This window comes from Tasmannia lanceolata, unplaced genomic scaffold (genome assembly GCF_043159265.1).
Source record: "Tasmannia lanceolata isolate RefF3 unplaced genomic scaffold, GAP_Taslan_0.1 ptg000037l, whole genome shotgun sequence".
Lineage (NCBI taxonomy): Eukaryota > Viridiplantae > Streptophyta > Magnoliopsida > Canellales > Winteraceae > Tasmannia > Tasmannia lanceolata.
In genome coordinates, this window is record NW_027518714.1 from 13144067 (window position 1) to 13215782 (window position 71716).

The following is a 71716-nucleotide window of genomic DNA, read 5'->3' on the forward strand; positions in this document are numbered from 1 at the left end:
CTAAAATTATTTGAAGCCAATTCCTAAATTAGACTTAACTTCTATTCATAAATGACTAAGTTTCTAAATCTACATAGACTCAAATTATAAGAAAAGGCAACCAACCATATTCGTCTAAAACTACCTAATAGATAGAAGGAAACAAATAACTAAATAAAGAAACTCTATTTATACCCACTACATGCACTTAATGGATTCTTGGGACACTTTCTAATTTTTAACTTTGTAGCCAAAAGTAGCGGCCACGTCATTTAGTACTTCAAAGTCAATATAAATCATTAAAGACGAACACCATATGGTAGTAAAATACACTGTAAAGCTTCATTGCCTAATCAAGATCTTTGATTTAGGGATTTTCAAACCTGATCACTTTCCATCACTAAATTCTATGAAAATTGAAAAAGAATGACGTGCATAACTTAAAAAATTTATGAGAAGTCTGGACTTAAAAAATTGCTAATAAAAAAAGTATAATCAGTAGAAACAAGTAAAGGGGAAATCACAAACTTAGAGGTTAACCCTGTCTGCAAAATATTTCTACCCAAAACATTTCTAGAAGATTTTCAGGTCCAAATTTAGATGTGCATAACTTTTTCATTTCAAATCCAAATCAAGTAAAATTTATGTCCCCACCCATAAATTCTCTTGGATGAGAGGGTTATGGTTTGTTTTCTTTGAAGGGTAAGTTAGGGATGTGAACTTTCTTTGGTTAATCTTGAAGAAGAAAACACTATTGGAATATAAGAAAGAAACAAACTAATGTGAATAGCACTGTCTGCTGTTTGGAAACGTAAATACGCACCCCACCGTTTATTCACAACTATTCGAGTATTTAAGACTTTAAGTACATGAAGTATTTAAGTACATGAAGATAGTTGAATCTCACTTGGTTACCACAACCAAGTTAGAGATAAAATCTAACTCTTCTGGCCTTATCTTCTAGAAGTCCAGATAAAAACAAACTCTTCTTAACTTGCCTAATGCCTAATATAGCTACTGATAAACCAACCTTTAAAAAAAGACCAAATAAAAAAGGACTCTTAGGAGTCGGTGGTGATAGTTCACAGGGGATTTCATTCTGAGGTCCAACTTTAGATGTGCATAACTTTGTCATTTCAAATCGAATCAAGCAATAATTATGTCTATGCTAAGCTCTTGATGTAACCCACTAACAAGATTCAGTATATTCAAAGACAACAATTTATTTCAGTCAGAACAAAAAAGGATCCAAATCACTAATCTGTTTAGAGATGAGAAAAAAAAGAGATAGAATTTTGGATGGATGAATCTCACCTGGTACAAAAACTGAGCATAGTTCCTTAAAAATAGAGCATCACAAGGATTTTCTTCCACCATTCTCTTGTAATACGTCTCCATATCGGACCCATCACCACAACCATTACAATCCCCCCAAGAAAAACCACCCCCACCACCACAACCACCACCACTTGAATTCATATCCAAAGCAAGATCACCCACATCAATCCCAAGCCCTCTTGCAAGAAACAAAGGACTCTCAATCCCTTTCATACTTAAAATTTCTTCACTCCCTTCTAATTCTTCCTCAACCAAATCCATCTTCCCATTAGAAAAACAAAAATCCCCTCCAAAAGATGTGATATTCTCTCCAATTGTAACACACCTACTCAACCCAATTTCTTCCTCTTCTTCTTCTTCTTCTTCTTCTTCATCTTCTCTTGAATTATACACTGAAAAAGAAGGAATAGTCTCCAATACAGAACTGGGTCGTCGTGAAATTCTAGTTGGGTTCGGATTATGGAGTTCGTCAATGTCGGACTCTGTAAGACCCGCTAAATTCCCATCCGATCGGGCCCTTCTGAACCCTCTCGGACCCATACCGGATTCTCTATCTAAATCGGACATTCCAACAATGGAGTGAGAGATGGAATGAAAACTGGGTTGGGTACCATGGAGGAAGGAGATCTTCTTGAGATTTTCGGAGCCTGAAGGTGGTCTATTGTTGTTTTCGAAGTTATTCGGACTCTCCGAGAAGGAGAAGAGAAGGGATCCGAGAACAGGAGTTGAAGAGCTTCTTAGCAACATCTTGAAAGCTGTGAGGAATTTGCAAAAGGTAGCAAAGTTAGAATCAATCTCTCTGTATTTGAAGAAGATATTTCTTTTGAAGAGTCGCTAAAATAAAGGAGTATCTATTTAAAAAAAAAACTAGAAACCGACGGTTGAGGGAAAGGCATACAGCTAGCAATCCATATATCTAGATAAAGGACAGTGTGTGCTACCATTTATCGTATACACCGGTTCAACAGTGTATATTCTTTCGGTAGACACAATTTGTTAGCTGTATATACTCTAAAGTCCATGAAAAGGGATTTTTTAAGGTTACTTTGGAAAGCGATTTTCCCTGCTGTTCACGAGTCCACCGCGTTGAACAGTTAGTGATAAATTCACAAAAAGGAATTGTCTTATACATTTGCATCCCCTTCGTTTTGGTAAATGCAGGCGGGTGAAGATATCATTTTGATGGGGTATGACATTTTCACCCCCCCCGAATTACATATGCGCCCCTTTATTCCCTGATTTGACGTGAAAAGTGCGCTTTTTGATGTCAAATCACGGAGTAATGGGAGCGCATGCGTAATGCAGGGGGGTGAAAATATCATCTTCATTATATTATATTATATATTTCTTTATATTTATATCTGACAATGACAGAAACTCAGAAAGATGCACGTCGCTTCTTTAGAAAGAGGCGTCTCAACGCTCTTCATGTGATGGGACAAAATACCCAGCCTGTTAGAGCAATAGTGGGCCCCACTTTTGATTCATCTAAACCGTTCATTTGAGAGGACTTGGTCTAGATATTCTTTAACCCAAATATCTCGCCAACCATGGGAATCTGACGTTGAATAATGTGTATTTTTTGTCATTAAATGTGAACAGTTGATCTGCACAGTCTTTGTAGCAGATCCAAAACAAGGTGTACAAAGCGTACAGTTCAGATCAATCAAGGGTGCGACCCATTATGTTGTAGTGGGCGCAAGGCATTGTACTACATTGAGGTCCCACCCGTATTGAACCATGCCTCATCATTCGATTGATCTGAGCCGTCCACTTGAAAAATATGAAAAGTAAATAAAAAAAGGGGAATGCTAGATTGAAGGGAGCCCTTTCACTTGATTTTTGCAAGGGCTCCCTTGAGTCTAGCATTCCTCATAAAAAAAACTATACTGTGTAAAATAAGAACATGCTTGTTATATTGCATTATTGGCGTGCTGATATTGAAAATGGGAGTGCCGATATCATCTCCCATCATCAATCCTAATATCCAGTAACGTGCATTCTTCCAGATGAATGTCTGACCACAAAAAATGCATGCTATTTGGATTTAGGATAGGATGATTATCAATGATTTTAAAGCCACAGGAGATTCAGCCCAGAAAGGACTGTTCAAATCAATTAACGGTGGGACCCACTTAAACAGTGACCCCCGGGAGCATTCCAGAGGCATCCCAACCATGGTTAGCAAAAGCATTCCTCAGGCATCCCAAATTCCCAACCATAGTTAGCAGAACATGCGTTGGCGAAAAAACAGGGGAGGGGATAAATTCGAGTTTAATTCGGTATTAGTTAAAAAACAAACGTAGTAAAAATAAATGGAAACACAAAAACAGTGCATTTAAATTTTGGCAATGATAAATCCACACCCCATATAGGATAATTCGCACCCCTCTAAAGGAGGAGGATATGTGTCGTTTTTCTATGATCCAGATCTAAACCAGTAAAAGTGGAGAAATAAAGAGAGAGAGGAGAGTCATACTGATTAGAGAAGAGAGCCAAACCTTGCAAAAAACAAAGAGAGGAAAAGCGAGCGAGCGAGCGAGCGGGCAAGAAAATGAGGGTGAGAGGGGGGCTTATAGAGGAAAGGAGAAACACGGTTTGAAAGGTGGCGAGAAGGAGAAGGAGAGGTGAGGTTGATTCCAGGAAAGTTCAGTTTGTGACGAGTTTGACGCATTTCGAAGGTAAGATACTCACAAACGCACATGGAAAGAAAATAGAAAATTCTCTTGTGTGACTTCGATCGAACACGTGGTGCACCATACGCCTTGTAAATTGATGAGTCGGGACCTTTCTCTAGCCATTTACTGGAGAAGAAAGATGCAACTAGCAAAATTGAAATTGGTTGTGAGTTGTGAAGATGGGGACTCTTTTTTTTTTTTTTTTTTTTGGCTATATCGAACACGTGGGAAGTATTCTTCTGATTGATTTATCGAATTGTCAAAACTGGGAATAATGCCCTTTCATGCCCATTAAATTTATTCGTAGTATAGTCCGGTGAGGGTTCTGATCATCCAATCGAGATGATTTTTATTCACATATTTACGTTGGGGCCCAAGAAATGAACGGTTTGGATATTCTAATTGGTCAATTTGAGGGGTGAACACTTAATTTGATCATATTAAGCTTGGATTCCAACTATCGGTAAGATCAAAAGCAACTAGTAATGTAGTATGACTACCGGCCCCCCTTTTGATGCCGACAAAACTAGTCGTTATTTATAAATAAGATAATTCTAGGGCGCTGATATTCAACCCCCCCTGCCCGACGGCTGGCTAACGTTAAACGTTATGATACGTCACTTTCCCACCATTTGACCGGTCTCTCTCTCACACACACACAACAGGAACAGTTGGTGGGCCCAACAGAAACCGTTGGTGGAATGGTGGCCCCATCTTTAAAAAACGTAGGCCCCGCCCATACCACTGTAGGATAATCCAAACCGTCCATTTGATGGGCCATATACGTAAATAGGTTGCGTCCCAAAATATCATTTCATAGGCTGATCCTAGCCCTCTGATCTAAATAGAAACTACATCTTATGCAACCTCTATAGATTGTAGGGTTGTGATCATCCTATGGAAATGAATTTTTGGGGCACAACCTATTTACATTGTGGCCCATCAAATGAATGGTTTGGATCATTCTATGGAGTTGGTCGTAAAGTAACATTAAGGCCCGTCCACAACATAGGACAATCTAAGCTGTCCATGGTTTGGATAATCCTATGGAGTTGGTCGTACAGTAACATGAAGGCCCAATCGTAGACCCCACCGATTTTTTTCAAATTGAAGCGTACCGTCCACAACAGAGGATGATCCAAGCCGTCCATGGTTTGGATAATCCTATGGAGTTGGTCGTACAGTAACATTAAGGCCCAATCGTAGGCCCCACCGATTTTTTTCAAATTGAAGCGTACCGTCCACAACAGAGGATGATCCAAGCCGTCCATGGTTTGGATAATCCTATGGAGTTGGTCGTACAGTAACATTAAGGCCCAATCGTAGGCCCCACCGATTTTTTTCAAATTGAAGCGTCCCGTCCACAACAGAGGATGATCCAAGCCGTCCATGGTTTGGATAATCCTATGGAGTTGGTCGTACAGTAACATTAAGGCCCAATCGTAGGCCCCACCGATTTTTTTCAAATTGAAGCGTACCGTCCACAACAGAGGATGATCCAAGCCGTCCATGGTTTGGATAATCCTATGGAGTTGGTCGTACAGTAACATTAAGGCCCAATCGTAGGCCCCACCGATTTTTTTCAAATTGAAGCGTACCGTCCACAACAGAGGATGATCCAAGCCGTCCATGGTTTGGATAATCCTATGGAGTTGGTCGTACAGTAACATTAAGGCCCAATCGTAGGCCCCACCGATTTTTTTCAAATTGAAGCGTCCCGTCCACAACAGAGGATGATCCAAGCCGTCCATGGTTTGGATAATCCTATGGAGTTGGTCGTACAGTAACATTAAGGCCCAATCGTAGGCCCCACCGATTTTTTTCAAATTGAAGCGTACCGTCCACAACAGAGGATGATCCAAGCCGTCCATGGTTTGGATCCTCCTATGGTGTGGTTCGTACAGTAACATTAAGGCCCAATTTAGGCCCCACCCATATTTTTGAAAATGAAGTGTACCGTCCAGACCATAGGATGATCCGAGCTATCCATTTGATGGGCCATAACGTAAATGGGTTGAGCCCCCAAAAGGGTTGGCCCATCAAATGAATGGTTTGGATCATCCTGTGGTCGTAAAGTAACATTAAGGCCCGTCCACAACATAGGATGATCCAAGCCGTCCATGGTTTGGATAATCCTATGGAGTTGGTCGTACACTAACATTAAGGCCCAATCGTAGCCCCCACCGATATTTTTTCAAATTGAAGCGTAACGTCCACAACATAGGATGATCCAAGCCGTCCATGGTTTGGATCATCCTATGGTGTGGTTCGTACCAATTTAGGCCCCACCCATATTTTTGAAAATGAAGTGTACCGTCCAGACCATAGGATGATCCAAGCCACAATGTAAATAGGTTGTGCCCCAAAAATCATTTCCGTAGGATGATCACAACCCTACAATCTATAGAGGTTGCATAAGATGTAGTTTCTATTTAGATCGGAGGGCTAGGATCCGCCTATGGAAATATATTTTGGGACGCAACCTATTTACGTTTATGGCCCATCAAATGGACAGTTTGGATTATCCTATGGTGTGGTATGGGCGGGGCCTACGTTGTTCAAAGATGGGCCCACCATTCCACCAAGGTTTCTGTTGGGCCCACCAATTGTTCCTGTTGTGTGTGTGTGGAGAGAGAGAGAGAGAGAGAGAGAGAGAGAGAGAGAGAGACCGGTCAAATGGTGGGAATACGTTAGCCAGCCGACGGGGTGGGGGGGAGGGGGGGAATATCAGCGCCCTAATTCTAACTTGATCTTATTTGCAAATAGGATATTGATGCAACTTAGAAAGCCATTAATAATATTTTTTTTTCCAAAACTATGATAGCCATTATTTATAAATATAGAAAACGGTTTCTACACATGGGTGTAGATAAGTTATCTACACACTAGCTTAAAATACAGTGGGGCTCACATTGTTTGGGTGATCCAAAGCATTCATTTGATGGGCCCTCACATAGATAGGGTGTTCCCAAAAAATCAACTTCATAGGATCATCCTAACCCTTCAAAACGTGGAGGCAAAAAATGGATAGATTTGTGAAGGTTGATAGACGTCCATTTTACCTCAACAAATTGTAGGGTTGGGATGATCCTCTGGAGTTGATTTTTTGTGGACACCCTATCTATGTGAGGGCCAATCAAATGAATGGTTTGGATCACCCAAACAATATTCCCTCCGCTGTATTTTAAGCTAGTGTGTAGTTTCAAAATTATTTTTAAACAAGATTATAAGAAAATTTTCCATAGACGCCCAAAGAGCACATCCTAAATCAAATGATAATTTGAGTGTAAAACTCATAAAAGAAAAGAACTTTTATAAACATTGTTTTTGTTTTCGTTAAGAAAAATGATTAACTTGGCTTGCCTGCACGGGCGATCGGTCCATGAAAATTATTGGGCATCGCAAATCAGGACTATTTCCCTTGATCCCACGATCATCAGATAATCCTATAACTTTGATCAAGCATGATCAAGAAATGCCCTTTAAGATGTCTTAAAGCCACTGCATTTGCAACCCTTAATGTTGGAAATGAGATCTCCATTCCGCGTCTGATTTAGCCCAAGTTGATTTTGCTATGATGGACCACCCGATCAATGGCCATGAAAGTCTGCACCTGCGTACAGTCATTGTTGTTCAATCTTAGATTATTGCTACTGATATTGGCACTACCATATTTTGATAATTGCACTAACTCACGTTATCTTTTAATAATTAACCGGCTACCAAAGGTTTATTACAGTTCCCAAAAAGCTTTCGCTAGCCAATTTAAAAAGAAAAGACAAGGTTGCAATTATCGAAAAAAGGTACGTAGTGCCAATATCAGTAGCCAAAATTTAATATTCCAGCTTCAACGTCTCTATTTTTACCTCATAGCAGCACATTTCTTGTGCCTGAATCATGTTAGTTGTTTTCTTTGTTGTAATAAATAGTTTCCTATTCTACAGCAAGGCCAAGCTGTAAATTCTCCCTCTACTCCACCAAAATTAGACAAACCCCACCTGTCAGTCTAAACCAAACCCACGGTTAAAAACTTAACTACCTTTCCATAAAACCAGCTTCAATATAATTCTTCTCAGGTCCCTCTATTCTCTCAATTATCCTCTTCCTCCTCGTTTTGACCGGGGAGAGGGGAGGGGCGCCGACCATGACGTACCTTCTTCCTCCTCCCATTCCATTCCAGCTCCTGGAAATCAACATAATCTCTGCCCAAGATCTCTCTCCCGTCTCACGTGCCATGCGCACATATGCGGTAGCGTGGGTCCACGCCGACCGCAAACTCTCCACCCGAGTCGATCAACATGGCCACAACGACCCCACATGGAACGACAAATTCATATTCCGCGTCGATGATCTCTTCCTCCGGTCCGAAACTTCCGCTGTCATGATCGAAATCTACGCTCTACGTTGCTTCCGCGACAGCCATGTTGGCACCGTCCGCGTCCTACTCAGCAATCTCCTTCCCCCTCAACCTCCCTCCTCCCGACCCTTCCCGTCGGGCACTCGATTCGTTGCATTACAAATCCGTCGCCCCTCCGGCCGGCCTCAGGTGTTGGATTTTTTAAAAGTATTTTATCTTGTAAAATACAAAACTGAGATTTTTCAAAGAGACACTTCATTTTTTGTGAAATGGTATCCGTGTTCGATATTATTAAAATATTTCATCTTGTAAAATAGAAAAATGAGATTTTTTGAAAGAGACACTTACTTTTAGGAAATGATTTCAACACAAACATATTTTGATACATGCGCTTACGTATCTTGTCCTTTAGTATTTAATTATCTCGTAAGTGCTTTTTGGGAACCGTAACAACCCTTTTACAGCTCTAAAAGGGTTGTCACGGACATACGGTTCCAAAAAGCATAAAGAGCTGTAAAAGGGTTGTTACGGTTCCAAAAAACACTTACGAGATAATTAAATACTAAAAGACAAGATACATGAGCGCATGTATCAAAATATGGTTGTCCTGAAATCATTTCCCTTGCTATTTTGTGAAATGGGAGTATCCTCGGAACTTATTTCAATGGTAGCCCCATGTGGAAATTATAGTCTTTAGGCTTGCCTTGAGTATTTCTGTTTCTTTTCTCTAAACAATTTGTTCATCTTCAATACTAATTACTCCTAACATCAGGGAATCCTCAACATCGGTGTAGCCATTCTAGACGGGTCAATGCGAAGCATGCCACTCTATTCACACTTCCCTACTCCTGCACTCGGTTACCGTAATCTCATGGGCGAGTCACACCACGACCCTAACCACAGTACCACACAACCACAACTTCGTCGTACAAAGAGCGATATAAGGTCCGAAATGGGTGCCGATGATCACACATCCGTCGTGGAAGGGTCCGAATTCGCGGCGAAAGGCGGGTCTGTTTGGTCCGAGTCGGTGGGTCCAGTGGTGGGCCCACCGTCAGTGGTAAAGAAGGGTGTCGATGAGTTGTATTCGGAGGAGGATAGTTCGGTATTGGACGGTTGGAGTATGGCCACGGAGGATCTCAAGACGAAGCTCGAGAGGTGGCGGACGGAGCTTCCGCCGATTTATGATCACCGTGGTTTCGAGAGTTTCCCATCAGCGGCGACGACGGCAACGGTCGATAATGAGGTGCACCGGCACCGGCGGAGGAACACCGATGTTGGAGGGGGTTTGTTTTCGTGCTTTGGTGATTCGTTTGGGTGCGAGTGTTCCATTTCATGTGGTCTCGCCCCGAGGAAGAAGCCCGCCGGAGCAGGGAAGGTCCATCTAAGCCCATCCGATGTTAACGATGGTCGCTCCTTCAGAATATAGCCAAAATGATTCGGAATGAGGGGAAAAAGGACTCTGACTGCTAATGTGCACCGGTATACGTACGCGTTCTTATCGTACGCTACGAACCCGTTTGATGACTAAAATATTCTAGCGCTTCATTTGATTTTTTTCGTTATCGTAGAGCGGGGGTGTAGGATAAGGCCGTGGACACCGGCGTGAATGATAGCGTGTTCAATTCCATTGCGAACCTTTCTGTTGTTTTTGTTTTTCCTTGTGTTTTTGTTTTGGAAAGGGAGAAAAAAGGAGAATGCACGTGCGAATTTATCAATGTACGCCGTGTAGGAATATGTAAATGAGGAATACTATTTTTTAATTAATTTAATAATCTGACTCCGGAGCTGGAATTTTTTCTCTGTGTATGTACTTTTTTCTTTATTTTATGAATTGGAAACCTAATCTATAAATTATACTCCGATTAATAATTGAGCAGTATTAAGATTTAGCCATGAAGTTTAACTTTTGTTCTTCCAATTAAGTCTAGCAATACCAATAAGGGGCGGAGGCACATATAGCATGACGGGGGCCATGGCCCCCCATGACTTGCACAAATCCTTCTATAATGCATGGATATACATGCATGCTGTAGTTAATTTAGTGGCCATGGCCCCCCAAATGACCATTGCAGCCAAGTGTAAATTAGTTCGGCCCCACCAAGTGTAAATTCCTGGCTCCGGCCCTGAATACCAAGACTTTGCATATATAGTTTTTCTTTTTTTGCTCCTTGCTTACTGCTTGGGTCGTGTTTGTTTTGGATTTTGAGAACTGATTGTGTGACTAAAACTGATTATTAGACCCTAATTTGCATTTAATTTTGGATCCAATAATTAGTTTTAGTCTCACAATCTGTTATCAAAATCCAAAACAAACAGGGCGTTAGGTTCTTACTGCCAAATTATCTCCTTCCGTGCATATACTTGTAAACAAGAAACTTACATAGATGATGGGAACAAAACCAATAAAGCTCGATAACGCTGCAGTAACAAATTTATTTCTCTGATCAATTTGCTCACAATTGTTGAATTTGTGATGCTTCTTTATAGCATTTCTTATATGTTCTTTTTTTCCATCTTTTTCCCGTTAACCATGGTAGTTTGCATGTCAATTCCCTGTTGGATATCAGAGCTGAAATTAAGTTATCAACCAATGCATTCTATGAGATTTCCAAAATCGACATTGGAGGCCTTTCCAACAAGGATTCCTAACTACCTCTATTGTTAACCGGCCTAGTAGAAGACCTAGTGTTCTTGTTAAGGAGTTTTAATACTCTTTACTCTCTTTGATTAATATCCCACTCCATAGGCGACTAGAGTCGCTTATGTTCCTTTGGGGTATGATCTCAGCCACATCGTTACATTTGTTTTCGTCAGGATTGTGCACACTCTTGAGCTCCAACACAACCATGCTGGTCTCACTGGGTTCAGCAATAACCATGCATACGATCCTCCTCTTGAATTCCAGAGCTAGTTCTCTCTTTAACATCAGCATCCAAGTTATGTTCTTCCCCTCTTTTGGGTTTTGCCATTGCTCGTGGATTTTGCCATCAAGGAGGTTTGAACTCATGCATTTGCTCTGATAACATGTGAAACGACCAGTTACTCCAAAAGCTTAAGCTGTTGGAGAAAAGGCGTTATCAATCTTTTGTACTTTAAGACAAACATTCTCTACAATCCGGTTTTTACAAAAGCTAAAACATGTGCTATGCAAGTCCATAAAAGAATTACACATTAAGATACAACATCCCAATTCCATAGTGAAAATAGATCTCTATTCATTTCATTTCCCTCTTCCACTTCATTTCTTGTTTGGTAACAAAAAAAAAAAAAAAAAAGGATCCGCCAACAATCTTAAGCGGAAGAAATTAATAGTAGGAAAAATTGCCAATTGGGGACATCAAAATACAGAATTGCCAGTGGGGGGCATACTTTTGAAAAATTGTTAGAGAGAGGGACGAAATGGAGGTTATAAAGTCTCTAAAAGGGGTTATCAACCCTCTAAATGGGGTTATCAAACTCTCATAAGGGGGTTATCAACCCTCTTTAACAATTGCACCCCGCCCCCTGACAATTCTTGTATTTTGGTGTCTTCCATTGGCAAATTTTTCTTAATAGTACTCTCAAAAGAGGGAGAATGATCAATATGATGACTTTATGCCTCTTTTTTACATCACCATTATTAATGGACGTGGAATTGCACGGTAGGAGCCTCGTGCTTCACCAGAATCACCGCATAAACCTTTGTTGCTGACGAATACCTCTACAGGAGCTTGTTGGAAGGTATTGCAGTTGGGAAGACCACCCATCAAATCAATGAATGATAAATCAATAGATGACAAGATGAGCATCTCTTTTAAAAGTTGACTGTGAAAACGATTTAGGTTTTCCAATTTTAAAATTTTTTCCACTTCAGGTGATATTTGTCCAAGGCTAAGATCTAGTATGGCTTGTAGATTTTCTAGACTACATATTTCAAATGAAATGTTTCCAGCCCAATGATTTTTTCTTAATTTTAATCAATACAACATCAAGCACTCTTCTAGTTGTTATGGTAATGATCCACTAAGATTGTTTTTGCAGAGGTCAAGGATCTCCATATTTGATGGTTTTCCTATTTTCGGAGATATGATTATTGGAAAAATGCGGATATTTGATTCAATTAGGAGTACTCGGCCATAGCAGGTGATTTGGTCTCTTCGAGTCCAACTGTGGGAAATGTAAATTTGTTCCGGCTCCGTTTCTTTCGAGGTAAAAATGGACATAAAATTTGTTTTAGGTTCATTTTTACATCAACATAAAACAAATTTTACGTCCAATTTTACGTCGAAAGAAACGGAGCTGAAAGAAACCCGCCTCGGTGAATTTACTGCAGTAAATAGGCAGAGATTCTGTTTTCCCTAACTAAAACATGATCAAATGTATTGGACTCTGGAATTCTTTGAGGTAGTGAATAGAATAGTGTTTATATGGTGAAGTCTCAGACAAGCTAGTACAGAGGAAAATATAGTGGGGCCAATATACTTGGGTGATCTAAACCATTCATTTATTGTGCCTCGGTGAAGGTTTGCCGTGCCCCAAAAATCTTCTTCATACGATGGTCCTAGTCCTTCAATCTGTGGAGGTTTATATACTTTGTGTTCCATTTTAAACCACCACATATTGAATGGCTAGGATCATCTTATGGTGAATTTTTGGAGGCATGGCCGATCTAGCTCGAACCAAATATATGAATGGTTTATATCAGCCAAATATGACATACCACACGTCTATTGGATGCATAGGTTATGAGTTTTGAAAAATCCAAAGTACAGCAGTCCCTGAATCTCAGCTTAGTATTATGTTTTTATTTGTTTTGCTTTGTTAAAAAGAGTCTTGGAATATTGGTGGTGTTAGAGTCTAGATGGGGTAGAGTAATTGACTCTATATAGGATTAGGATTTGAGTTCAAATAAACTTAGGGTAGGAGACTTCTAGTAGAAAAAGGGGTCTTGATTATTTTCTTATAAAAGAAAGATTGTGCAACAAATGGTTTTTAGCTTCTTTTCGGATTTAAGAAATTTTCTTCTTTCTTTTTAGAGAAAGTGGTACTTTTATTTATTCTTCGTGGATTCGAAGGCTTATTCGATCATTTCCTTTACCTCAATTTGTTTGGATGATCCGAGCCCCTTGATCCATTGTCTCTAGCCCCGTCTGGTTAAATTGTTGATTCCTGTAGTCCATTGTCTTACAATGGACCATTTCCATATGGAACTAGTATCATGTGGGTTATCTCTTAGTGGTTTATAAGATACACATTCTCGATTTCACATGCACTTTCCATGGCAAAGAAAATATGAGATATCTAATCCTAACACTAAGGATTATTTTTTGTAATTGAACATGGATGGTCAAAAACTACATGTAGGATTCAGTTCACTTTCAGTGGTAGAAAATACAAATGTTTGAATAGGGGGATTGTATGGATAGTGTGATTTTTGGGTAATAGGGGATCCAAAGAAAGGCCTTTCAAATCGAAGCTTCGGATCAATCAAAGATGAGACCTACAATGTAACTATGTAAGTACTGGATGCACCTCATTATAATAAAATGAGGTCATGCCCAACTGAAGATTTCTTGTGTAACTTAGGCGCTCGATCCGGAATTCTTCGAGAGGGAGGTTGAAAGACGTGATCTGTCATGGCGCTCGGAAGCCAAGCTGCATGGCCCGCCCTTGCCTGGGTAGAAGAGGTCAATATTTATATATATAATCAAACAGGGCGACCTCGTAGTCGGCGAATGAGCGACCTGATTCGTCACGAATTAATGCCCACACCTATCACGAGGGAGAAAGACTACTCCTTTCATCCGGTCACTCTTATTACCTTCAAGGTATTAGTAGCAGGAGGAGGGCTTTAGCGCCATGATACTGATTGAAAAGTGGAATCCTCACTGTATCGCAAGCATCTATGTACGGGTTTTTCACTTCAATCTCTTCGTCATTCGCTGGTCCGACAGCGTACCAAACGTACTATCTAGGTTCCACCTCTCGACTGAGGAAATCTGCCCAAAAATTACAATTTGGAAGCAAATTTGTGTGTAAATTGCAATATTCACAGCCTTTTTAGATTATTGTTTACCAGCAAATTGCACCATGGAATTAGGTTGCACACCCAAATTGGTCAGCAAAATTAAAGTGTTAATATGTTTTTACATAATGGTGATTAGTAGTTGTTCGATTATAAGGAAAAAAGAAAATTGTAGAAAAAATATGGTTTCTAGCAGTGTTCAAAATTTACCCAAAAAACAGGGAATTGTTTTTATTTTGGAAAATATTGTCTACGGAAAATATTTGCCAATCATTGAAAAACTAATTTTTTAAGAAAATATTTTTCCTAGAAAAAAAATTCCTTGCCTCAAAACAGATTGTACAGGGTATATTTGGATGAAAACGGAACAAGTCTCACCTTCCTAAGAAGTCTATGTAGTAGGGGTGTCAATGGACGAGACAGTCAAATGGATCCAAAAGATCCGAACGTTAATGGATAGGATTTAGGCACAACAACTGGATTGGACTGTGTCCATTGGACCCATATCCTACAGTTCGAAATTATTTTGGATCATGAACCGGACATACACACAAAATCTAATGGAGCACCATTAGATTGCAATGTAAAAATATATCCTTCGTATTTTTGTTAGTTTATGTCTATTCAAGAAGGGTATTTTTATAACATTTAAAAAGGGAAGTGATGAATCCGCCCCTTTTGAGTACTTGGGCATCAATGACTGCAGAGGGGATGATGTACTTCACATAAGAAGGATTCAATGGGGCTGATTGCCACGTACACTGGCCCTGGGTGTCCCAAGTAATCTAAAGGGGCGGATGTATCACTTCCCTTTAAAATCCCTACTCAAAACCACAAACAAAATTTCATTTCTCGCTTTTCCTTAACCATTCTCCTCTCTTTCTCGAGTTTCATATCTACCATTTCCTAACCATAAGGCATACACACAAAACCTGGTAAAATTCTGGCCAAAGCTGGGATTTGTGGCATCCAAACAGACCCTAAGTGTTAATTGTGTACAAAGTAAGTAGGACCTAGGACCATGGTTTTAAATTTCGACCGAAATCCGAAATTTCCCGAAATTCTGAATTTTAGCCTTTACCAAATTTCAGAATTTCGGTCCGAAATTTCGAAATCAATTAAATATTCTTTTAAAATTATTACCAAATTTCGAACGAAATTTCGGTCGATATTTCGGTTTTTGGGAAGTCCGAAACCGGTACCAAAATCGAAATTTTAAACCATGCCTAGGACACTCCAATAGACAATCCGATTCAAAATTAGGAGAGCCACTTGGGTGGGCTCAACCTGAACCAGACGGTTTCAATCCCGATTTTGGCTTGGGTTGGGTAAAGCCAACCTGATTTAATTTCGGCTTGAGGCCTTGGGCAGCCCAACCCGCATCTAAATCTCTCAAGCCTAACCCAACCCGTCACCTCTAACGTGACTCAACCTGGCCTGATTTGTAAAAAAACAGGTTAGACGGGTTAGGTTAGGATTGAGAGATTGAGAGGCGGATTGGGTTAAGGTTGACCATCTCAACCCGAGGCTCGGGTTGATGGAATGCTATCTCAGGTTGGGCTAGGGTTGGCCTAAACCCGATCCAGTCCGACCCAAGCTTCACCTCTATTCAAAATGTATCATGACATAAATCCAAAATGTAAGATCCAGACAGGGTTAGACCAAGAAATATTAACAAAAGATAGGTTGATCCGATCCCAAGTGGATCCATGGGGACCTATATATCTATGATTAAATGATGATGACCCAAGGCGCTCCACCTCTATTGTCCAAAACAATGTGAAAAGGAGGAGAAAAAGATCTACATCCAACAAAGTAGACCTGGCAAACGGCCGGGCCGGGCCTTGGTTTGACCCGGCCCGTACGGGTCCGGGTCAAAATGACCCGGAAAATTTTACGGGTCATTGAGCTTGGACCCGCGGGTCACCCGGATTTTTGACGTATTTTTTTTAAGATTTTTTTTTTGGTATAGGGATTCGCTAGCCACCTTAGCAGAGGCTACTTTTCGGCTTGTCGCTCGTTCTTTGCTGCAAAGATCCGTAGAAGTACGATTTGCGCAAAGGTGGCTAGTAGGGGTGTAAACGAGCCGAGTTTGGCCAGGCTCGGCTCAGCTCGTTAAGCTCAAAAGCTCGGCTCGGCTCGGTCAGGCTCGGCCAGGCTCGCGAGCCTTACCGAGCTCGGGTTATATTATGTTCACACACCTCATCTTCCCTGGACAGCCCTATTAGTGTAATTTGACTACTTTTTTTACACTATGGGGGTGGTCCTAGTAACAAATGGGGTTCCAAAAATGAAGTGACATATTTTGCCCCCCCTTTCACTCCATGGACAACCCTTTTAATGCATAAATTAATATATAATATATATATATATATATATATATATATTTAAATATATTAAATTCTTAACGAGCCTTAACGAGCCGAGCCGAGCCTGGCCTAAATTGGGCTTGGCTCGTTAAGCTTAACGAGCCTGGAGAGCCGGCTCGGCTCGGCTCGTTAAGGATTCGAGCCGAGCTTTTTTCGAGCCGAGCTCGAGCTCGAGCGAGCCTCCGAGCCCGAGCCAAAATTGACACCCTTAGTGGCTAGCAATAAATAATAGCAATATATAATAATCATGCGGGTGCTAAGTTTTAAATGAAAAATTACAGGAAATGGAAGCGAGTAGAAAAATTTCTAAAAAAAATACCAAAAGAATGTATTAAAATATGACAATTACCAAAAAAAACTACAAAGAAAAATAAAAAATTATGACAATTACTGAAAAAAATCAAAAATAAAACTCTTGTACTTCTCCAGGGCACCCGCGGGTCCACCCGGCCCGGCCCAGTTTTGACGTGCCGGGTGGACCCGCAGGTCAATTTCGAACAACTCAATATAATTCAAAAATATTTTTCCTCTTAACTAAAACGGCTATTTTTTTTTTCTACTGTCTTTTACGCTCCTGCCTTTCTCCGACCGTTGTTATTGAGGGAATGAATGAGAATGTTTCCGTTAGCTGGCAATCAGACAGAATTTCAAAATTTCTTTGAACTTTTCCACCGAAACAACCAAATTCCACCCCCCAAATCCCAATAGCAATCACGTTTTCATTGGGTTCAAAGCCTCAAACGTCAAATTATATAACCCTGAATCTCTCAAAATAGTAAGAAAATCACCATTTCAAAACGTGAATCGTCAAATACTGTCATCTCTTCCTGAGAAAATTAGATTCTCTGCAACAACCTCCCCTTCTTCTGATTTAAATAACCCAAAACCCCTTATTCCAATTCTCCATACGTTCACATTTAACTCATTTATTGACATTAATTTATACTATTTTATATTTTCTGATAAGAATGAGAGAAAAAGATACAAAGCTCTGCATCTCTAAAGTTAGACAGAGGTAGGCCACCCAATAGAAAAGCTCCACCTCCCCCCCATAAAAAGAAAACCCACCCCTCTCAAAACCTTCTTCTCATTCTTACCAAACCCCTCTCACAAAACCCCCTTTTCAGCCATGATTTTAGCCCAAACGCCAAGTTAGCCTGAGGTAGGCTACCCAAAAGAAAAAACCCAGTAAAAAGAAGAAAGAAAAAAAAAACACACCCCTCTAAAACTCCCTCCCACAAAACCCCTTTCCAGGGATTTGAGCCCAAACCCTAAGTTAGACAGAGGTAGGCTAGCCAAAAGAAAAAACCCAGAAAAAAAAAAGACCCGAAAAAAATAAAAAACCCCTCCAAAACCCTCTTCCATTTGTAACCAATACTCCATCCCACAAAACCCTCTTTTGCAGCCATTATTTGAGCCTAAACCCCAAGTTAGACAGAGGTAGGCTACGCCAAAAAAAAAAAAAAACAAAGAAAAAAAACCCAGAAAAAAGAAAAGAAAAGAAAAACCCACCTCTCCAAAGCCCTCTTCCATTTCTAACCAAAACCCCCACCTCCCACAAAACCCTAATTTGCAGGCATGATTTGAGCCCAAACCCCAAATGGGTTTTTCAAAATCTTCATTCTCCCTAACCCTAATTCTCTTAACCAGTTTAGCTTTCCTTATCCCTCTCAATACAGCTACTGACCTCTACACCCTAATCTACAAGGGTTGTTCTAGACAAAACTCTCAAGACAGCAATTTCCAATCAACCCTAACAAGCCTCTTCAACTCTCTAGTAGCCCAATCCACCACCTCCCGCTTCTTCAAAACCACCTCCGGCTCCGGCCAAAACGCGCTCTCCGGCCTATTCCAATGCCGGGGAGATCTCACCAATGCAGATTGCAACAATTGTGTAAAAAAACTCCCTGCAATGTCGACTAATCTCTGCGGCCAAACAATCTCCGGCCGGATTCATCTCGCCGGATGTTACATCGTCTATCAAACTTCCGATTTCCCTCAGCTTTCGGGCACTGAATTGCTGTATAAAACTTGTAGTGGTTCTAAAGAGAGCTTTGAGGATAAGAGGAACACTGCTTTTGCTAATTTGGAGACTGGTATTGCTGGGGGGAGTGGTTTTTACGCGACTACCTATGGTTCTGTGTATGTGGTGGCTCAATGTGAAGGGGATCTGAGCGTTTCGGATTGTGGGGCGTGCGTGAAGGAGGCAGTGCAGAGGGCGGAGGCGGAGTGTGGGAACTCCATTGCTGGGCAGATTTATCTGAATAGGTGTTATATGAGCTATAGTTATTACCCAAATGGTGTTGGTCATTCTTCAGGTAAATTTCTGGGATCTTCATTTCTTTTTCTGTTCCATCTGAATTCCCCAAATCAGGGATTTATTTAAAATGTGGACCTGCGAGGTCCGCGTTCGATTGAATTGTTAGGAACTCGAATTAGTTTACAATGTGGTTGATCTTCTGGGAGGGAAGATCAGCCTCTTGACCCACTTCGAGGGAAGGGTCAGTCCTCCTTTGTCTCCAAAAATACAATTTCTAGGATAAATTTCTTCTTTCTCGAAGGCTACTTACATGTTATTTATACCAAATGGAAAACCAATTGACCACTTCTCACAATGTTTAGTGCCTGCGAATAGAGAGAGATCATCCTCCCCCCTAAATTCATTCGCTAGAAATGGTAAAATCGGGATAAATGAGACAGGAAGCTCCAAGCAGAAATGGTGCCTAACACCTTCCATCTCTGTAACCAGGCGAGTCCTTTGGCTCAATCCTAGGTGGCTAATCTAGTATAATCCCTTTGGATTCAAATCCATGTGGGGAAGGAAGTGTAATTCACCCCCTGATTTTCCGAAGTCAAGGAATGGGTTACATTAGCACAAGATAAAGAAAGGACGCTGCCAAAGAACCAATGAGAAAAGCTCCTGAGTGGTGAGCCGGTCCCACGACTCCTACCCAAGCTAGCCAATCTAGATGTTGTAACCCTTATCTCTAAGGCTCCTCTAAAAATTATAAAAAAAAACCCTAACTAATTTATTCCAGAGTGGGATCCATCTAGGCACGTAACATTAATGTGGTAAATTCTGTGAAATTGGTTCAAAGGGTACTTTTTGTTTGAGATTATAGAGTCCATTTAGCCAAAGAATGTGATGTTGTGGTGAAATTATATTTTGAAACTATGTGTATTATTAATCATCTTCTGTAACTCAATTGGGGAATGGGTCATCATGGATTCATAGTCAGTAGTCCTAGTGATTGAATGGTTTCGTCCACACCGTTGAATCTATGAACTTTTGGTACACTAGGCTAAGATTGAAGGCCTAGTGATTGAATGGTTTCGTCCACACCGTTGAATCTATGGACTCTTGGTACACTAGGCTAAGATTGAAGGCCATGTGCATGGATTGTGTAGTAGGGGTATAGTCTATAAACGCGGGCTGTGGTGTGTATGGTATTTTATTGGGAAATCAAACTCTTATCAAGCAATTTGATTTATTGGGTTTTGTGATGATTCTGAAAAGCATTGGTGGTTTTGTTTTGTTAATGTAGGGTCAGGGCAGCAGACGGGTAAGACAGTGGCCATTGTTGTGGGAGGAGCTGCTGCATTGGGGTTTGGGGTCATTTGTCTCCTTTTCCTTAGATCTTTGTGGAAGAAACGGGATGGTGAGTATAAAAAATGACAAGATAAAGTGATGGATTCTTTTGTTTTTCTGTAACATTGGGAAATTGGGTTCTTTATTTTTTGTGTTGCATTTCTATGGTTGAAAATTTAAACTGAAAGTGGTCAGGATTTGTCTTTTCTGTTTGATTTTGTGCAGATTATTGAGAGGATATGGACATGGGCATTTTTGAAGATGGGTTTTGAAGATGAACAAAGGAGTCCGAGGTGGGATTGTTTTGCGTTATTAAGAGTAGGAGAAAGTGAGGACAAATAGTTTTTTTGTGACAAGGAGGGGTAAGAATTTGTTGGGTAGAAGCATTTCGGAGTTTGGTGTGTGAAAGGAGGAATGAATATTGTCTCTTTGGGTGAGTGGGGAAAGAAGGGACATTTTGGCTTTTTTCTCATGCCATGTGGGTGTCTGAATGTGTTACCCAAAAAAATAATAATAATTCTTCCCTATTTTCACTAGCACTCTCTCTCTCTCTCTCTCTCACACACACACAAACACACACACACTAGTAGTCTCCAATCGGACCTTAGGATGTGGATCCAAATTTTGTCCGTTGGATTCAGCTATTGTGCCCAAGTCTTGTCTGATTAAGTTTGGATCTTTTGGATCTATGTCTAGGTCGATTGACAACCCTAAATCGTGTACTTGTTTGATAAGTCCTCTGTATTTCAATTGGACTATATTAAGCCTTCAATTTGTTGGCTTTAAATGGTCTTGAAATGGACAGTAACGAAAAACATAACTACTAGTATGCATTCATCAAGAAAGTCCCAGCAAAGCTTAGGGCTGGATTTTGGTGTATTAATTCATTCATTGAACAAGGGGTCCCTCCCCTCTTGTACTTCTACTTGCACATATTTCCTTAAAATGGGCATAAAATTTGTTTTACGTCTACTTTACGTCCAAAGAAACGGAGCCTTGGAAATGCAGTCACTTGGGGTTGGGTTGAGCTTTTGCTGCAAAATGAATTGGTATCAACCTAAACCCGCCCTGATATTTATGGTAAAAGCTAAACCTGAATTCCCAAAAAATCCCCAAAAATCGTCCAGAGTTAAAGCATGAAAGCATCTACTTTCTTGTTGAGTTAATCACCTAAGTGCCTACCTTAAAGTCATTTAAGCTTTAAAGAGAACCTTTGATTTCTCATTTGTATTCCAAAGTTTGAAAAGTGCTTTCATCTGTCATATCTTACAAAATTGTATGTTGATTGGGTGTGTAAAAGGTATGAAGAAGGGAAACAATATCTCCACTCCCTTATAGTATTGATAATGGCTTTTTGATTGATTGTTGATAGCTCTTTAGGAACTAAAACAACCTCTTACAACTAATTGGAAAAGTGAATAAGACAGGAGTCTTAATATAAAAAGGAGTGAGGATATCATCTGCCTACAAAGAAATATATTCCAAAAAGCAAAGGCAATTTTGTATTTAGGGTTTTCAAGAAAGTGATGCCACTACATTGGAGAAAAGTAAGGATCTCAATGGGCCAGACTGGATCTTGGCTGAAATTATAAGTAGGGCCAAATCTAACCCAACTCGATTATCGAGCTCTAGTAATAGTTTCCTCCACTAAGATGCCTGCAGTGTAAATGGACGAGGAGATATATGCCAAATTGCAGAAATAATGGAGGAAATTGCCCAATTGCGGTATATGGTGGCATCATAAGTGGTGTTTCATAAGGTGGACGCGGCGTTGGAGAAGAGGGAGGCGCTTAGGTATCACAGCAAGAAGATGGCAGTGGCATTCGGGTTGGTGAGCGTGGGAAGCCTCAGGTTGGTGTGAAGCTAATCCTAGCCCAACCCAAGCCTCAGGTTAAGGAGGGGTCAATCCTAAACCAACCCGCCTCTAAATCTCTCATCCCTAACCCAACTGGTCTAATCTGTTTTTTCCAAATTGGGTCGGGTTGGCCTAGGGAAAAAATACATAAATAAAACATTAGCCTTGAAGATTTTAAAAATCACAAAGAAATTAGAGGACAGGTTGGGTTTCTGGTTTGGGTCAGGTTAGGTTGCCCAAGATCTCAACCTTAACCCCACGCAAAATTAAGTGGGTTTAGATTTTCCCAACCCAAGGAAATGCCAACCCAACCCGAGTCGAAATCAGGTTGAACCTATCGGGTTGAGCCTGCTAACTTACCAACTTCTCCAAGAGCTTAAGCTGTTGGAGTAAACTGGTAGTTTAACATGGTATCAGAGCCAAAGGTCTCTAGTTCAAACCTCCAAGATAGCAAAAATTCACATGCGATGGTCAGCCCAAAGTGGGACCACATGTGCCACGTGTTTGCCAAGTGGGCCACACGTGCGGGGGAGTGTTAAAGTATAAAAAATAAATAATGCCTTTCTTCAACAGCTTAAGCTTTTGGAGAAGTTGGTAAGTTAACTGAGCCCGGCCCAAGTCGTACTCCTATTTTGAGGATGGTAGAGAACCTACGGATTTGCATGGATTAGAAAAAAATATGAAAGGATTAGGTGATTAGTTCACACCAAAATGTGGTTCCTCCATTCGAATCCAGATGCCCTATCGAATTTTGTGGCTACTTCCCAAGATCCAAAATGACTTCGGATTTTAGGATATGGTCCAATGGACACGGTTCGGATCCGGTTGCTGTGCCATCATCATGTTCTGTCTCTTAACGCGTTTTTATTAGCAGGCAAACCATAGTCTATAATTCTGTTACCTTTGAAAAAAAATCATAGCATATAATGTTAAAGCTATGTTTATAACATATAGATGATGCTCTGTTACTTTCTAATGAGATTTTGATTTGTTTTTGGGAATGTGGTTACTTTTTCTTTCTTTAAGCTGCTAGCTTAAGAAAAGATATTGTATTCAGAGAAAATAGAACAGGGTAGCAGATTCTGTTGCAAAGTTTTTTTTATCTGTGATAGTAACGGCTCTTCACGACAGCCCACCCAAATTTGGATTTAAAGTATAAATTGTATAATAATATAGATTTAGATGCATCTTATCAACAACAGTATGAACTCAACTCAGCTAAGCCTTTCTCCCAAACTAGTTGCATCTTATCAACAACAGTAATACTTATTTTTTATTATCTTTCTAATAGAAACATGGATAAAAGCTTTTAAAACTCTTCGAGGAATGCTTCCATAGGTGCGATCTCATTGTGGCTCATGGTAATATTTTGATATGTTCCATGAGAGAAGAGCATGTGTTAGTGTCCTTGGGTGACAATTCATGTGACATCATGGGATTTAGAGTTGCGAATATCAAAATGTTTGATGAAGTTGTACATACTTTGGGTGGTGCAGCGTATGTTCTAAAGATGGGGAAAAAAAAAACTCTTAGCCAATTGGAATGTAGGGATCGTACAAATCACACACTGTTGTATGGTCCTAGTACTCAACTCAACTCAACAAAGCCTTTGTCCCAAACTAGTTGGGGTCAGCTAAATGAATCCTTTAGAAAAATTTAATGAAGAAGGTGAAAGGAATCTGCCCGGTTCTAATCCTGGCCCTAGTTGGGTTCTTCTACGTGGATCATTTTCTTCCATTCTATCCTATCCAAGGTCATGTTCTCTGGTATGTTCCTAGTTATCAAGTCTTTCCTCAGTGTTTCTACCTAAGTTGTTTTCGGTTTGCCCCTACCTCTTTTTACTCCATCAATTTGGAACGAGTCGCCTCTTCTCACTGGAACATCCAAAGGCCTACGTTGGATATGTCCAAACCATCTTAAGCGGTGCTCTCTCATCTTCTCCTCAATTGGTGCCATCCTCACCTTTTAACGAATGTCTTTATTTTTAATTCTATCTAACCTTGTGTGGTCAATTGGTGCCATCCTCACCTTTTAACGAATGTCTTTATTTTTAATTCTATCTAACCTTGTGTGGTCAATTGGTGCCATCCTCACCTTTTAACGAATGTCTTTATTTTTAATTCTATCTAACCTTGTGTGGCCGCACATCCATCTAAGCATTCGCATCTCCTCTACACTCATCTTATGCACATGCTGCTTCTTGGTGGCCCAACATTCTGAGCCTTACAGCATGGCTGGCCTCACAGCTGTCTTATAAAACTTTCCCTTCAACTTGGTAGGGATTTTACGGTCACACAAAACTCCTGAACTCCTGAGGCAAGCTTCCACTTCAACCAACCTGCTCTTATTCTATGGTTAACATCCTCTTCAATCTCTCATTCCTTATGTAGAATTGAACCAAGATAGCGAAAGATATCCCACTTCGGTACCTCCTGTCCAGTCATATTTACTACATCCTCGTCCCACCACCTTACATTACTAAAGTTGCACGCCATATACTCTATCTTAGACCTACTCAGTCTAAAACCTTTGGATTCCAAAGTAGTTCTCCATAACTCTAACTAAGCATTTACTCCAGCTTTGGTTTCGTCGATTAATACTATGTCATTTGCAAATAACATACACCAAGGCACCTCATCCTGGATACCCTCCGTAAGCTCATCCGTTGTATGGTCCTAATAAAATAAGAAAAGTGCTAAGGTTTATATCATTCGGTGTGGAACATCACAACATATGTTTTTCATAACACTTTGGTGGATGATTCGGTATACGCTTACATGGTCTTTTTCGAAGTTCAGAGACCGAATTTTAGACTGCAAATGATGGTGAGGAGGTGACAACTGCTGGTAGAGAGAACGGGTCGAGGTCACTCTCCAGAGTTGGCCAACTGAAAATTGCTTCAAGGCAAGCTATCAAAAAAGCGAGAGAGGACTTTAGACGATTTCTAAAACTGATGGATCTCTAGTTACTTCCTAATTGGACCAGGAGAGAGAGGTTGAGAAAGACTTAGATTAAGGGAAACTAAAAGACTATATAAGATAGTATCGTACCTTGCAAAGGAAAATGAGGAGCTTAACGTGGCAAGTGTCAGAACTCATCCTGTATGCATGCTTGCGTTCATGAGTTCATATCCTATGTGCAAGTGTCTAATAATTATAAGTTCAAAAGCAATAAACGAGAAAAACTGTTAGTAGCAAATATAGCCCCATAAATAAATCAAATTCATATATTTTCTTTGACATCTAATCAACCACAACAAACCCTCTCTTTATGTATTCTAAAGAGGAAAATGGCAAGTTTAAAGCATCTTCTACTAAAAGTGATTTCGACATGAGAGTCTTCAAAACCAAATCCCTATCAAGAGAGACCTTAGCTGGCGTTGCACCACCAAGCCCAATACCCCTGCAAACAACAAGAGAAATGTTGCAAAGCCAAGGAACTGAAACAGTAAAAGCCAGCCCCAAACCCTCTCCCTTCCCCAATATCACATTCTTATATGCCTTGCAGACTTGTGAGACATACTTTCCCATGGGTAGAATAGGGTGAAGAAAAGATGAGACGCCCCCATCTGAGGACAAGACATCGGAGTCCGCGTGAAGGTTGACTACCACGGTGCCATGCTCGGGATGAAGTCGGCTTTTGAGAGCTTTAAGAAATGGGCTGTGTGGGTCCCAGAGCTTGTGAGGGAAAATGTCGTCACCATCATAAGCATCTATAAAGACCAAGTCATACAGATTGGTGTTGTTCAGGATGAAATCTTCTGCGTCCAATTCGTGTATGAAGAGCCTTTCGTAAATGCCTTTCCACAGCATTTGATCAATCTTGTCTGGTTGCAAGTGAGAGGAGCTGTCAGATGATTTCTTCAAAGCAGAAGATGGGAAACCCATTGCCTGTGTCGAGGCTGAGATGACCACAGGATCAATTTCAACTACGTGGACAATTGCACCTGAGGAGAAAGAGTTCGAGTAGGGCTTATGATTAACAGCAAAGAAGATTTGAGTTATACAGGTCTTTCCTGTTTTCTATTGTTCAGAAATTATCATATGCATTAGTCAAACCTGAGCCTTTTAAGTGTTTTTTTTTGTGGGGCCCCTTGGAGGGGGGGGGGGGGGCTTAGGGATTTTGCTCATCATTTGGGTGCCACATCAGCAAAATTCCTTGTTTGGTTGGCAATATAACATTGAAATCCCAGGGATGTCTCCTACTTAATCATTGACATGACACCCCTTATCCCCTCACTATGAAATTCAAGCCAAAATCCAGGAAAAAAGGTGGATCTTTGCTTGAATTTCTTGGGAATGGTGCTCTCTCTCTCTCTCTCTCGCTCTCTCTTCCCTGTTTCTCTTCTCTCTCTACATCAGTAATGACACCCCTTACCACTATTTTCCAAGGTTGACAACCAAAAACTACATACCACTATTCTCGCAGGTAAGTTCCAGGTAAATCCAACGCTTTTCTCCTCCTTGTTGATTACACACCACACTACTCTCCAAGGTAATATTCACAACCAAACATAGATTCTATTCTATTTTATTGCCTTTCAGTTTATCCTTTCCCCCCTTCCTCGTCCTCATTCTGCATCAGAAAAATGATTGCTGAATTGAGCTATAGTTCCACGCATGGTATCACCTTGAATTTGCAATTGAAAATAAACAATGTTTTGATAAAATGTATCATAAAACTAGAAGATGGAATGTATGATGAAAACTGAAATTACTCTCTCTCTCTTTGGAATGGTAATGAAAACTGAAATAATAAACGCAATAACATCAATTATTTGAAATCAAAAGCTGATCAATAGAGCATGTCCTTGAGATTCTGCAAATGAAGCATCAATTCTTCATTTCTACTAAGAACCAAAGAAAGGAATCTATGGAAGTAAAAAAAAGAGTGATCTACACACCTTGAATTTTACTAGCCAGGAATAAAGGTAGGCTTCCACCACCATGACCAATGCACAAAACATGCATACTTTCCTTCCCGTGAACTGCACTAACAAGGTCATAATTGCAAGATGCTAATGTTGCCAAGCCAGCTGAAACCATGCTTTTTAGATCTGCAAGATAGAATTATCTAGATCAACAGTAGTTTATGATGAACAGTGCCACACATAAACTACATAACAGAAAAACATAATCATTAGACAATCTTTTTACTAAGAGGAAAGCATGCATATTTGGCTGTAGGTTATCTATTATTTAAGAAATCAATAACAAACATAGACAGTTCTCTTGAATTCTTCGTTTCATCAAAAGATTTCATGAGCCTAACCAAAGGTTACCTTTCCAAATAGGCATGACAACACATGGTAAAAACCAACTCTGCAACTTTCCAAAATGGCAAATAGAAAGAACATAGGAATGAATTTGAGAAAATTTATAATAAAAAAGTTATCTTACGAAAATAATAAAAGGCTAGCATACAAACATTTAATAGGATCAGAAGTTTAAACAATAATCGGAATTCACAAAACTACATGCATATAAAATAGTCAGCAAGTCAATGCTAGAAACCAAGTGAAAATCAAAATATTAAAGATGAAACTGAGTTTTCAGTTCCCTAATGATGCAAATTCAATCAAACCATTTTTTTGGGATAAGGGAAATCTGCTGGGTAGCCATGCCAAAAGTCAAAGCCAGATAGGGGCAACAAGCCATCTATGCCATTTTGACTCGTTTCTCGGTATTGAGGTGGTCCATTGTTCTGTAGCTTAGATATAGGACATGTTCCTCCATATTATAACATCTCATTAATTCAACTAATACACCTTTGAGGCCCGTAAGCATTTGGGGTTTTATCCAACTCAGTTAATTTCATGAGATTTCAGTCATTTTGTTTGAAAACAACAAAGAATTAACACGATGTCGTCCTAAATGAAAACCGCTTTATAAGTGCAAAAGAAAAACTTTACCCCAAACATGAGATCCAACAAACTGCTAAAAGGCCCAGATATTGGAATCAGTGGAAGAGTTTATCATTGTATTAATGTTGTGGAAAATAGAGCATCAAAGTTAAAAGAAGCAGATAATCTATGATATCAAGATACTTGTATATGATATCTAGATACTCGTCTATGCCCAACATATTCTATTGTCAAGTATGTATTTTACATGGGACAGGTATAGAAATTATTATCGAGCTAATAGTAAAGATACAGCCGGAATTTTGAAATAGAAGTCACAGTATGTATTTCATTTTTCAGGTGGATAGCATGAGTAAAAGCTTTAATATCAAATAAGCCAAACTTCGATGCAACTGTCAGATTTTCAGCCCAAAGGAATGTGAGTAATTTCAGCCATAATAGAAAACTCTGTGCAATATTGATTGCTTGGTTACGGCCCTGTTTGTTTGAGATTGTGACAACCGATTGTCACCCTCCAATCCGATTATTGGACTCAAATTAATGTAATCACATGTTCTAGGATGTAAAAACATAATTTTTTCTCTTTAATATTCACTAATTTCACTTAGTTAGGTTGATGGAGCTAATAAAATGAATTGACAATCAGACTCCAACAACGCAGAGTAGGTCAAAACACAGCAAGAGAAGGAAGAGGTCATCATTTTAGTCTGTTTAGGGTAAGGCATTATATAGAACTTCTCTGTAGTTTTTGCTATACAATAGACGAAATTGTAATTACAAAGCACTATTAGCGACGACTATGATTCTTATTGCAACATTTAAACTCAGATGTCATCATATAAATTTACAGAGAAGGGGAATTCCTTCAGAAATTACATGAAGAGAAATTTTAGAATCGTAGAATTCACATATTTTAAACTTAAATTAAAGGACAGATATTTCTGAAAAAAAAAAGTCAAAGAATTTACATGGAACAGCCAAACAATGTGGCTGCTGCATTATGTATACAGAGCCCGGGTCAGATATTCTGTAAGCAGCCATAATTTTAGCTGTACTTTGGCGAGTATCGTCATTAAAGCGAAGAACACGCCATTGATAACCGAGTATCCTAAACTGTCCATTGTGATCATATTCCGGATGTATATTTGCATACCTTTGCTGAAGCCATCTTTCTGTTGCTGGCCAGTGGACTGCAGCCTGCAATAAATACACAGTATGAACCTCAGAATTTTCATGTTATAATGTATACTGTTATCATTGATTCATCAAATGTATGGGATACAGTGGGGATGGATGTTAGATAGATTGCTCGCTCAAACAGAAACTATACTACAGATAAGAAATCATGTCATGTTTGAAAACTTCTAGTATTGGCAAGAATAGATACATAAAAATGTTTACATCAGAAAAACAAGATAATGCCTTTGACTTATTTGCAACTAATAATCACATAAAATTACATTCGTCAAACTATAAGCACTATCAAATCTCTAAGAATTCAAAGAAGATAGGATCAAAATCCAAGAAGCTAATTCTGAATTTGAAGTAATTTTAAATTGTATTTCAAATTAAAGATGACCATAATTTATATAATATAGAAGTATATTTCAAATTAAGGAAGAAGTTAAAGGTTCTTTTCCCTTAACTTTTTAAGATTGGGATTTTCTAGCCATTGTCGTGGAACGCCATTTCGTGGCTCACTTTTGCAGGAGAGAACGGCCACCTCAGATGAATTAAATGAGTAAGAAAAATCTGCTAAAATGTGAAACTGTGTGGCTGTTCTCTCCTGCGAAAGTGAGCCTCGGAATGACTTTCCATGAAATTGCCTAGCAAATCCCTTTAGCATTTTTACTGTTTTATTTCAAACACTGAAACTACATTTTGTTGCAATGTGTATAGTGGGACATGTGTTTCTTGCACATTTTTAGTTCGTTTTCCCCTTTAAGAGACTAATTCTTTAGGAATTGTATGTACAATTAAGAATACAGAGAGTGTAAAAAGTAAAAACACTTTTCTCTGTTTTTTCTCTTCTTCTATTCTCTAAACAAAGCACATGAGCAAACCCGTCGGGTTTCTGGGCAACGTGAGTACACACCCCTAGAGATGGAGTAATTGTATCCTTGGAGCGTATATCGGACAACCATTCTGCACCATCAATTCGTTGTAGTGGCAGGCAATATTTGCCTTAAGGACAGGGTATTTGAATCTGTGCCTCTACCAAAATCCAATGAGTGACTGACTTTCTTGATTTCTCCTAAAGTTTTCTGTTACTTGTGAATCCTATTTCAGATATCATCTAAGCATTGTGTTGGATAGCACTACACGCTGCTGAAATCTGCTACCATTAATGAAATCTGCTACCATTTAAAAAAAAGAAGAAAGAACATAGCCTGCATTTTTTAAGATTATCATCATACGGGTTGTTTCGAATTCTTGAGAACACACAGTGGGTTTGTTAAGATTTCATTGGAACTTCAATATAATTGTTCTATCCTAAAATTATAGCTAACCAATCTTTCTTTTATTGACTTTTACAACTAAATAGACATGAATTTTCATAACTAAACGATAACCCAATATCAGATTCATACAATTCAGAGAAAAGAAGAAACCAAGAATCTAACCGGTCTCGAAGAAGGATAAGCGATTACGGATATAACCCCGTTCCCTTTATCGGAATTCGATTGAAAAACAGTATGTCCGTTGTTGGGTTCCGTTCCCCACCATTCGGAGGAGTAAAACCAATCTCCTTCGTCCTCCAGACGTCCTGAAGATAACCATCGGATTGTCCATCTCGAGCTCAATCTAGGCCTCTTCCACATTTCAAAACCCTAACCTTACCTTCTTCTTACTGTTTTTCCTTTAACCCCATTTGGACCCTTATTTCTTTCAGTTCTCTCCCCTCCCATTTTCAAATCACTAAAACCCTAACCCTAATAAAACACATTGCAATAACGTCCCTAGGCAGAAAAAGACCTAATCCAAATTACCCAGATCTATGTCAATCCAGTATAGATTTACAGATATAGCCTTATCTTTTGGACTGACGAAAATGCCCTCACTAAAGTGCTTAAGACTTAAGATTGATGTTCGCGTACTTAGAAAACTTTACTCAGAAATCTTTTTTTTGAACTATTATTATTCTAATGTTTCCTAATCCCCTTTTCGGTAAAATTTATGGAAAATGATAGAGAGGGAGAGAGTAATTTTTATGCTCTTCCTCGCTTATTAGGCTTTATTTCTGCCTAAGTTTTTTTTTTAATCAGATCCGTTGATCCTTAATGGCAATCATAGAGCCAGCTAAATGTCCCCTTCATAAAACTTTGATCGGATAATCCTAGGCCCTTCATTCATCAAGCCTTATTTAGTGTTCTATCAAGGAAAGATATAGGGAAATGATATTGGGTGTAGTGTACTGGCAATCAAATCCGTTGAATCCTTCATCAGCCCCTCTGTAGTCATTAATACACTGCTGCTGGGTGTCCCTGGTGATGAAAAGGGGCGAATTTATCATTTCCCAAGATAAACCATTGAATATTCTTATGCATTATCTTATGCATGGGATGTAAGTTCAAGATGGGACCAGGATTCTATAGGTTTCCTCATCATGTTGGGATTGAGACTCTAGCTCAATGGTCAAGGAGTGTTCTCCAACCAAGGAGGTTTCTACAAAATTAGATACACTGCCCCCTCCCATATGTTCCCTTTTAGGACCCAAAATATGCCTTTTACCATTTATCATAAGCATGGTTTTAAATTTCGACCGAAATCCGAAATTTTACCGAAATCGAGTATACCCGAAATGTTACAAAATTTCGGCTGAAATTTTGTTTTTCCAAGGAATTTCACCCAAAAATCCCAATTTGTGCATTTTTTAATATTTTCCTGAAATTTCGTATGAGATAAAATATTATTTAAGCTGATTTCGTTGGATTTTGGCTGAAATTTCTAAATTTCAGTTTCGGTGAGGACCGAAACACATTCCGAAACCGAAATTTGAAACCATGATTGTAAGAGTGGCATTCTGACTGCTTCACATTTTCCTTCCTAACGCCTTTTGCTAGAAAGTTTTTAGCTGGTATAACTAACACACAAAAGGTATTATAACAAACCTACAGAAATTGTTTCTCGAGGAAAATAAATTCAAGAAAAAAATTAGTGGTTGCCAAACATGTGGTAAGTAACCAAACTTGGCTTGCCAGTTCACTCAAAACAATAGAGTATTGCCGAATAGTATAATATCCATGGAATTTGAAAGGTATCGCTTCCCAGATAAGTACGAAGGATAAGTATGAAGCAACCTGATATCAGTATGAAGCAATTTGATATTGATAAACCTATGTGTAAGAAGTCAATTAGAAGCTAAGATCAGGGCGGACACTAGTTAAGATAAGTCTAGATCAAATTAAGTTGGTTTAAATAGAAAGAGATAGAGGTTTCAAACTACACAAAGAAAAGAGTGATGTTTATTTACAATTAAATCTTGAGTTTTTTTAAAATTGGGATTAAAAACTCGGCGAGCAAAACCAAATGTTCATAAATCAATTATGTCCAAATATGACATCACATACTAAGTATTATTTTTTTTTAGCCAAGATTATATGGTGTGTGCGCATGAAGTCCATTATCTTTCAAAAAGTACCGTGGGTCCGACTTCATAGGATGATCCGAAACGTTCATTTGTTTGACAACAACATAAATAGGCTGTACCCGGTAGATCATCTCTTTATGATGATCCTAACCATCAGATCTATAGAAGTTTGTATTATATGCAGTCCCTTTACACGGCCGGACTGGCCTCTCTTTCTACCGAAAAATGCGAGATACACCAACAGTGAATTACATTATTTTTCAAAAAGTAAAGTGAGGCCCACTTCATAGGTTGATCCAAAATTCCAAACCCTCCAATCTGTATAAAGGAACAACATATTATAGAAACCTCTATAAATCTGACAGTTAGGATCATCACATGGAGATGATCTACAAGTACAACCTTTTTACATTTCAGTCCAACAAATGAACGGTTTGGATCATCCTATGAAGTGGGCCCCACCACTTTTTTTTGGACAGGCCCACAACATATAAAAAATTCAACCTAGAAAATAATCAAATATAGGAGGTTGAGGAGCGCTTTCAAACAGGCCCTACTGTAGAATAGGAAACCCTTTTGGGTGCATAATGTAGAAAAAACAAATTAACGGTTTCGATCATAAAACCGCTCTGTCTTTCTCTCTCGTGCTTTGAATAAAACGTATGGATTCTGTCGTGATCAACAAGAAGAGGAAGGGAGAGACCAAAATTGGAAACGTCTCGAAGGATCAATTACCAATGGGAGACAAAAATTAGGTGAAATTATCAACAGACCCATGCTTTTCAGAAATTATCAATGGGGGACAAAATATGTCTTGTCATTAAAAGCTGGACGAAAATGCCATTTTCTTAAGCAACACGTTTTGCTTTTCCACTTTTCCCTCTTCTCTCTTCTTTCCCTCTTTTTTTTTTCACCTTTTCATTTTCAACTTTGTTTTTTTCTACATTACCAGTCATCTTCATCATTTAGCCACCATTCGAGGTGGGAAAACTCAAAAATTTGAAACGTGAGTTCATTCCCATCTATCTTTCAATATCTAGGTTTTGTTTTTCATTTGTTTTAGGGTTTTGCATTTCTCCTTCTCCCTTTCAATGGAGGATGATGAAGATGAATCGTACGGTAGAAAGAAAGAAAAACGTGAAAATGAACGAGTGAAAAAAAAACAGGAAGTAAAAACGTGTTCATAAGGGACTTGATAAGCTCATTCAGAATTTGGTAACCCCATTTTGATACTGGATAACCCCAACCCCGGAGACTTGAAAACCCCCTTCTAAAACTCCAGTACCCTTGGGCAATTTTAAGGGACTTGATAAGCCCATTCGTAAATTGGTAACCCCATTTTGATACTAGATAACCCTAATCCCAAATACTTGAAAACCCCCTTCCAAAACTCTAGTACCCTCTGCCAATTTTCAGGGACTTGATAAGCCCATTCTGAAATTGGTAACCCCATTTTGATACTTGATAACCCCAATCGTAGAGACTTGAAAACCCCTTCCAAAGTCAAAACGTGTTGTATATGCCAAAGGGTATTTTTGTCCAGCTTTTACTGACAAGCCTCTTTTGTCCGCCGTTGATAATTTTTGAAAAGCATGGGTCTGTTGATAATTTTACCTAATGTTTGTCCCCTATTGGTAATTAGTAATTAGTCCTTATTCGAATTCCCTAAAAGTAAATGGGACCCACCCCCTGAGCCACGCTAAGAATTCAATTCCAAAAATTTTCAGCACGATTCTCGTTTTTTGCAAGCCAAGTCTTCTCCTATTCATTTCACAACCTTTCTTCTGTTTGACTCTTTATAGATTCTGCCCTCCTTCTCCACTCCCTCTATGTATTTACTTTGCCCAGAGTTTTCATAGACAAACGTCTTCAAAAGAGGAAAAAAAAAAAAAAAAAAAAATCCCAGAATCGACTGAAACAAGTAAAATATCCAACACCCTTTAATTTGATTTTTCTTTCTTATTCCCAAATTTCGATGGAAAATCATGTTTCTGATGTGGGTTTTTCTTCATGCAGAGTTTGCAGGGGCAGAGATCTTTTTTTTTTGAAAAGGGTAAGCTGGGGTTAGGCAGACCCCGACCAGATATATTGAAAAAATGGAGATTACAAAGATAGAGCAAGAGCGCACCCAAGCCACAAGCGACCGGGAAACAAGAACAGACTAAGTGCAAAGCAGCACGGACAAAAACAAATCAAGAACAACGGCCAAAAACCAACAAGCAAGCAACAACTAAGTGAAACAGAATTTCAAAGCCCAACAGCAAACAGAGGGGACACGAACCCAAAAGCAAGAGGTCCAGACCCCACTTAGGACTTGTAAGATCCGGGGATGAGCCCTTTGAAGGGGATTCTTTGGCCTGGCAGAGCAGGGGCAGAGATCTTAATCGATAACGAGTAAGATTTCATTTGTTTATGGGTTTTTTTTAAGAACCAGATTGTGTGATAGAAAGTTAGAAACTCACGTTTTTTTTTTGTTGTGGGATTTTTTTCCCTTTTGGGTTTTGAAGTGTATCCTACGGTGAAGGTGGGAAAAGAAGGAATTCCTGTTGCACTGAAAGAGGAGGAGAGTAGCTCTTTGTTGTTGAGGGTTTTTGAATCTCTCTCTGTACAGGATCGTTGTTCTCAGGGTATATCAGTTGTTGATTTCAGTATCTTATTTTGGGTTTCAATATGCTGAACTTGAATTTTCCTGAAGTTTTTGAATCATTTGTCGGGGTTTGCCTCTTTGGGTTTTTTTATGGATCACTAAAGTTAGAGATTTAATTATGTTTTATGTTGAGTGGATTCTATATATTATTCGAAATATGGTCATGTTGTATTTTCCTTCAATACCTTACAAGTTCATCTCGTAATATTTGGGGCTTGTGCTTTCAAGCAACAGATTTCAAGATCTATTTATTTATTTTCTTTTTGTGAAATATTTACATTTTGATTTTGCTATTGTAATATTTGAAATCATAACATGTGGATTTTGCTATTGTGGCATTTTTTTTTTTTTTTTGCCGACTTGTATAACGAGTTATAATTTATTGAAACCTAAATGCTTGGTGATCATACCTTAGTTTCTACTTACCAGAAGAGTCAGGACCATGGTTTTAAATTTCGACTGAAATCCGAAATTTTGGACCGAAATTTCGGATTTCGGTGGAGACCGACACAAAAATCACGAAAACCCGAAACGGTATTTTATTTCCGAAATTTCGATTTTTCCTAGATTTCACCCAAAAAACCTGTTTTTTTTAGTTAATTTAATATTTCACCGAAATTTAATATTGAATATAGTATTCTTTTCTTTCTTTTGCCGGATTTTGGTCGAAATTTCGAAATTTCAGGTGTCCGAAACCGAAATTTTAAACCATGGTTAGGACGCAAAAAAAAAAAAAAAATGTAAGAAACATGGTATTTTGTAAAGTGAGGCCCCTAGAATTTCCAAGATTACGAAGTGGGAGTGGCTCCCTAAATGGAAGATATGGGTGGAACCATAATTGAGATCTAGTATTAGACGCAATTAGAGATCCATTTACAACAACTGAATTGGATTTTGTATGGATATTTCAGATGATTTGTTTAATTTTTCCCAGTTCTGTTTGCCATCAGTCATATATACATGCTGCCAGCTTAGGGCATGGCTCCCTAAGTGGAAAATAGGTGCAACTATAATTTACATCTTAGACGCAATAAGAGTTCCATTTCCAACAACTAAATAGTATCAGCTTGTTCACGAGCATTACCTCGCCGGTGTTTTTGTCCAATGTCCTTGTTCAAGAGCTAGCTTAGTTTATGATCTCATTCATCGTGAAGAGTATACATGAAAACTGCTCCTTAAATGGCCAACTCCATGATTTATGTCGACAACTATCTTCTGCTTCTCCTCAAATCTCAATCTCTTTCGCATTTTGAACTGGACTTAAGCCACCTTAATTGGAATTTGAATCACCTGCTCACTTTGAGCCTATGCTATCTCCCAGTGCAAAGTTGGTCAAAGATCTCATGACCCCTACCATTGATTCATATCTCACCTAGGGCCTGTGCATACCCTACAAACGCCTTGATGCGCATACAAACCATCAATGTCTGTCACCCTGTCTATATGAAAATCGCTAGAACTGATAGCAATCATGTTTCTCCTCACGTGGTCATGCCACCCTCTTGCTCCCTTTTCCTGTCAAGTTATTCAACACTTATTGGACTGGCTAGGTAGCAATCTTTTTTCTACAATCAGACATTGTGAGAATCCTCTTGATTTCTACGAGAGAGAAGTTCAATGTATGCTTGCCAAAGCATCTGATCATTTAAATTCGTTCTTTTGTCTAAATTGAAGTTGTATGAAACTGGTTTCTGTCTCCTCTGCTATTGGATCCACCTCTCATCTCTTTGTTTGTCTCGATGACAAAATTTGTTCAAAGGATTTTCTATACTAACCTTTTTGAGGACATTAAGCATGTTGAAGTAGTCTCCACTTTGCAATACTTGCCCATTGACGTGGTTGTCTCACTTTGCAATCTTCCCTTTCTTTCTTCTGTTTACAATAGCATTCTCATGAAACCACACATCTATTCTATATCATCACAGTTCTACTCTGTTGATGGAGGACTTAAGGCCTCTTTATGCTATCATCTTGCATCATTCCTCTATCAAATTATTTTTGCAATGATTGGACTTTCCCATCAAACAGCCATTGTTTCATGATAATATTTTTCACTCTTTAGTGGATTCTTATATCGCAATACAGAAATATACAATGTGCCATTGCCATCTAGTTCTGTATCTTGTCTTATCCCTAATCCAAGATGATGTAGTAGTCCTGAGTTGGACTTGTATCTCCTCCTTGGTTGCAGAATCCACCACTCTTCTGTTACTCTTAGTAACACAACTTCATTTCAGATACTAAAATTATGAGTCCAGTAAGCTTATTGTGGTTGGCGTCCACCACTCCATTCTTTCGCTCGATAGCACAACCACCTCCCAAAGCACTTCTAATGCTAAATTAGCAGTATTTACTATACTAGTCGAAAACATATTACATATATTTCTATCAAAGTCACAACCAATAAATGCCATCTTCTTGTCAAGTTGTTGCAAGTTAAACATCTCTAAACACTGACAAGGGGTATTGATGTGTATAAGGGTGTTATTGTCGAGTTTAACATCTCACAATCAATAAATGCCATCTTCTTGTCGAGTTGTTGCAAGTTAAACATCTCTAAACACTGACAAGGGGTATTGATGTGTATAAGGGCGTTATTGTAGTTTTATTCTTCCAGTAATTATGGCACTTGAGCTCCTTATTTTTGCTTCCTATTAACTTTACACCAAATTAATCACTTTCCTTCAACCATTGAGATTTGTATTAATTTTAAAACTTAGATGCAAGGGTATCAATCCATAGATTTTATCTCACAAACACTGATTTATAGTTGAGTGTGGTGTTCTATGTCTTGGTAATTGAAGATTTGGCTACTGGTGTGTGCCTAACTTTCAGTTTAATAGAGTTAACAGCACCATGTTCGGATATTTCTTAAAGCCTTGTCTGTTGTAATCTATTTAATGCATTCATGTAATTATATAAACATGTTAGGAAGATTTACCAAATGTAAATCCCTCCTAGACCAGGCAAGATGACATGTTACACGTTCATGTGGCCCTTCAGTGACACGCATGGATGTATGGCTAGGGAAAATTTGCCAACAGCATGAGGGACATAACCATATCTGTAAAGTGGAGACAACACAGAGCTTAAATGAAATTATGGAAAACATTTTAGTACTCTAGGAGACACTGCAACATTGAATTCCTAACATAAGGAAGGCTTCAAAATGCAACAACCCTCCTGAAATCAGCTAGACATTTAAATGGTTAGAATGCATATTATAAATTCTTCATGCCGAAACTTAGGTAATTTCTAGTGACAATATGAGTTGGTTCCATCTGATTCAAAAAATATGAACACTATAGAAATTTATGTCACCATGTTAGAGTTAAGGATAGAGAGTTATCGGTGTCCGAGTGTTATGATCAAGTTGGGGTGGAGTGTGGGTGCGCGCGGGGGGAGGGTGGGGAGGGGTGTGTGTGTGTCTTTGCGCGGGTGTATGGAGTTAGGTGTTTTATAGGAATCTTAAAAGAGCCCGAGTCTACTAGTGATATTTAGTCACTTAGAATGTTGAGGATGTGATCCTTCGACCTCAAACAATGATAATAGGGTATAAGCGGCTGAAGCCAATGGTGATTTTTCAGTGAGGTCTTTCTTTTCCAATCCTTACAGGGAGAGGAAGCTCAGAGGTGTTCTTGAAGAGGGGGCTTCGATTAGCGAACTGGTCTGTCTTTCATAATCAGAGAGAGGAGATCGCAGAATACATTTTCCTTCATTGCCCCTTGGTTAACAGGTTGTGGTGGTCGGTTCTTCAGTTGTTTGGGGTCGCTTGAGTTTTTCATCCATCTCTCAAAGAACTTTTTTTTGAGTTGATGGAGACCCAAACTTTCAGGTTAGATTGCGTTCGTGTGGAATGTGATTCCCTTTTTTTAACGACTGTGGAATGTAATTCCTTGTGCTATCTTTTGGACCATTTGGACTGAAAGTAATTAGAGTGTGTTCGAAGGGTCTGGGGAGGGCTAGATGTACGCAGCCTTACCCCTGCTCTGCAGAGAGGTTGTTTCCTTGACTCGAACCCCTGACCACCAGGTCACAATGGAGCAACCTTACCGTTGTGCCAAGGCTCGCCCTCTAAATATGCCCCACACATGTATTACAAAACTTTTAAGTGAGTGGAGAGCCTTTAAGTCTTTAACATGAATTTTGGGCAGACTTTGACGCTTTTTGACGTAAAATCACTTAAAAGGAGGGGCGCATAATTCTACAGGGGCAAAAAAAATCATCTATATATAGGGCCCTTTTTTTTAATGGATGATTGATGAATGAATGAAAATTAGTTTTTCTTGCTTTCTTGCTAATCATATATCTGAAGTGTACTTTCCCGAGGTACAGGGCCTTACCCCTTACTGTGATTCCTCGGAATTTCTAATTGTCATTATTTTCTATTCTTGATCTCTACATATATATCCTTTGGTCCCGTGCTCCATAGTCTCACCAAAAAACCCTTGCATGCACCTTTCTGTCACATGTCGGCACCCTTCGAAACCTTCCCTAAACCTAGTAAAAATAATTTTCCAATCTAATCACATATTGTAGGATTAAAAACCCTAATTTAACGTCCCTTCTATAGATTCATCCTACATCAGTTTGGTATTAGAGCGAAGTATTAGTTCGTCCTTCGATCGTTCTGCATCGGGGAATCTTTAGGGACAACTATTGTACCAAGTTGTGCGACTATTTTGCCCTTGTAAGTAACATGGACTCCAACATAGCAGAAGCTAAGGTGCTGCTAACTGGGTTGAGATTTTTCATTTGAGATTTGAGGGTCCTCTAGTAGTAGAAGAGGACTCTCACTACACAGTGTGGTGGGGAGTTGAAACAATGTTACCGGGGTCGCTACCCATCCTATTGACCTTTGATCTGGATAGTACGACTCAAAACATGGTTCATTTGTGATCCGAATCACTAATTATGCCAATTCGGGTCTCACGACCCCAAGCATGGTTCGTTTGCAACCCGGATTGCTAAAAATGATGACCTGCAAGAGAGAAAGAGAGAGATCCATGTCAACAGAGAGAGAGAGAGAGAGAGAGAGAGAGAGAGAGAGAGAGAGAGAGAGAGAGAGAGAGAGAGAGAGAGAGCATTCCCCGAAGTAGAAGAGCTCTCACACACACACACACACACACGGACACGCACACACGTTGCATGCATGCGTACACCCATAGATTACCAGAGTGATCCAAATTATCGCGCAACTTACGATCCCAAATAGTGAACCAACTAATCCTACCCTCATCGTACCGTGTACCGGGCCACCAACGTACCCCGTACCCTTTCACGTACTGCATACCGGAATGAACTGCGTTCCAGGTAACATTGAGCTGAAAAGATTAGAGGACTCTGACATTTGGGCCTTCATTATTAATCAGACATAAACATTGCTAGGGAGGGCAGCTGCTCATTTACTCATATTGTTAGAGAGGCCAACGAGATTGCTGACTCATTGGCCAAAGCCGGTGTTTGTGGGGCTACTCTCATTGAGATTCACTCTCTGCCCCACAGTTAATTTTTTTTTCTGGGTAAGTTTCTGCCCTTTTGTACATTGTTTTAGTTCTATTAGTGAACCTACTTACTATTCTAAATAAATAGACACCTATTTCACAATGACATTATTTTTCATTCGCATGTTCAAATCTAAATATCAATTTGACCGGGCTACATGTCCCGTTAGATTATTAGGTAGCTCTTCAGAGATACACATGAACCTATTTGTTCTTTGCGTATTTATTTAATTTATTATGGCTTGTGATTGCTTGCAGCACATGTGATGTCTGTTCACAAATATACTAGGATTAATGAGTATGAAACTTTGTTTAGATGATGTTATTATTAGCATTTGTGAGCCAATCAGATATTTACACAATGCTAATCAACATTCAATGTTTAAAATGTTTGAGATGGGACTGACGTGATGAGGTGTTGATTGTGCTGGTCATGCGATGAGTTTTGAATTTTTGTGATCAGGATGAGGTTTGCATGTTGGTTAATGCAGGCAAAAAAGTTACTGAACTGATTGAGATGATATTATTTTGGAACACATGAGATGGTATTATGATAGAACTATGTTCCAACTATAGATATCTGTGATGAAGCACTCAGTTGTTGGTGTACAACTGAGGATCACATATGTGTAAATAACTAGTTTGGTTAAATATTTATTTGGCAAATCATAAATGTATTGCAAAATTGTTTTTCCTAGTAAATGGATAAATGCATCAATAACGCTTTAAGCTAACTCTTCCATGTGGTTGAATTTGGTAAATCATAAATTGTATTGCAAAATTTTTTCCCCAGTAAATGGATAAATGCATCAATAACGCTTTGAGCTTACTTTTCTATGTGGTATTGGTTTTGGTAAATCATAAATGTATTGCAAAATTGTTTTTCCCAGTAAATGGATAAATGCATCAGTAACACTTTGCGCTAACTTTCCATGTGGGATTGATTAGGCTTATGAAGATGGGATGTGCCGGCTAGTAAGGCAGTGGTTTTGGACCTTTGGTGCTGTCCTTTTGGTAGAGAAAACATAATCTTTGAGGTTTTACACTTCAGATTTTCTTTGCATCAATGGGTGATTTTTATTTAGATCGATGGTGGAATTAGTGGGATGAAATTGCTATTGAGTATTCATTAAACATCTTACTAATTTCCTGCTGGTTTTTCACATAAGGTGTAACTTTTAAATATGAGAACCTGATTCTTGTGAATACATTGTGTAAGGTTCTTTTTGAAACTACCTAACTAATCATTTACTATAAGATACTGTCAAGGAAAGAGAAGTAGTCGTATGTGAAAATATTTTCTCCTGTCTCATCTCTTCCTCTCTTTGGGATTTTAAATTCAAGTTGAGAACCTTCTCCCATCTTCCTATTAGTGATCAATTGCTACAATCAGAAGTTCAGCTCACCATTTCAACCTTTGTGCCCTGGATTTAACACCCATGTCGTAATAATGCAAACAACCCTTGAGGAGAAGGGCCTTCCCTCCACCATTTCCATCAATCTCTACGACAACGGCTACGCATGGCAACCACCTTGGTTCTACATCTCAGGAAGAGCTTTTTCTAAAACAGCTGCTGGGTTTGCTTTAATATCAGGGAAGTACTTTAAGATACCTTGCTTTTCCAAAGGCTTAAGAAGGCATATAAATATCACTTTTGTCTGGTGTTTCCACTCCCCAATTTGGCAGTAAGGGGAAAGCAAAATAAGGAACATGAAACGGGTTCTGCTTCTTGATTGATATTGATGAGTTTTCTTCGAGCACTCACTTTAAGCTATCATTATACTACTTTTAGTGCACTAGAATTTTAACTATCATTCAAGTTCTATAATTTAAGCTTTCTTTTATTTATGAACCCCGTGAAATTTTAGAATTATCCGAAAGGAACCATTTATATTACTTTCAATGCTCTACCTGCATCCATTTCCAATGCATGGAATTCTGCTGCTATTTTTCACTAAATATGGTTTATTTACAGGAAATGAGGATCAAAATGATTCACCCCCGCATGCGAAAGTTCCAAAGACTTATATCCCGAATGTACCGTTGTCTTCCATTGCTGTAGAAAAAGGTTTGAGTTTATCTCTCTCACGTTTTGTCCATTTCACTTCCCATGTAATTTTTTCTTGTATGGTTAGTTTAAAGGGATTTCGACTTTCTGTCATATATTTACCCACTTAACGTTGGTTGGCAGTGAACAACAACAATGAAGTAGATGAAGATATTAGACCCTATATTAGAGCCAGTTCAGTCCCTCGACCTCGTGCTGTCCTATCCAGTCCTGGTACTTTCTTGTCCCATATTTGTTTACCTGTTATATCCAAAGAGATTTTTTTTTTCAAGTTGTGTTAAATCAATTTTGCATATAAACTATTCCTCATGCCCATCTAATCTGTGAATTTTTTAGAAGATTTTGCTAGACTAAACTTTTCCAAGTATATCAAGTTTAACTGATTTCAACTGCTTGATGGAAAAATTAGTAAGAACTTATTATCACAAAAAGATCCAATCTAATAATTTGTGGGAATGAGTCCATGTAATATTTAAGCATACAACATCACCTCATGTGCACTTATCATCCAATTCCTTGTGTAGTCTATGTGTGTTTCCATTGACTCTCAACTTTAAGGTTGAAGTTATATCTTCAAGGGACTTATATGATACGCATTTTCCTATATTCATGATGTTGACTTTCAATTTTCTTGCATATTCTATTAGTTGATTTAATTTCCAAGAAATGGGGTTGGAAACAGATTGATTTGTAGTCTGTAGAAGAAAATTTCAATTATAATAGCATCAAGCATAATTACAGTATTACTTCCATGAAAATTGTTTCTGTGCACATTTTTATTGAACACTTACTGACGTGGTTGAATGGTGTTCTTTTTTTTACAACTAATGTTTCTTATAGGAAGTCAGTGATTGCTCTATGTTCCAATAGGATTTAGGATTATTTTCATCTGGGCTTTCATCTAGTGTGTACATAAGCTCATTTTCCGATTTGTATTTTCTCTTATGCTTGCATGGGTTTCAGACAATGACGATATGATTGGAAGTATGAACAAGTTATCCACAAGGAGACAAACAGTCCTGAAAAATCATAACTCGAGCCAAAACACACATGTCCAAGGTAAAGTCAAGAACATTAGAGCGGATCGACCTCTCAACACAAGAAGAGTATCAAAAGAGGTTGATGATAAAGGCCACCCCCACCCACAGGAAAAGCATACAACTGGCCAGGCAAGTCCAAGGCAAAAACCATACATTAGAAAAGGCAAACCGCAAGTACCTTAGGGGCATCAACATTGGGGAAAACCCTTGTCTTTTTACTATCATTAATATCACATTGAGAGCCTTTTTTTATTTGGGTTTTTTTTTATAGGCTTTTTTTAGTTCATCCTTAGCATTCTCTTACTTTCTTCATGTGTGGTTTGTGGAAGTGTGTGTGATAATTCAAGTGAGATACTTCTTCAAAGTTCAGTGTTGTGATTCCTATGTTGTTTGGCACAGTTAAATGGAAACCTTCTAAAATTGCATCAATCAGGTGACCCCATTTGAGATACTTCTTCAAAGTTCATAGTGTAGTTTGAATAGAAGAGACCCAAGTGTCCTAATCTATTGGAAAAATAAAAAATATTAGAATAAAAATGAGGAAACAACTCCTTATAATTATCTTTAAAGACAAGAAAAAGAAAGAAATAACTCCTTTCATTTGTCTTTAGTGTAAAAAAAAAAAAAAAAAAAAAAAAACCGTCACGTACTTTGTTAAAAGACCAAACTAGGCAATTTACAGATGGGAAATGATATCTGCACTCCCTTGTTTTGTTGGAATGGTAAAAGGAAAGCCTGTTAGAAACATATAATGGGTGGAGTGCCATTATTGAAACAAGGCAATGCGGATATCAATTCTCTTCATGCAGGCAGGTTGATGTCCTTAAGCCTTTTCTTAACCGGGCATCACAACAGTATTGCCTTGCTAGTCGATCTCATATTCTCATCTCTAAATTCGTATAAGATCTTGTATTGAACCTTTTCAAAAAAGATCTTGTATTGAAATGCTTTGAGGGGTAATTAAATGTTGGGAAAAGAAAAATATGGAAAATAATATTTTCCACTGTAACAATATTCTATGGAAAGTAAATTCAACGGTCTACTAGGTTTGCATTTGTTCTTGAAAACAAGGAAAAGTTTTTATTTTCGTAAAAGAATCCATGGGAGTTTAACAAATACTGAAAAACTAATTGTCCACGGGAAAAAATTCCAAAAAAAAAAAAATCCCTACATCTAAACAGCTCCTAAAGGCGTGTTTGGAAACAATGAAAACTTATTCCATGGAATATTTGTGGGCCCAAATGTAAAAGAGGACCTGAGGAGGGAGGGGGAGAGACTTGATGCTGCAGAAGTGGAGAGAGCATGATAAGTCCCTAAAAAACAGTTGAATATAATAAGCTATTTCAAATTGGATTTTTTTTTCCTGTTTTTTTGTGGGCTTTTCATGCTCCTTTCAGTCTCTTAACTTCTTAAGTCTCTCGTGGTTTTGAGGCTGATGACAAGTGACTGGGGTGACATGTTTCTAAGTAACATGCATGGTGAACATATACTTTCATGGACTTGTATCTTTGTAACTATACTGTGGTCTTTCAAAGGGACCCACCAAATCATAGTCTAGTCTCACATCCCAGAATAGGGTCCTTTGGGCTCACTCTTGTTGCAATCCTAATAGCTTAAGTGCAGTAGAGCAAAGTAGGGTGGGAAGAGACATGGCGATTTGGAGGACTCACCCAAATCTTCACCCTAGCAAAATATTCGGGTCTTTATTATTACTTTAGTTGTTAGTTGCTTCCTTTGAATTCCTAAACTTTAGGTGTTTATTACTCTGAAAGTTGCATTCTTAGAAAGATAGTAGGTTGGTATTGGACATTGAAAACTCCTTGTTATTTATGTCTCTTTGGAGGATAATGGTCATGACTCCTGTTATCTATTGACTTGCGTGAACAAGAGGAAGCATTCCCTTCTCTAATTGTACGAGATAATTTAGGGTGTGAGATTTTTTTTAGGAAACAGGATGATATGAGCACATATTCTCTTGGGATACGTTACCTAGTGCACGTAATATCTATAGTAGGTAAGGGAAAAACCTTCTATATATCAAATTGGCCTAAGCCAAAGACTTTGCCATACTCTTTACAATCTAAGTAGTATTAACTAACAAAAAGAATGGAGAGCTACTATGTAAGGAATTGGAGTGATCTTGCTAATGACATAATGGACTTGATCCTAAAGAGGTTAGATCTAAATCATCATGCTCGAGTCGGTGCAGTTTGTGTCTCGTGGAGAACGCTCGTAGCAGAGAAACTCAAAGCATGGGCACGGAGATTGGAGTGGTACTAGAGTCTTTTCAATGACAAAGTTCGTTGGTTAACTATTCGTGGTACTAGAGTCTTTCTAGGGCAAAGTGTTGTGGATCTTTTGACGGCTGGTTGTTAATGACAGATATGAAGATAGGAAACTTTCTATGGAATCCATTATCAAGAACCCAAATTCAAATTCAACTATTTTCCCAACAAAGGTGGGAGGATTCAATACGTGAGCGCTATCTAGCAGTTCGGCTGAATTCAAATCTTGCAATAAATAAGTTCATATATATTTTCCAATAAACAACATTCAGGTATGATGAATAAGGCTATTTTATCATCAGCCCCTATGTTAGACAGCAACTGTAAAATCACCAACCACAGTGACTGTGATTGTAAGCACTTTTGGCTGTTTATTGAATTGTTTATTGATAGGATTCTATAGATTAGGAGATGAAACATGGACTCTCTTAAGAGAAGAAGTAAGGCCATTTTATATTAATGAAGATGTCATATTTTATGAGGGTCAATTATATATCCTAACTAGCAAAGGGAACTCATAGTTTGGGAGTTAAGTCCCAATCCAAAAGCCACAAGATGGAGTATGCCGGGCCTAGGACACTTTTACGACGAGTACTACATGAAGTTAGTAAAGTCTGGTGGAGAGTTAATGATGGTCAAAAGAATTAGGATTTATTAACACCAAGATGACAATTACTTCGTTTGGTTAACTAAAAAGTTCATTGTGTTTAAGCTAGATCGGACCGGTGGTGAATGGAGTTGGGTCAAGGTAGATAGCTTGGGTGATCGTATCCTCTTTATTAGTTATAGTGGTTGTGAATCTATCTCTGTCTCTGCGATGGACTTCCATTCTGGCGGCCTGAGAGGAAATAACATCTATTTTCTGGAGTACAATGGGGAAACCGATTGCTATGATTTGTGTGCTTTCAACTTAGAGGACGGGAATGCAGATGTTTGCCTTGAAATTGATTCAGAATCATTGAGGAAAGAAGTCAGTTGGGTTACATAAAATCCATTGCAGGGAGAATTGTAATTATCATTTTATTATTTTGTTTGGTGAGTTTATACTTTTAGAAGCATTCAAGTAATCTTATTTTAGTTATGAAAATTGAAAACTTGCCATTTTCTTAAATCAATTTTATTTTGGTTATGAGAATTGAAACTTTGAAAGGGATAGGGTAAGGGCCGTTACGTCCACTCCCCATCTACCCCATGTTAATTCAAAAACACAATGTACATATTTTGATTCAAAAACACAATGTACATAGCAGATATCTAGTCATTCATCATAAGTCTAGACTCCCTCTTGACCCTTGACGAGAAGGCATCCTTTTAAAATTTCACCCAGTGACCGAGGTTTGCAGCCGCATGGGACTAAAAACTATGTTAAAATTAGAACCTAGCTTTTAGTGGCCTTGCCGAAGTCAAGGGCTGAGATGTTTTTTAAGTGCTAGTAAAAACCATATAACAAAGCATATGAGATTTGATGAAAATCGTACTGTCGTGATGATTGTCAAATTGTCAATGGAAAGCATATAAAACAGAACAGGCTATTCAAAGGCAGAAAACTTATTTAGGAAAAGGCAAACTAGGAGTACCTTAGATACGTCAACATTTTAGAAAACCCATGTCTTTATACTACCATATATATCATGGTGAGAGGTCTTTTTTTAATTAGGTAGTCCATCCTATGCACTTTCCTACATTCTTCATGTGTGGTTTGTGAGCTGTGGAAGTTTGTGTGATAATTCAAATGGGATACTTCTTGAAAGTTAGTGTTGTGATTCCTACGCTGTTTGTGTTGGGTACCGTCAATGATGTATGTAAAAAGAAAGACGGATTTCTTAACACCGGAATATCTGCTTTCCAAATAGTGAAATTGAAGTTTACATTTAGCCCAAGATCCACAACCGATGTAGAAGAAGAACAAATACCAACAAGATGTATCCAATATATGATATGACAACAACATACTAGATAAGAACAATAGAAAGAAGAAACCTTCAAAACATAAACAAAAATGGAGCAAGTTGGCTATTTGCTTCACGTCACGAGCTTGCACACAAGAGAGCTTCAATGGAGGTCTTTCTAGTGGAGAATCTCTACAACAATGAGTAAATGGAGATTAGTCCAAGTCAATTGAAAGTGGAGAATTAACAGCTCTATAAGTGGTAATGGGGTATGGAAAGTGAAGACTTAAATGCTTAAGGAAGTGGTGGTGGGTCTAGAGTTTCAAGTAGAGTTTGAATTTGAAATAGGAGAAAGTGGGAAAAGATGGAGCAAAGTGTGACTCACACATGTGCAAGTTAGGCCAAAAATGACCAAAATGCTTAAAAATTTAAAAGTATTCCTCATGAATTAAATTAAAACCTAAAATTGCATCAATCAGGTGACCCCGTTTTAGAAGGTTGTTAGAATCAAATAATGGGCGGAGTGCCATCATTGAAAAAAGGTACTGCGCTGCGGATATCAATTCAAATCATGCAGACTGGCTGATGTCCTTAAGCCATTTCTTAGCATACATCAATCTTGCTAATGGGATTTCTGCTCAGGACAGGACTCGGGCCACTGTGTGGGCTAGTGATGGCCCGTTGGGTCAATAGTCCGAAAACAAAACACTAGCATTAATGTTCCCATTCATCACAGCAATATTGTCTTGCTAGTCGATCTCATCACTAAATTCGCATGAGATCTTGTATTAACATGCTTCAAGGGGGTGTTTAGATATAGCTAAAAGAAAAATGTGGAAAATAATATTTTCCATAGAAAAATTATTTTATGGAAAATTAAATTCTAGGGTCTAGTAAGTTTGCATTTTTCCTTGAAGTCAAAGAAAACTTTTTTACTTTGGGAAAAGAATCTATGAAAAATGAGTTTATCAAATACTGAAAAATTAATTTTCCATGGAAAAAAATTCCAAAAAATTCTCTATATCTAAACAGCTCCTTAGGGCATGTTTGGCATCCATGAAAGATTCTTCCATGGAATATTCATGGGCTGAATTGTAAAAGAGGAGCTGGGCAGCCGGGGGGTGGTGTGTTGTGAGACTTGATGCGGCACAAATGGATGGAGCATGATAAATCCTTAAAAATCAGTGAAAACAAATAATACGCTACTTCAAATTAGGGGTGTAACTCGGGTCGGGCTGGGTCGGGTTGGGGCCAACCTGAACCCAACCCAAGGAACGATTTACTCAACCCGAACCAGACCCGTCCCAAGTTCCAACCTGAGTTTTTAAGCTTACTTTAATGTAAAGAAAGAAAAAATGATAAAAAAATGCCGGGTATCACTCGGGTCGGGTTGCCCAAGTCCTCAACCCGACCCCGATCTGAACTCAGCCCAAGTTAGGAAAACCCAACCCGAACCCGAGCCTAATCCGAAAGGCACCCAACTTATTGTCATCATGGTTTGAAATTTCGACCGAAATATGAAATTTCGGATTTCGGTCAACACTGACACCGAAACGACCGAAATCCGAAACGTACAAAATTTCGGTTGAAATTTCACATGAAATATTAAATTTTTATTCCTTACAAATTTTCGGCCGAAATTTCAGCCCAAAAAACCAACATTTCGAGCGTCTTTACACAATTTCGACCATAATTTTAGGATTTCGGCTGAAATTTCAGTTCTGGCTAGGTCGGAAATATATGCAAAAACGAAATTTCAAACCTTGACTGTCATAATCCTATGGAGATTATCGTTTAAGATTTATGACAACCAACCGATTGTGAGTGTCCTTGGACTCAAAATGACTAGAAATTATATGGTGTAAGTCCTTACAACAATAAGGTGTACGGTGGAGGTACCACCTTGATATTTGATCCAACAGCAGCTTCCCAGAAAAGTGGGCTGCTGTTGGATCAAATATGGAGGGTGGTACCTCTACCTTATTGTCGTGAGGCCTTGCACCATATCAAAACTCTAAAATTACATTTAAACTTGAGTCCAAAAATCGGTTTCGCCCTCACAATCTATTATCATAATCTTAAAAGAACAGGGATTAGGATCATCCCATGGAGGTTACTCTTGGGCATGACCTATTTATGTTGTTGGGGCCCAGCAAAATGAATGTTTCGGACCATAGAATAATGTTTTGCCCCTTGCTTTGACGGCTGATATTTGATCACCCGTAAGCTCTGTTTCTGCAGCCTCAAATCAAAACAAACTGCACTCTAGGATTTGTTCTCCCCCCACAAATATTTTCGTTTCCTCTTCAATTACAGCAAGAATTTAAAATGGGTTTTGAATTTTTTTGTTTTGTTTTGTTTTCTATTTGTTTTTCTTTTTTTCCTTTTTTAATTTGGGTATTGGATATTTATGAATTTTAATCCAAGTGAATTCTGAGTTGGATTTTGAATTCTATTCCCTCTGTTCTAGGCTGCGTGTGAGATAGGCTCTCTACTAAGGTAAGACTGATTCGAAGCTCTCCCGCTTCGAAGGTGAGGATTTGACTTTAGATTGGTTCAGTTATTAGAATATAAGGTTCCACCCTCAGTACTAAACTAAGGCCCTACTCTTCCAAAGTTCCAAGTATTTATGTTGTAATTGCCATTTCTTTCTTTTTCTTCTTCAGGGAGTTTGTGTTTTTATGAATCTTTTGCTCTGAAAATTGAAACATTGTCATTTTCTTTAAGCCCTGTTTGTTTTAGATTATTAAAAATGGATGTGATTATGACAACTAATTATGTCAAGCATCAATTATTAAAATACTATGTTATGACAAAAGAAGTGGTCTCCTAACTTCATTTATTAAATGGTAAAATTGCCTTACCCATTCACATAATCATATATACTTACTACCTAATATATCAGGGGAAATGATATCAACGCTGCAATGTTTTGTAAGATGCGTGATGCATCTTGTCATGTAGTCGTGTAGTATTTAAAGGGCTGTCAGAAGAATATTACAGTTCTCAAAAAGCTCTTACAAGCCCTTTAAATACTGAAAGACAAGATTTGTCTCGCATCTTATAAACACACTGGAGTGCTGAAATCATTTCCCTATATCAGAGGATGAGCAAAAGTGAAAAGTTTTTCTTGCTAAAAAAATTTCCGTAGGAAAAGTTTTTCTTGGAATCCAAACAGGGCCTTAGGTCCCATCTTCTCATCACCTCCTATTGTACACCCTAGCATTCGATAGGATATCCCTCTAAGTCAATTAAAGCCTGCTCCTCGTAGCAACAATGCTATCCTCAAAATCTTCAATGGAGAATAAGAAACATCATATGGCCAATCAGACAGACGAAGTAGAACCACAGTTCCCCATCTATACCAAATCTAGTGATATAAATGCAAAATCTAGAAAATTCAGATTATTTGATGCTTAAACACTACAATATAGAACATTTAGATTAATAGTTTGATGTTTTAACAGCTACAATCCACAAAGGCATCTCTAATCTTGCAGTGTTCTTAGGATTCATGTGTAATTCTTCTAAAGATGGCCCGCTTGGAAACATATATTTGAAGAGTAGTAGAGGTAATAGCTTTACACTAATTTTTTGCTCTGCTGGTCTTATTTGATGAGGGCCTACTATTTATCGTCATTTGCGTAACTAACTGGGTTAATCATATATTGGTCTAACCAACACAAAGCCCATCATCTTACAATCCTCCAAGGCACCCAGCTGGCCCCCTTAGAGATCATACTCCTCTCTGATTGATCACTAACCCCTTTCCAATTTCTACTACTTTTAATCAGCTGCAAGAAAAAGGAAATTGGGACTCAATCTTTGAATTTCCTCATGTGGCTGAACTAAAAAACATCCTTGCATCTACACTGGATGTATTAGGACTCAATCTTTGAATCGCCTCATCTAGCTGAACTAAAAAACATCCTTACTTCTACACTAGATAACAGAGTCGAATGGGCTTTGTGTTGGTTTCTCAGAGAATAAAATGAAAGTTGAGTCTAATAAGGCCATTTGCCAACTTGAGATGCACCTAGCTCTTTCATTAAAACAAGATTTAAAATGTATGGTTGCATGCTGTCCTATTTCGACATCTTAGGGGAAAAAATAAAAAAGCAAATGTTCATTCTGAAACTACCAGTCTCTCCCAAAGCTTAAGCTGTTGGAGAAGGTGTTATTTAATCTTTTATACTTTAACCCTCCCTCTCGCGTGTGGCCCCTCTTTTTAGGATTCGCCTACACGTGGCACATGGCCCCTCGTTTGGGTTTGGCCATTGCATGTGGATTTTGCTATTAAGGAGGTTTGAACCCAGACATTTGCTCTGATACCATGTGAAACTACCAGTTACTCCGAAAGCTGAAGCTGTTGGAGAAGGTGTTATTTAATCTTTTATACTTTAACACATTCAAGATTTTCTCCTCTGATACCATGATAAAATTGAAGATTTTTTTTATTAATCTCAATTTAGTTAGATATATGCTAACGAGTGGTTTATAAGAACAGAGATAAGTAAATAAATATTAACCTAATCTTGAGTAGCATCCTAATCAAGGCCTAGTTGCTTAATCTACGTTCCTGCCTAATTTACCGTCCAAGTAATTCAATCTTAGAAGATTTGATATATTCTAACACAAACATCATGTAGTTTTGAAAACAAAAAGTGAAGCATGTGAGGATGAACAAAAAGAGGTTTACTTTAGAGCGATTCGTTATGTTCCCTCAGGCACGATTTGGTGAAAACAAGCTCAGAAAATACGAACCAAGTTGGTGAGAACCTAAACAGCTTTCTTTCACCGTATGTCTACTTTTTGTCACTTCATAAATGAATCTTGATCACCTTACTGTGCCTTTATCAATCTCCCACTATCACCATTTATCATCAGCCATGACCTTAACAAGATAACAAAGCCTGGTTAATTTTTTTAACTGAGGGCATTTTTGGCAACATGAAATTTTTTTTAAATATTTCTTCCTTGAACAACTATTTTTCCGGGGTTAATTTTGGTTTGATGACACCAGGACTAGGACGCCTGAGCGTCATTCATGTGGGCCAGACAATTGGGCTTCCTGCTAGTACTTTTATGAATTGAATATTGGCAAGTGAGACTTGTCTAGACACCTTTAAAAGTACACATAAGACCTAGGGGTGGCAGTGTTTCGGTTCGGTCTGACCCCCAAACCGAACCGAACCGAAATTTGAATTGGTTTGGTTCTACCAAACCGAAACGGAACCGAAATTTGAATCGGTTTGGTCCGAATTTTCGGTCCGGTTTCAGCCAATTTCGCTACCCCTTACTCATATTCATTGGAAATTGGTGTAAACGGTTCGGTTTGACCTCCGAACCGAAATTTGAATTGGTTTGGTTTTGCCAAACCGAAACAGAATTTTCGGTTTGGTTTCGGCTAGGTTTCGGTTCGGTTCGGCCAATTTTGCCACCCCTAATAGGACCCATTTATATTAATCTTATGTGTAGAATAATAAAAAGGAAATCAAATAAGATAAACTGAAACGATGAAAAATTGCCTAAATTTATGGGGGAAATGATTTCAGCGCTCCAATGTTTTGATAAACATGGGCTCCACATGTTTGTGGTGTAGCATTTAAAAGGCTTTAAGAGCTTTTTGAGAACCGTAATATTCCTCGGACAACCCTTTAAATGCTACACGACAAAAATTGGAGCGCATGTTTATCAAAACATTGGAACCCAGAAATCATTTCCCAATTTATGGGTATCCATACCAATTCTTTTTCACAAATATAGTGGTAAGTTATTCTTAGGAAAACACTTACAAAAAGGGATTTTGGAAAATAAAGATGAAATTGGATTTGACCTAAGATTTGGTCATTTCCATAGTATTTTTTTTTGTATTTCATGAGGATTGGAGCTCACTTCCTAGTCTTATTGGGCATGTCACTATGTCAGCACATAATGTGTCCTCTTTATTTTCCAAACAAGATCACATTTTGCTAGCAGCGCCCTCTCATTCTTAAAAACAGAAAATAGATTGGCTAGGGAATTCCGCAGAAAGGTTCGCTGCTGACTTTTGCATGTGAGGAAGAGTGAGCCTCTGTGACTGTTCTCTCGTGCCAAAGTCAGCCGCAAAATGCCTTTCAGAGAAATTCCCTAGCAAATCCCAGTAAATGCAATTTGGTGAGATGGTCCGACGGAAACGCCCTTGTAGCTGGTTTTTGCAAGGACGCCCTTCAGTTTAGCATTCCTCAAGATGGGCAATGCTAAACTGAAAGGGTGCCCTAGCAAAAACCAGCTACATAGGCGTTCCCATTGGACCATCTCACCAAAGTACACTGATAATGGCCCAAAAAATTATAAATAAATAAATAAAAATAAATGGAATTTGGTGAGATGGTCGAATGGAAACGCCCTTTTAGCTCCTTTTTTGCAAAGGTGCCCTTAAGTTTAGCAATCCTCAAGATAATATTACTTGTTTGATTTTTCAACCATATTTTCAAACTCTTACGTTTGTTCGTGGACAATAGTTAAGTCAATAAACTTGATTATCAGTCATTTTGATAGGGATTACCTACATAAGCCACTACTTAATTGGATTTCAACGCACAATATTATGCTAACAAATCATATATCGACATCAAGATCGATCAAAGATCCGTGCATATTTTGCATGTGTGCTTAGAAATCTCTTTCCTGTAGCCGTCTGATAACCCTCACTAGTTTCTCGATCTGGCATAAATGCTGCCATGTGAGAAGGTTCACCACAGAAAGCAAACCAGTTTGCGCCCGTCTCCTCATGCTTGGAATATGTTTCGATGCGTCCGTCCCACTACAGTAGAACATAATCCAACGTCCAAAGTAGAATGATTTTGTCTGAACAAGGTAGAAAAAACCCAGCATTGCCTCATGCAAGCGAATTTTGCAAAATCTATATAGTAAGATGGAGATGCTCTAGAAGGAGAATTATGATGATATAAGGTAAACAATAGCTTAATTTAAGAGAACTTAGCCATATTAGAGTAGACAAGAGCTTAATCAAGAGAGTATTTGGCACGTATAAAGGAAGACAAAAGAACTTAATCTACCCATCTGGATGGGCCCACGTAGGACATGATGCATCGAGTCTGTATTGGACACTGGCATGAACTGTACAGTTAGAAAAAGAAAGGATTCCTGTGCAGATCTAAATGGTTGGAATCCATGTTGGGAAAGACTTTTCAAGTAGGAAGCCCTTTTTCTCTTACCTCCTCTGGAGTCACTTGAGAAGTTTGAAAATTGCTCTTGATTGATGTCTAAGAATCTTATGTCTTGTTGTAGTTTGATGCAAAGGTACTTAGGCAATAGGCTTTTTTAAGGATGAATGGGTAGATGATTAGTAGCTCTGCTCCTTTTGCTATGATCCTTGGGCTTGAACTTTGATCCATTATGGGGAAAGGATTGTAGTCATCAATTGTGCAGTGGTTTGTGATCCAACGGTTCCCATTGGTGGAAATGATGGGACCTGCCCATGAGTTTTGGACGGGTCACATTGTCTTTGCCAATGGGCGGGTGGTAGGAACCATTAGATGGTGTGGGATTGGCCTGTATCCACATGATGCCAGCATGATATGATCTAATTTGTTCATATAATGGGCCCCACCGTAGATTGAAGAAATCTAATACATATTTTGATAATGACACCATTCACTTTGTTTTACACTCTTTACATATTTTGATAAAGGCACTATTCACTTTGTTTTAAACATTTTAATTAGCTTTTCACAGCTGTTACAATACTCAAGTTCACATCAACATAGGATTCATAAAAGAAAGTGAATAGTGCCATTATGAATATATGGTAAGTGCGGATATCTCCGTTCCAAATGAGTCGTGAAAAAAATACTAATGAGGGATTCAGATTGGACTTAAATTAAATAGTAGGAACCATAAGATGGGGTGTGTGATTGGCCACACCCATGTGATGTCAGCATGATATGATCTAAACTGGTTATATGATGGGCCCCACGGCCCCACCGTAGAGGGAAGAAATCTAATCCAGTCAATCAGATGACTTCAAGGTGGGGCCATTGCTCAGTATTTTTTAGACCTGGCAAACGGGTGGGCCGGGCCAACCCGGTGGTGATGCGGGTGCGGCATTTTTGCGGGTCAGAATTTAGGTGACCCGCGAGGCCCATGGATGGGCCGGGTCAACCCGCGGGTCACCTGCAAATTCAAACAGTCGTTTATTTTGGAAAATATTATCAATGGATTTTGATGAGGGCGGTAAGGCCGGCACCGTGGGATGATCCAAACCGTCCATTAGATGGCCCACAGCCTAAATAGGTTGTGCCCCAAAAATCATTTTAATTGGTTGATCCTAACCCTCCGATCTATAGAGGGTTAGGATCAAGTGATCAACCCTCTAACATTCAGATCGGAGGGTTAGGATCAACCTATGGTGCCAGCCACAACCTATTTATATTCTATGGCGCCAGCCATAACCTATTCAGGCATCAAACCCTTAAAAAATAGATTAGCATGACAAAATCACCATCCTTTGCATTAGAAAAAAAAGCCATCTAACTAGATTAGCATGAAAAAATCACCACCCTTAAAAAAGCCAAATGACCCGCGGGTTGACCAGACCCGACCCGTGTTTTTGCGGGTTGGGCCACCAACGGGTCGGTTCTGACGGGTCACTAAAACTCAGACCCGTGCCCGCAAATTTGCGGGTGGGTCGGGTCGACCCGCGGGCACGGGTCGTGTTTGCCAGGTGTAGCATTTTTTATTTAACCATTTGCATGCCATCAATCTAACGGTAGGAATTGTTTATAAGGATTTCAGGCTATTCCATCTCCATGGTGGGCCCTTGATGAATGTTCCTATTCATGCTTAACATCATGTGGGTGGTGTAATTAGTTATAAGGACACACTTTCCGTCCTTCTTGACGTATGTAATTAGTTATAAAGGCAGTTATAAGTCCTAAAAAAGTATAAAAAAAACCAACTAAGAACTGTTTAATAAAGAGTGGAGTGCCATTAACAACAAAAGGGAGTGTGGGTGTCATATCCCTAATTTTAGTGTTTATAAAGCTCCTAATTTTACTCTCTGATCTTAAAGAGAGTCTTTGCGGAGTAATAAAAGCTTCCTGGCGTGGCCTGGTCAATTGGTCATCATCCCACTTCTGCTCGAGACCGTTCGAACAAACCTTAACCAAGAAAAGCTATGGGCCCACGTTGACAGGTCAGCAATTGCCACTAGGACAGCGCCTCCACGTGTCACCTCCCTTATGGCTGAAAGAAAACCAAACAATAGCTCTATCCACGCTGGCATGTCAACTCACGGTTGTCCGTTAACGGCGGAATGACCCACAAGTTCCAGGCTGACGGCAAAATACGGAACGCCGTTTGGGTTAATTTGAAGGGTATATAAATTAATTAGGCCACTCCATTTTCAGCTCGAGGTTTTTCTCATCCTCTCCTTCGTAGTATTTCATCTTTTTGCTTTTTTCTTCTCTACCTGACGGAGGTTTTCAGTTTCAGTTAGCAATAATATCAAGGAGAATTATGAAAAGAAGAATATAAGGAAATTTAATATTTGTTTTTTTTTTTTTTTGGCATTTTATAGAGATTTTTCCACGTCGGGAGTTGGAATTTTGCCAAGGGAAGGATGTTACAGGACATGATTTATCCTCCAGAACAGCTTCCTCTTGTAATTCTCCGAATCTTTGAGACCCTTCTGTATAATTTTTTTATTATTATTGTACTGCATCTCTTTTGTTTTTCCTTTTTTGTTTCTTTATTGTTTGTAGATCTTATTCATTTGGTCTAAATTGTATTTCTCTACATTCCCATAGCCTTGTGTTTTCTGTTGATAATCTTGGATTCATTTCTGAAGAAACCAACCTGTATTTTCTTCAGCATTTTATGAAACACAACGAGCGTTTTTCATTAAAAAAAAGTGCCATATTTTTAGAAAGAGAAGCAAAGAGAGTATTTGGCAACCATATTTTTCAGTTTTATTTTATTTTTTCCATTGATAGTACGAACATTTTCATGGCCTCTCTACACTCTCTGAAATTAGTACATTATCTGAGCTATAAGCTTTCCATTGAAGATTTCTTATTTTGTGTTAACCTTTGAGCGACTCAAGTGTGTAGAAAAGCTCAATGCTTTTATATTTTCTTCTTTAATTTCTCAAGCCTTTTTTTCTCTTTGTCATGACTAAGCACTTTGCTTTATTATAGAAATTTCCATCGTTTTTGAGTTATTATAACAACCAAAAAGAAAAACAGATCGATAGACTTTTCAAGGAAAATTCTCCTTTGTTTTCTGTTTTCTTTCTTCTTATTTTCCTTTGGAAGTAAGCTACGGCACCGGCGGATCCTCATTAACCATTTTCTACACCATAGCATTTGTGTACGTATTTGTTATTATTAGGCACAACATTGCACATGGCGCGCAATAACATTTTTTCTTTTTTTCTTTTCTGATGGGTAAGCTGGGGGGTTAGGCAGGACCCCTATCAGATTTCATTAAAGAAAAAAGCAATTAAAAACATGAAGGGGGCATGAGGGCCAGCCAAAGAGGAATATGCTCGCCAATGGATCAAACCGAAAAGCAGAAAAAAGGAACTGAAAGATACAATAGAGATCGCAATACCCTTCCCTTGCACGTAAATGCCAAACATAGATATATGATGAGACACAAACTTAGCGAATCTCTGTCTTTCTTACCTGGTGCAAGCACAAAAGCATGTGTGCGTGTTACGCACCGTGCGTTGATATGTGTAGCATAGGCACCAGACATTTGATATATACGCTATCTACCACTGTCCAATCAAGATCGTGTGGTTGCAAAGTTGCAACATGCTAAAAGTAAAGAATTCCACTGTTATAGTGGGACCCACTTGGTAGACAAAGATAGAACCCACTTCATTCTAAATGTTACACATCCAATCGTTCCTCTTCGTATGAGTGTGAATTCAACGGTATGCTGACTTGGCTTAGTAAAGTCAACTCTCATATGGACTATTCTGCCCACTAATTTTCTAACAAATGCGTGAGAATCCGCATGATAAAGAAGGGCATCTCTGTCATTAATGGTGATGTTAAACTTTAAAATTATAACTTCTCCATGTGTATTATAAACATAGAATATTTACATCACCTTTTGTTTGTCTTTTCATAATCTAATCTCTAAAAATTATTGGATTTTTGTTACAGGAGGGTATTTCGAGCCCCATAGCTGCTCAAATATTCGATTTTTGTGACCAGAGCAGTTTATTTCCTGAAACCCTACAAAACTCAGAGGTCTCATCTTGCTCAGGTTGCTGCTATGATGAAAATTCATACACCACTGATCTCTCCTTCTCATCCCTCCCTTCCTTCCCATCTGATATCACGAATTTCACCGACTCCACCACCACCACCACCACCACCAATAACAACAATCCCAACAATCTTTCCCTCATCCTCGACTCCCAACACGACACTGAAACTGATATCTCCACCACCTTAAATTTCTCCTCCCCGCCAACGTTACCAACGTTCCTAGGCGGTGGGGTACAACAAGACCAATTTGATTTCTCTCAAATCTCATTGACGGACCCTGTTAACGTTAACGGATTCTCGGCTTACTCGCCGGATTCCGTTGTCCCGCTCGGAATGCCTCCACCGTTGGGTTGCGTCTTTGAAGAGGATTGTCTTTCGCCGTTACCGTCTTATGCGCGTCTGGACCCGTCGTCTTGTTCTTTTCTTGATCATACTGGAATGAGTTCTTTCATGATGGGGAATTTGAATCCGGGGATTTCTGCGGAAGCTTCTGGGTTTTTTTCGGGGAGTATTGGTACAGAATCGGGATTGCATTCTCAGGAATTGGATTACTATGGAGAGAATGGGGGAATCTATGGTTCGGATACTGTTTACAGCTCTGGAGATATGCAGGTACGTAAGTGAAGGTCGTTAGTGTAAGTCCAAAAGCATGACTTTTATGACCCAGAAAGTCAATTTTATGTTCCTTTTTAAAATACAATTATTGGGCGCCAAATACAATTGAGATCAGTTGATAGGATGATCTTAGGCTCTCCATCCAACGATTCTTGATCAAGCCTCGTTTAGGGTCCTGTTCGTTTTGGATTTGGAGCATTGATTTTGGGTTCAAACTGATTGATTTTGAGCTCAATAATCAGTTGCGAACTCAGAATCCAAAATCAACTTCCAAGAAAAAGCTGAACATTTTTTAGCCCTTTATCTAACACATGGGGTGTCTGTTCACAGTAGGCTTCAAATTTTAAATGGGGTGGGTCCAAATTGAGTTGGGCCTATTAAGAAGTTTGGCCCAACTCAACAGGGGCAGCTGCCCCCTGATGCTACATGTAGCTCCACCCCTGTCTGTTCAGGATGGGACCTGTGTGGGTCACCTAATGATGTTCTACAAGATCCATGGTCTTGATGTCACAGACAACAAATTATTTGTTGAAATTGCGTTTCATTGGGAAAAATAAAATTTTAAAAATCCCATCAAATTGAAGTGTGAGAATTTTGAATTATTCGGGATTTTTTAAAATTAACTAAGGGGCGTAAATTTTGGATTTTTTTCAAGAATATTTTTCTTTTGAGAAAAGTGTTTCTACGCACGTGAGCAAGGAGTTCCCTGCACATGAGTGGCTTAAAAAGCCACCGATTGGTTCGTATGGCGGGTCCACCCGTGCGAGGTCCACAAAAAGCAACCAATCGGTGGTTTTTGAAGCCACTTATGCGCAGAGAGCTCCCTGCGCAGAAACACTTTTCTCTTTTAATTATTCAAAGAATTTTGTAACTATGATTTGATAATAGCATCGTGTTCGCTGTCTATACCGATTGGGACCCACAAGATGATTTTGTGCAATTATCAAAATATGGTAGTGCCAATATCAGTAGCTTTTTATAGATTGGAAACTTATGGGTAAAATATTTTCCAATATATGATATGGGCGCAGGTCCTGAGCGAGAACCAACAGCAGGTGGTGAATGGGAGTCCAGCTAATCTAACATCGGACATGTCCACATTGGATGATCCCACCTTCAAACCCGGAAGGCTCTCTCTCGAAGAGAGGAAAGAGAAGATCCATAGATACATGAAGAAGAGGAACGAGAGGAATTTCAGCAAGAAGATCAAGGTAAAACAGGGGTGTATTTATCATCACCTTTCTAAAGTAAGCACTTTATGGGTCTAATAGGACCCAAAATTCACCTTGTAAGTGGGCTGACCCGGTTCTGGTCATACATTTTGTTCAGCAAAGATCCTGTAAGGCCCATTTGAGACCCTTAGGCCCTGTCAATTTTAGACTTTGAGAACCAATTTGAGTCCAATCATCAGTTCTGGACCCACAATCGGTTCTCAAAATCCAAAACAAAGAGGACCTTAATAAAACAATATCATTAGTACAAATGTAAGGGCACACTTGAAACTTGTTATTAACCAACACGATGCAGTGACAGACTTTAAGCCACACTAGTACAAACAAAACCACGTCCCTAAACTTTAAATGGCTCTCTGAAGACTAACCCACTTATAGGCATCTAAGATATTTCATGGGTTTTGAAATAGTTGCAGAGATGGAATTGAGCAATGTGTTCAAAAGAACTGTCTTGGGTTCTTGATGCTCCATACCAGTATTACAAGTTTCTTCTTAACTTTCAGTCTGGCTGCTGTAATATAACTTGGTTTTGGGTTGGAGCCATCCCAGAACGAGGGATCAAGGTTTTATTCTATTAATCAAACATTTCTTGGTTTGAAAAAGAGGGGCATTTCAGGGTGTGTTCCGCAACCATTAAATAACCGCATTCTCCACTTTTTTAGGCGTTGAGAATGTGAAAGCGCAAAAGTAACTCAAAAAGTCGTGTTCGGCAATCCGGCTTGCTAAGCCCGTTTCTAAACTTTTGCCTTCTTTTTAAGGCTAAAAGCAAGGATTCTTTGGAGCGACTAATAGTCGTTTCTAAGATTCTCATCAATCCGTTTCTCGCCCATTCAATTGGGCGAGAATGAGAAGCCTTGCTGAACACGCCCTTTGCTGAACACGCCCTTAAAAGATGGAAAAACACATCACATTCTTGACAATAAACCATGTAAAGATCATCCCACCAAGGGTCTTGCGATCACCATTAAAGATTCTCTGTGTCCAAACCTAAAGAGGTTCCCTTCATTTTACTCAAGTGTCCGTGTGAAAGTATTAGTGCATGTCTGTTGTATGAGTGCATCCATGTTTATGCTTATCATTTGCTAACAATGCAAGCAAAATTGCAGTACGCGTGCAGGAAAACTCTAGCAGACAGTCGACCTCGTGTCAGGGGAAGATTTGCGAAGAACGACGAATTTGGAGATGCAACGAGGCCCGGCTGCAGCAATCACGAAGATGAAGATGATGACGTAAGCTCTATTTTCGTATGAATTTCGAAAAATGCCTTATTTTCTTGTAAGAATTCAAACTCTCTGTACATGGATACTCTTACCGGGAGCTCCTTAGGGACAGAAGCTAAAATTTTCTTGCTTCCCAAACTTAGCAGAAGCACACTTCCATTACATTTCCTCTTTGTTAAGAGTAAGCTTCCTGTTCAGGTGATTATTTTTTCCTAGATGAGTTTTTTTCTTACGGATTTGAAACTTAAAAGACTCATCTTAAATTTCAAATAAAGCTTATGTAGTTATGTAAAACTTTTATTTTCAAAAAATGAACATTAATTGTTACCAAATAAACCCCAAGCTTCTAAACCATATGCCCCTGACACATTTTTCTAATGATATATATAATGATATATATGTGAGGGCCTTTAAAATGGATGGCTTGGATCACCCAAACAATGTGGGCCCCCACTGTATTTTAAGCTAGTGTGTAGAGAATTCTCTACACATATGTGTAGGAACCGTTTTCTCTCTCTCTCTCTCTCTCTCTCTCTCTCTCTATATATATATATATATATATATATATATATATATATATATATATATATATATATATATATATAACAATTATATTCTAATCACTTAATCAGCAGTCCCTGGCCTACTATTAAACCTAATTGTAACTAATTGTAACCCTAACATACACTAACCCCTCTCATTTTAAAAAAGAAATAAACTAATCCCCCTCCCTAGCCTTCTATTAAACCTAATTGTAACTAATTGCATCCACATCAATCCCTCCTCCTTTGCCTACTATTAAATCTATCTCTTTCTATATGTTGTTTCTCATTCACTTCCAATGAGGCTTGATGCTTCCGTGCATTACTTCTTTACTTTCCTCATTGCTTCCTTTGTGCATTTTGTTTGCTGCCTCCCCTTTGCACATCTCCCCCACCTGGAAGTGGAACACTACCAAAGTGCTCCATGGTGTTCTTTTTTATAGGCAAAGCCAAATTGAGGTAAAACATCACCTGATATTAGATAACAAGTACAACCATTGAAACCCAAATTGTAACAATCACTGAATGACAGGGTTATTGAAGATGTGCCAGGCCTTCCACATTTCCACAAAGGGTTTTCACTGATCTACTCACGAGATTATTAAAACGAACAAATTTTCTGATACAGATCAATCGCTGGCTGAATTATAAGAAAGTGCGACTCATAACAATATAATATAAGCAGTCCTGTTCGTTTAGAGTAAGCACAAAACCTAGGCATACTTATGATCAGCCAAATGAGACAACCTAATCTCTCTGCAACCAAAATACTAGTAGTAACTCTTAATCCTCATCATCCTAAGAGAAACTAGAAGAGATTTAATAGGCCTCAAGCAAATGAGGTAAGACTAGGCCTAATATCCTACAAATGTATTAATTTAAATGTATGCAAATAACACTTTGCTGATATATATAGAGTCATATATTGGATGCTTGTCATTGTCATTCAATCAACAGCAGTGAGGCATGACTATACACATATCCTAATGGTTATGATTGACATATGTCAAAACACCACAAATAAATCTCATATTCTCATTTCCTTCAGCTATTTCATTGTTTTCTAAATAAATAAATCATGCTTAGCTTCTGCGAAAGGCATCTCATTTAGTCTGAAATTGAAATGACAAAGTCATGTTTCACCTCTAACTGATAACTGAAATTATGACTTGCCAAACACTTTTTTTTTTAAAACACCAATGCTAGTATAGACCCACACTGAAATCAACAATCAGAATGACTGGAATCAATCTGTGTGACTGGTTGCGAGTTACTGTTCCATTACAAGAAGTCATAACCAATCTTGGGTTTGTGTCTTCAGTCTCATCTACATCTGATTTGACTCAGCCGAGTCAATATCCTCTCTCTGCTTTGCTTCAAAAAATCTACTGAAGTGAATTGTTTCAAAAAATTCCGCACCTTCTTATTACTCTTGAAGCAACAGATACTTACGCAGTGTCATGAGAAAGTAATTTTATTTGATTCACTACATAATGGTACCATTATTTGGGGCATCTACACAGTTATGAGGTGTTATGAAGCAAGCTGCAACATCCAGAAAGGTTAACAGATAGAAATCAGATAGTTTAATTGTTTATTCTGTGTGAATTGGATATTTTGAACTTTTGAAGTGTTTTGGCATTGACATGGTTCCAACCTGTTCCTTTTTTTCCTTTCTATTTTTGTTTATAGGTTTGGGTGAAGGAAGAAGAGGAGTTCCTCAGACATTTATGCCCATATTAGCAGGGGGAATTCCTTTGAATGCAGCTATCCAGACCAAGCTCGGATATGACCTACTTGTGAAGAGGCTGAGCTTGTAAATTTTTTTCAACTGCGAGCTATTTAACTGCAACAACTTAACTAGTTTGTACATTTTTTATGCCACCACTCATATGGAAGTGACTCTCACCCAATCCAATAAAAATGACTGGTGGGGAGACTTGTTTAAAATATAATAGAGATAAAATATTTCAGATACAGCAATATATATTTTTGGTAGTTCCTCATGAGGACTATTTAACCATGCTTATAGTCCTTTTTGTTTTTTGTAGTTCCTCATGAGGACTATAACAATAACAGAAAGCCCAGCAAAATTAAAAAAACTGATAATAGAACAGTGGCTGGTAGAGAATCTACAACTTCCTAGGCAGAGTTGTTGAAGAGATGTGAGGCCAAAGGTGCCTTTGAACAGCATCTCACTTCGGGCTGAGCCAGGCCATAACAGTAATGCTGATTATGCCACTAATAGTGCATTGCCTTGTTGTGTATGAATATACATAAAATACAAATTATGTGCATGGGCGCGCACACACATATAGTATACACAAAAAACTGGATGTACTATGGTTAAGATCTTGGCACATGATGGATAGAAGGTATCTTCAAAATCTTCTGGCATAATAAGTGATTGATAGTCAAATGATTTACTATTTTCAATGTTTTAGAAATCTTGAGATGTAACTTGAAATGAGACACGCAATGTTGGGAATAGATTACAATTCTCTACATTAGAGGGTTCTGTCTAAGTACCAAAAAAGTGGGGATATATTATAATACTATTACTATCAAGAAGAAGGAATCACAAGTACCATTCGAAAAAAAAGAAAGAAAGAAAGAATCACAAGTAAAACCGGACTTTTCTGGTACATGATATTCACATGGATAGCAAAATGAGTAGCAGTCTTCGCTTGAAGGGTGAAATAAGAAGGTTGACAGAGTTTTACCATTGTATTTTGCTTTGGAAAAAGACAGAGCAAGGTGTTTTTTAGAAAGATAACAATTATTATTAAAAACAAAAAGGACTATAAGCATGGTTTTAAATTTCCACTTAAACTGAGACGAAACGTCCTAAATGTATCCTCTCCATCCCCACTGAAACAAAATCACAATGGATTCGTTCCACCATATTATTTCCATAGAAATTTTGAAAATTTGACCGAAATGCTTGAAATTTTGACCGAAATTCTCGAAATTCAACCGGGATTCTCGAAATTCAACCAAAATAGTCAAAACGACAAAAATGGTATGATTTACAGAGTATAAAGCTTTTTTTTTTTCTCAAAACCAAAATAAAACCTGCCCCAATCTGCTGTAAATAAATAAAAAACACTGCAAATCAAAGAAACATGTTTTTCATAGAATATTTCCTAGAAAACCCTAAAAGTTTAGAATTTTTTTTTTCTTTGAAAAAACATGTATTGGAAAGCCCTAAAAAGCTAGGATTTTTTTCCTTAAAGTATGTTTCTTTGATTTGCTTTTACAAAGGCCATGTTTTTCCGTTTGGAACACTCTCAGTTTTTACTACGGCATTGTTTTTCAACCTTTGTTTTGTTGCATTTATAGATAAATTTTCATTCGGATGTAAATGGTACAAATAGTAATGTTAATATTGTCATTCGGAAGGGGAAAAAAAGTAATGACAGTACCAATTGGCAAGGTAGAGAAACATATAAGATCTTTGTCAACATACTATGTGGGCCCATCTTAGTTGAATCAGAGGTTAGCCCGATTTTCATTTCAATATGAACAGTCACGGGAATTTCAAATTTCAAAACCTAAGCATCATACAAATGATGAGTCCTTGACTAACCACTGAAACGGGAAATTTTTTTTATTTTTTATTTTTGTAAGTTATTTTACTTTACATTTAATTTCATTTCATTAATGTAGAGAATGCTATTTGGTAGGCAGCATCATTGAACTGCACAACAAAGTAACCGAATCTTATGCATGGGATGTCAGATCGGCAAGGGACCAATAATACCTCGTAACTCTATGTGGTATTGGCATAGAGTTGGGCTCCTTGGAGGGGAGTCTGGTCATTATACTATCGTATACTTCATTACATTGTACATCTTTATTAAATTTATTGCTCCAACCCATATCACTACATGTTCGATGTGATTAAGCCATTATGGATGGCTTTCTTGCTTATGTGATGGTTTCTGAGTATGTACTTATGTTTATTCTAGCATTTCCCAATGCTTCATCTTAAAATTTTATCATTTGCATATGTTTGCATATGTTTCCATGAGTTTACAAGATTTCCACAGAAATTTCCTACCAAAATCAAAATGTTTCTGTTTTTGTGCCGACCAAGACCGAGACCGAAACCAAAATTTAAAACCTTTGAGTACACATCTGGGGGTAAGGAAGACCTCTCATAAAAACTAGAAGCCCCCGATTTGGCTAAACGATCTACCGGATCATTGGCGCTTATAGAAATAAGAGAAAAAGATATAGTTCTGTTCATACTCAAATCTCTAATCTCATCAATAAACTTCGCTAATCTCCCTAGTCTGTCTCCATCCATCTGAATAAGGAAAATACACAAACTGTTATGATGAGCATGCAGCTCGGCTTCAGGCTTCAGATGAATCATTATAACAAATTGGGCAAGCAAAAGAGTAGATGATATTGCCCACAAAGCTCCAAAAAACACTTCCAATCCCTGCCATTTCTGGGTAGCCAAGGGAATGACCGTCAACATTGAGTTTAAAGACGTTCCTAGTAGGGGGTTCCTCCTAGCTACTATTTTTGCTTTAGGAACGAAGCCACTCGAAAATGAATCCCAATTTTTAATGATGTTGTCTGCCAAATAACCCATGAAAATCTGATGTTGAAGAGCCGAAGATGCTACTTTGAATCTATGATTTGTGGACACAGACACGAGTGTCACGTGCTGACACTGACACGGAGTGTCGGACACGGCAAACCCCCAAAATTTAGAAACGGGGACACGGCTAAAATAGAAAGTATATAGAATCATAATTTGTCGATACAGATTCGTGTGCCGAGTTTCGACCCGGATATGAGTTGTCTGACATGGCAACATCTAAAATTCTAGAAATGGCGACATGTAAATACACATAAAATTATTGATTAGTACACAAATACGCATCCATGCTCCCACATTAACTCTAACACTCCTAGCAATACATTTAAAAGTGTCAAAAGGAGTGTCGACAGTGTCCTGCCGTGTCGTGTTGGACACGGCAGGACACGTGTGTCAGAAATAATTCGAAGTGTCGGCCAAATCATAGCTTTGAATCTAATTTTCTACACCATCCATCTCAAGGTAGAAAATTTATTCTAAAAAATCTAAGAATTTCTCAGCCCAAATGATCCATAAAACTACAAAAGGTGTGAGTTGCCAGGGTATCAAACCAAGGGAGCCCAAACCTGTTACACTCCAGCTCCAAATCATAACTTGGATTGAATTATAAGAAAACCCAATTGATCCAAAACCATCTGAGCACCTAATTCCAAATCAAAGAAGTCACTTTACAATGAATGAAGAGATAAAAAAGGGGTTTCTTCCTCCATTGTGCAAAGGTAACACACTAACACTTGTACGCCAAATGAAATTCTGATCTTTGAGACTGTGCCAAGCATTTATTTTGCTGAGAGTCTGTGTCTAGTAGAAAGCCAAAACTCTAGAAGGAACTAGGGGTCTCCTGGAAATCTGGATCTCCAGCAAAACACCCAGATTTCTTCGCCTGAAAACACTGAAAAACCCCCAAATTTCAATTAACCAATGCCGGAAAAAACGCCCATTTCTACGCCTCATACCCAAAACTCAAACGCCAAGATTTCCTCTATAAAAATGAAGAAAAAGAAGAATCGAAGGAAGGAAGAAAAACGAAGGAAGAAAGAAAAACGAAGGAAGAAGAAGAATCAAAGATTGGATATCATAAGATAGATCACAGAGGGATAACCGTGTGAAGAGTCATCTTGACACAAAATCACAAGTTCAAGGAAGCGATTAGATAAAAGGTCTATAAGGGAGACAGGATAAGGTTCTGGCTCGACAAATGCTGTCAAGCGCCATACGTTGATTGCACCCTTTGTGTGGAATCTGGCGGAGCAGTTGACCATATGGGTAATCCCGGGTCGCGGGGAGTGGAGACCTACTACGGAGCTGGTCCTTTGCTCCTTGGCGAAAGAAAGGAAAAAAATCAATGGGATGTAGTTATGTTGGCCACTCCTTGGTTCCTTTGGAAAGAAAGAATTGCAAGGGTATTCAAGGGCTTTGTAAAAAAGGCTCAATTTGTATACAAGAAAATAATAGCCCTGATCATTGTATGGGTTAAAATCATCCCAACCTCCACATTCATTTAACCTACAACAAATGGCAGGCTTGGAGAGAGATTTGCAATACTAGTGAATAGGTGATCTCGCACTCCCCTAAATGGGAGCCACCTAAACTAGTCAGGCTGAAATTCAACTTTGATGGGTCAAGTATGCGTAATCCCGGGCCACGAGGAGTGGAGACGTAGTGAGCATAGGTCGACGAGTTGTGCCCACTCAGGGCCATCGAAATAACAGACTCCAATGAAGCGGAGGTATGAGCTACCCATCAAGGAATTAGAGACATTGAGAGGATTATCTTTGACCACCTAGCTGTAGAGGGTGACTCCCTCAATGTAATAAGATGGTTGAAAGGGAGACACTCTCATCCATGGAGCTTTGCTTAGTGGTTCAAAGAGGGTTCATCCATCTCCTTTAAGCATGTGAAAAGATAGGCAAATACCAAGGCGGACCGGTTGGCTAGAGATGGGGTGGCCAGGGATTGGTTAGAGTTTTTATTTTATTTTCTTCCACCTTGAGGATTTTTCTTTTATTGTATAGCTCTCTTTCTCCTTTTCTGTTTATTCCCTTGTAGTGACCATCTCGGTCTCAAGGTCTTTCCCCTCTTCTTTCTCTTAACAAAACTTTCGCCATTCAAAAAAAAAAAAGAATCAAAGAAAGAAGAAGGAAGAAGGATGTAACAGGTATTATTTTACAATTTGTTTTTTAAGGGAACAGGGATACGATTGCCTTTTAAAAGTTTCTGTTACTTTTTGGTTTTTTCTACTTTTAATTCTTTCTCCATTCAGCAAACAACAGAAAACACAGGTAGGTTCCGGGTAAATCCAATTCCTGTCTCGTCCCTATTGATTACTTACCCCACTACTCTACATGCATCCAAAGAGACCCTTGAAGAACATAAGCTAACTTCTTAATAAGAAAATCAATATATAAAACATTTCTTAATCACTTGGTTTTTTTAATGGTATTGATCACTTTGTTTTAAAAGATAATGAAATTATAATGGAGAAAAGGGAAGAAACAGGAAAAGAGGGCTAAGATAGCCCCAGGAAACAAAAAAGAGCCACCAATATACAATGACTCTCTCCTGATTCCTTCTCTAGTCAATATTTGTCCGCCATCTCATTAACCTTCTAGAAATATGCTTAAAGTTCAGAGACAAATCTTTAATAAGGTCTCTAATTGCTAGAGCAATGTTAGTCTCTATGGCCCATGTTTTGACAAAGATGCCCACTACAAGAGTCTTGCTCCACCAAAAGAGAAACCGAAAGATTGGCTTTGAAGAGAGCACACACTTTTGCATCATTGGAACCCGTAATGCCAAACAGGCTGGAAAAATTCTTAATACTCTCACCATAATCATTCCTAGACTCCCCACCAATATTGATGGGTCCTGCTTACCTTTAGAACGACCATCAAAATAAAGTTCGAGCAGGTTTGGTGGTGCAACCCAGCTTTAGCCACCAATTTGACCTTCCTTGTATGACTCCATGCCACCTCATTCCAATGGTGATAGATCTCCCCCACGGATAGACTCCAACAATGTTTTGTTCCGACAACAGATCAGATGATTTATAGCTTAATGTCCCGAATAATTTGCAACAAATAAGGGTACTTCTCTTAAAAATATCATTCCATTCGACAAACCCCAAATAACATCATATGGAGTGATGTTCCATAGCGTCCAACCTTTAGTACCAAAATAGCCAATGTACGGCCCTTCAAAACAAGAGTTTGAGGTAGCAGGACCAAACAATCCCTGCCACTTTGCAATGAAGAGATGGTTTGCGATCTCCTGCCTCAGTACAAAGAAAGAAGATGTTTGCAAGACTGAATTTCTTCTATTTTAGTACATCATAGGTAATTAGGATTAATGCTTTCGTTAACTGTCGTACATCAAAAGGGCCCAACTCTAGAAGGGACCAGGGGCACCCCACAAAGAAAGAAAACTTGGACTTCGATTGAACATGAAGGACTTGACTGAGAACACACCATTATGATCCCAAGACCAAACTCTCCGATCAATTCGACCAATGACACATACACAACGTCTTAACTTGAAAAGCAAAGATCTGACACAAACCATCCTCTTAAGATTCCTCCCAAAGACCAAATCCCACAGTCCCAGACAACCCTTCCCATCTTACTATAATGATCCTAACACACTTTATGAACCACCAACCTACAATGATCCGAATATACATGGGAGACAAAACTTCACCTAGATAAATTTCTTCCGGATACCCTTTCTCCTTGCCACTCAAAACCTAATTCCCTTATTGAGTCTCTCAATGGCTGAGAGAACGGACCACCATGCACATGAGCCAAGACTCTAGGAACCTTCCTACATTCCCAGCCCTCCCCCTACCCACTCTGCATTGGTCTACAATTATTTCACTCCAAAGAGCATCCCAACCCTCCCCTACCCACCCTGAGCTAGTCTACTATTATTTCACTCCAAAGAGCATCCCTTCCTTCACAGGTCCACCATTCCTAAATGGCTCTAAGTGCAAATAGCCAAAGCACCCCCACATCCTTATGTTCTTACAAATGAACATTGTGCTCAATGTCTCAACTGGGAGTCTTTGATGCAGTCCCGGCTTATCTATAAAAAAAAAAAAATTAATAAAATTAAAAATTGCAGAGGTAAGAGAAGCAGCTGATTCACA

At 38.7% G+C, this 71716-nt stretch overlaps 5 protein-coding genes and 1 pseudogene across 7 annotated transcripts in view; 4 read left to right on the top strand and 2 right to left on the bottom strand.

The window, feature by feature from the left end:
- Positions 1–2217, bottom strand: part of LOC143860788 (uncharacterized) — a 5443-nt gene extending 3226 nt beyond the window's left edge. Inside the window, exon 1 of the mRNA XM_077371603.1 lies at positions 1294–2217. Coding sequence (XP_077227718.1) covers positions 1294–2064 — 771 coding nt within the window. The 5' untranslated portion in view covers positions 2065–2217. The remainder of the gene's footprint in view (positions 1–1293) is intronic.
- Positions 2218–8065: 5848 nt separating this feature from the next.
- On the top strand, positions 8066–10155 carry LOC143862288 (uncharacterized). Its single transcript, XM_077373308.1, has 2 exons — positions 8066–8541; positions 9125–10155. The coding sequence occupies exons 1-2, from the start codon at positions 8140–8142 to the stop codon at positions 9779–9781; spliced, it is 1059 nt and encodes a 352-aa protein (XP_077229423.1). The 5' UTR covers positions 8066–8139; the 3' UTR covers positions 9782–10155.
- A 7509-nt stretch (positions 10156–17664) lies between these two features.
- PDLP1 (plasmodesmata-located protein 1) lies at positions 17665–20853 on the top strand. The gene is made up of 3 exons (XM_077371702.1): positions 17665–19046; positions 20274–20387; positions 20543–20853. The coding sequence occupies exons 1-3, from the start codon at positions 18329–18331 to the stop codon at positions 20548–20550; spliced, it is 840 nt and encodes a 279-aa protein (XP_077227817.1). The 5' UTR covers positions 17665–18328; the 3' UTR covers positions 20551–20853.
- A 4501-nt stretch (positions 20854–25354) lies between these two features.
- On the bottom strand, positions 25355–30990 carry LOC143862499 (S-adenosyl-L-methionine-dependent methyltransferases superfamily protein). 2 transcript variants are annotated; one of them, XM_077373555.1, is made up of 5 exons: positions 30660–30990; positions 29189–29232; positions 29004–29062; positions 27076–27228; positions 25355–26118 (listed from the first exon to the last, which is right to left on the bottom strand). In XM_077373555.1, the coding sequence occupies exons 1-5, from the start codon at positions 30855–30857 to the stop codon at positions 25415–25417; spliced, it is 1158 nt and encodes a 385-aa protein (XP_077229670.1). In that variant the 5' UTR covers positions 30858–30990; the 3' UTR covers positions 25355–25414. The 2 variants fall into 2 exon arrangements, with proteins under 2 accessions (XP_077229670.1, XP_077229669.1); XM_077373554.1 differs by having other exon boundaries at positions 29004–29232; positions 30660–30989.
- A 3996-nt stretch (positions 30991–34986) lies between these two features.
- On the top strand, positions 34987–44315 carry LOC143862559 (uncharacterized). Its single transcript, XM_077373628.1, has 5 exons — positions 34987–35020; positions 35134–35253; positions 42754–42846; positions 42970–43059; positions 43810–44315. Coding segments are annotated over exons 1-5 (564 nt in total). The 5' UTR covers positions 34987–35019; the 3' UTR covers positions 44070–44315.
- Positions 44316–57490: 13175 nt separating this feature from the next.
- Positions 57491–64955, top strand: LOC143861862 (uncharacterized; annotated as a pseudogene). Its single transcript, XR_013240037.1, has 5 exons — positions 57491–57727; positions 59241–59960; positions 60995–61174; positions 62302–62424; positions 64650–64955. The product of XR_013240037.1 is annotated as an uncharacterized LOC143861862 (transcript).
- Positions 64956–71716: the final 6761 nt, after the last annotated feature.

What these genes read in the sequence shown, in the direction of transcription:
- PDLP1 (XM_077371702.1), top strand. Translation starts at nt 18,329, where the DNA reads ATGGGTTTTTCAAAATCTTCATTCTCCCTAACCCTAATTCTCTTAACC. An exon ending in TGGTGTTGGTCATTCTTCAG is followed by an intron (nt 19,047 to 20,273) that starts GTAAATTTCTGG and finishes TTGTTAATGTAG; the next exon opens with GGTCAGGGCAGCAGACGGGT.
- LOC143862559 (XM_077373628.1), top strand. An exon ending in ACAGGATCGTTGTTCTCAGG is followed by an intron (nt 35,254 to 42,753) that starts GTATATCAGTTG and finishes GTTTATTTACAG; the next exon opens with GAAATGAGGATCAAAATGAT. An exon ending in TTCCATTGCTGTAGAAAAAG is followed by an intron (nt 42,847 to 42,969) that starts GTTTGAGTTTAT and finishes GTTGGTTGGCAG; the next exon opens with TGAACAACAACAATGAAGTA.
- LOC143862499 (XM_077373554.1), bottom strand. Translation starts at nt 30,857, where the DNA reads ATGTGGAAGAGGCCTAGATTGAGCTCGAGATGGACAATCCGATGGTTA. An exon ending in ACATTGTTTGGCTGTTCCAT is followed by an intron (nt 27,229 to 29,003) that starts GTAAATTCTTTG and finishes TCTATCTTGCAG; the next exon opens with ATCTAAAAAGCATGGTTTCA. An exon ending in CCTGGCTAGTAAAATTCAAG is followed by an intron (nt 26,119 to 27,075) that starts GTGTGTAGATCA and finishes CTTTCTCCTCAG; the next exon opens with GTGCAATTGTCCACGTAGTT.
- LOC143862288 (XM_077373308.1), top strand. Translation starts at nt 8,140, where the DNA reads ATGACGTACCTTCTTCCTCCTCCCATTCCATTCCAGCTCCTGGAAATC. An exon ending in GCCCCTCCGGCCGGCCTCAG is followed by an intron (nt 8,542 to 9,124) that starts GTGTTGGATTTT and finishes TCCTAACATCAG; the next exon opens with GGAATCCTCAACATCGGTGT.